We start from the raw sequence: 72,089 nt of genomic DNA, 5'->3' as shown, positions 1-72,089 counted from the left end.
ACTTCAAGAAAGGGCTATTAGAATAATGAAAGGGGTTCCCTGTAGAGTGACACGCAGGAAAATATTTAAAGAATTTAAAATAATGACTCTTCCTAGCTCATACATGTATGAATGTATCTGCTTTCTGAAAAACTCACCAGGAATTTACAACATTAAATAATCAGGTTCATAGCCATGCAACAAGGAACAGAGATGATTTTCAGAGAGACTCCCACAAAGGAGCACTCTACCAAAAAAGTGTAAACTACCAGCCCAAAAAACTTTTTAGTGCATTGCCTGCTCCAATAAAGGAAATTAAATAATTTCGTAAATTCAAGGTAGATCTTAAGAAAGGTTTTACTAACACATAATTTTCATAACATTGAAAAATATCTGAATATGGAAAAGTAATATTATTTATATATACTGATATTAAATATTTGTAGTTATTATCCAAGTTTTTGAAACAAATTAAATATAAGAAATTATGTTATAATTGACTACATCTATACAATGTGTATTGTTAATGGATGAGTAAAGAGATTGATAGATTGATTGATGGATTGCCTTCCTCTGACTTTACAGTTGACTTAAACCCAGGCACCTATAGGGGAACTACAATTTACCACAGACTCCAAACCATTATGCAACTCTGCATTCTCGGCAGAGAGAGAGATTTGCTTAAGACAGTTGTGTAAGTATCTAGCACACTGCCTTTTACATGTGCCATATTTTCATTGAGAAAATGTACATTAATTTTAAAACTAACTTATACCACATTATGCTGAGAGATCACATTTATAATCGATGGAATATGCTCTTAACTCTACTAAACTAAACTGTAAAGTCATCTGAATACGTGAGTGAAGACGTATGTGACAGAAGAAAATCCTAGTACAGGCTGAGGAGGGAACCTTGTACTTTTTAATTTGTATGTGACACTTAGCAGCCCAACCTTACAGGTATGAGACTATAACCAAAATATTTACCATAACTTGTGGTGTGTTGATTGCTCGTGTACCCTATCATGTGTTATTGAATGTGTCTGAGAGCACTGTTTGGAGGAGAAGTGGTAGTAAGCAGCCTAATGAAACTATAGACACGGGTAAGTGAAATTGAACACTGGTAAGAAAAAGAAGCTCTTTGTGACCGCAAAACTGTTTCCCAGGCAAAAAAACTGTCAACTGTCCAGATAAAAATACTTTTGTGCTGAGCTGCAGCTGTATGGGGGCTGTGGCAAAATTTTCCATCCCAGTTAATATCCAATCTTCTGCCATGTTATGCCAGCAGCAAATGGCTTTTGTTTTTGTAATCGTGGCTGCCCACAGAAATTTAAAACAGGGGGGCAAATTGTAGAATTACTATTTTTGATACAACTGTTTCAGTGAGCCTGAGAATCTTTTGTGCCCAAGGACTAAATTTGACAGGAATTGCACAAAACTTATGGTAGGTCAACTGTTTGATTAGCTATCCAGTTATTTTTTGGAAGGTAAATTACTTTCATTCCTAAAGGTAAGAATGTTCCAGTAGTACATTTAAAGCATCACACATATTTATGTTATGTATATGAATATGGATGCCCAATATTTAGATTTAACAAATGTGAAATTACATCCTCTTAGTCAACCATATCTAATGATTATGAAAAAAGACAGAAAATATTCACAAAAGATATTTTTGGTCATATACCAGTAATCTTGGAGTAACACTGGAGATTAAGAGACTGAAATAAAAAAAGTCAGATTGTTGAGAAAATCCTGTTGGATATCAACAAAAAATTACCAGCAAAGAAAGGTACTTACCTAATCACATCAGAGTGGAGAAACAGGAAATATACCTTAAAAATGCTTATTTTACTTTTTGATTAAATATATTATATTAATGGATTTTCATGACTTCTGGTTTTCAGTGTTGATTGATGCAATAGAAGCACGATGAAGCACACATTAAAAGTTGAACAAAATTAAGTCTGAAAGCCACATTTTGGGATGTTTGTGTAAAGTGTAACTCATGGGCACAAATGAAGAGGTACATAAGAAAACTTCCCAAAACTACCATCAAACTGGTCAGTAGGACTGACTCTTAATAGCTTAGAAGTGAACCAAAGTGTCTGTAAGTCCATCTTTATACAAGATGGTTGCAGGATTTCAGCTGTTCAATATAAAATGTCATATCAAAACACCTTCAGCTACTTAAATTTCCAGTATTCTGTGCTACCAGATGTAGCATTATATTACGTCATCTTCAGGCCGCCCGACCAACATGTAGGAAGAAATCTTCCTCTTGTACAATCAAAATAGTGCCTGGCATACAGTCACTGGTATCCACAGACATATTCATAACACAGCGATTCCTTCAATCATCACTTTTTATTTTGAACCAAAGTAGTCCTAATCTCTCATCCATTTCACATGTTATTCTGCAACCATTGCAATATGTTACACCTCATAGTTTGGTCGGCTCCCTACTACTGGGGTACACTTCGTCTTGACTATGGATTTTTACAATGTTTCTGTCTTTTGCTAGTGCAGAAAATGATATATACTCTTTTTGACTGACGTTTCTCAGTGGATGATAAGTGATTTACACAAGAAGAGAATAAAAGCTTTTAAAATGTGGTGTTATAGAATGCTGTAGATTAGATGGGTAGATCAAATAACAAATGAGGAGGTTCTGAACTGAATTAGGGGGGAATAGCATCAAGGTATTGTGTGTGTGTGTGTGTGTGTGTGTGTGTGTGTGTGTGTGTGTGTAAGGGGGGGGGGGGAGATAGAGCGAGACTTAAGCTCAAATTCAGTAATCAGATTCAAATGTATGTAGTTCTGCAGAGATGAAGAGGCTTGCACAGAATAGGCTAGTGTGGAGAGCTGCACATCAAACCACTCTCCAGATTGAAGTTCACAAAACAACAGTCATGTGCATAGATGTAGTATAGAGGAATATGCCTACAGTATAGAATGATCATGCACTTCAGACTCTACTACAATTGTTCTCTCATGTAAAAGTGAACATAGTGTCAGCAAGCTATGACAGGTCTTCTTTGGCCACAAGTAAGTGGTAACTTACAGTTGTGCAGAATGGAAAGAGGCTATCCTTGTGAGAATAGGAAACAGATGGTATCTGCAGCCATGTTTACATAGTGCTGGATGTTTACACTGTTCCTTTCTGAAGCTTGATAAAGGCTGCCTGAGGGAGCAATAGGAGAAAGATTGCAGACTCTATTTCAGCTAGATCTGTGACTTTCTCCAAGAGAAATGTTCTCAAAAATTACTTCCTATTTCAGCAGTGTTGTGAAAAGATTCACATTTGTCATTATTTCAAAACAGCATCAATGTGGTTGCCATGCCAAAGAAACTCTGTAATTTATTGTGAAAAACCTGACAAACAAAAACAAGTTATTTATTGCTTGCCAGAGCCACAGGGTTTCCCTTTACACAGCAGTGTTGAGCCTGTAGTTTAGCAGAATCATCAACAGTGATTTCTAGAAAATTGTGAGAATTCTGTAATGAAAAAGAGATATATTTTTCAATTCCAGGAGGGGGCAATGCACCCTCTTAACTCCCTCCCCCCATCCCCTTACATACCTCCCACTATTCACCGTTTCATGTATTCCATTCCTTTCTTTATAAGCACTGCAATTCCTTGAGAACTTACTCTGTCCTTTGTTACTTGCTGTTCAGCAAGCAGATACTCCATGGTGACCTTAAAAGAACATCGTCTCCTATTTTGTGTGTGATGTAGTAATTAGTGACACCATTCAACAAGGAGATCCTGCACATGTTTATGCTATCAAATGATTTGTTTTTAGGGTTGAAATGGAGCAGCCATGTTATATCACACGTAATGACTTCATAAATGGACTATAGACCATCTTCACACAGAAAAATCGCACGTGATAATTACGTATGCTTTTTGATCTTCATCATTCCCATTGACGAGAGCTGTGAAATATAGCAAAGATAAATTTTTCTGTGTCCTGACTGTCTGAATAGTGTTATAATGATTCAGTTTAGTTATTAGGTTCAGTGTGGGCACCAATTTTTTTAGTCCCATTTTGGAAGGTTAATTACTTTTGAGGTAATAGAGTTTGAATGCAATGATTACAGTTTATAACAAGTAAAGGGGTTAGGTATGCCACCTACAAGAATCTAAATAAAGTACATTACAATTGTTTATTTGCATAAAATGTTGTGCTTTGCACTATGGGTAGTGACGCTGAGTTACCCTTCATCTAAAACAATCACAATATGTTTCCATCACTGTGATTAAAATAAGAACACAATAATATGTTCATTATATTGTGAAAAATCTCAGACTTTTCGTTTTGGTCTGAGACAAATGGGATGCAGCCATGTGGACTATGATGCTAGTAAGAGAGTTCTTACGTGCACACTGTTACTAAACAATGATATCTTAATCTATTAGAGGGAGAATAGCAATGCAATGAGGTGTGATTTGGAATGATTTGGAATTTGTATTAATCAGGGAGACATTCTAGGGTAGGCCATGCAGTGGAGGTATCTGTAGTGCCAGTGTGTCATACTGGATAGTGCATTTGCCTAGTTAGCAGGAGACTCGGGATTAAATCCTGGTGCTGGTACAAATTTAAATTCATTGCTTTGGCATCCATTTTTAGTGTAGATGGTTGATATGTTTGCAGTGGGGCAATCATGAAAGCTCTGTGCTGTACTCTGAAGAAGAGCAACTTCTATAAGTGGTGTCAGCCAAGGCTTGCAGTGGTGGATGGGTTGTACAGGGACAGGTGGCTACCAACTAAAATTCTTACAGGTGGTCGTAGCTTCCACACATCAGCAAGGTCTTGCTTGACCTTCCAGCAACTGCTGAAGTGCCAATATTATGAAAAGGATAGATTCCTACTTACCATGTTGTAGAGAAGCTGAGTTGCAGTTAGGTACAACAAAAAGGCTGCCAAACAAATAAGCTTTCAGCCAAAACCTTCATTGGAATTAGGCAACAAACACATACACTCATGTAAATGCGTCTCACACCCACATAACCACAGCTCCGGCTGCCAAGGCCAGACTCCAGCCCAAATTCCTGACGAGTTTGGCCTCAGCAGCCAGAGCTGTGGTTGTGTGTGTGTGTGTGTGTGTGTGTGTGTGTGTGTGTGTGTGTGTGTCTATTATCTAATTCCGCAGAAGGACTTATCTGACAGACTTTTTGATGTGCTTATTTGCAACTCAGCATTTCCTTTATATGGTGAGTAGCAATCTACCCTTTTCCTAATACTGTCATCATCCCTTCCTGGATTTTCCAAATGCTAAAGTGTCTTACGTCTGATTTCACAGTGAAGAGTTTCCCATGAAGTTTTGTATTGAAGTGATCCGTACACTATAAGAATCTCTCCCCTAGTTTCCTGCAATGTTTCCCATGGGCCTGTTTCTTCATCTGATTGGCCAGCTCCAAGTTTTTCTTATTACCAGTCAAACACCTGTGTTATTCCCAACACTCTCTCCTTCTTATCTTAAAAGTCATATGAACTTCTGAAGAAAGTTCCTCCCTGAAAACATTCCTGCTTATTTTAGTTATCCTTTAGCTGTTCTGATATCTGCAAGCCTCATTTTCTGCTGTCATGTCCAGTTTGTTAGCTCTGTTTGACTAGTTTTTACTGTGCAAAGGTCTACGTCCCTGTAGCCTGCATTTTGCACTAAGCAAAAATGCCCTTTGTTTGCACATTTCTTCAAATTTTTCAGTTTATGGAATTCATTTATCTGTGACTTTCACACAGCAAAACATACAACATTCTTCCTATCATGATACAACTTACTATAAACTAGAATGCTGTTTCGATGTTACATTAGATTGATCTTCAATCGTAATGTGTGTCATTTTATTTCACTCACATTTGGTGTTGCCATTTCTCTCTTAATTTCTGCTAAATTATAAAATTTTCTCACTGAAAAATTTCTGCCAACACATGACCCAGTGTGTTAAATTTGGAACTTTATGATTCATTCCTTACAGTGTATTAAAAACAAAGATTCCAAGACTTACCAAGCGGGAAAACGCCGGCAGACAGGCACAAGAACAAAACACACAAACACACACACAGAATTACTAGCTTTCGCAACTGATGGTTGCTTCTTCAGGAAGGAGAGGGAAAGACGAAAGGATGTGGGTTTTAAGGGAGAGGGTAAGGAGTCATTCCAACCCCGGGAGTGGAAAGACTTCCCTTAGGGGAACAAAAGGACAGGTGTACACTCTCTCTCTCTCTCTCACACACACACACACACACACACACACACACACACACATATCCATCCGCACATACACAGACACAAGCAGACATATCAGACATTGATATGTCTGCTTGTGTCTGTGTATGTGCGGATGGATATGTGTGTGTGTGTGTGTGTGTGTGTGTGTGTGTGTGTGTGTGTGTGTGTGCGAGTGTACACCTGTCCTTTTGTTCCCCTAAGGGAAGTCTTTCCACTCCCGGGGTTGGAATGACTCCTTACCCTCTCCCTTAAAACCCACATCCTTTCGTTTTTCCCTCTCCTTCCTGAAGAAGCAACCATCGGTTGCGATAGCTAGTAATTCTGTGTGTGTGTTTGTGTGTTTTGTTCTTGTGCCTGTCTGCCGGCGTTTTCCCGCTTGGTAAGTCTTGGAATCTTTGTTTTTAATATATTTTTCCCATGTGGAAGTTTCTTTCTATTTTATTTACATCATTCCTTACAGTGTTATTTTTGTGATTTTTAAATGAACATTTTTCACTCTGAACACTTTGTGCTACTTATGTTTCAGTACTATAACCCCCCCCCCTCCCCCTCCTGATACTCCCAGCATCATTTCTTAGAAGCATTTAAATTTTTGATACACTCCTGGAAATTGAAATAAGAACACCGTGAATTCATTGTCCCAGGAAGGGGAAACTTTATTGACACATTCCTGGGGTCAGATACATCACATGATCACACTGACAGAACCACAGGCACATAGACACAGGCAACAGAGCATGCACAATGTCGGCACTAGTACAGTGTATATCCACCTTTCGCAGCAATGCAGGCTGCTATTCTCCCATGGAGACGATCGTAGAGATGCTGGATGTAGTCCTGTGGAACGGCTTGCCATGCCATTTCCACCTGGCGCCTCAGTTGGACCAGTGTTCGTGCTGGACGTGCAGACCGCGTGAGACGACGCTTCATCCAGTCCCAAACATGCTCAATGGGGGACAGATCCGGAGATCTTGCTGGCCAGGGTAGTTGACTTACACCTTCTAGAGCACGTTGGGTGGCACGGGATACATGCGGACGTGCATTGTCCTGTTGGAACAGCAAGTTCCCTTGCCGGTCTAGGAATGGTAGAACGATGGATTCGATGACGGTTTGGATGTACCGTGCACTATTCAGTGTCCCCTCGACGATCACCAGAGGTGTACGGCCAGTGTAGGAGATCGCTCCCCACACCACGATGCCGGGTGTTGGCCCTGTGTGCCTTGGTCGTATGCAGTCCTGATTGTGGCGCTCACCTGCACGGCACGGACCATCATTGGCACCAAGGCAGAAGCGACTCTCATCGCTGAAGATGACACGTCTCCATTCATCCCTCCACTCACGCCTGTCGCGACACCACTGGAGGCGGGCTGCACGATGTTGGGGCGTGAGCAGAAGACGGCCTAACGGTGTGCAGGACCATAGCCCAGCTTCATGGAGACTGTTGCGAATGGTCCTCGCCGATACCCCAGGAGCAACAGTGCCCCTAATTTGCTGGGAAGTGGCGGTGCGGTCCCCTACGGCACTGCGTAGGATCCTACGGTCTTGGCGTGCATCCGTGCGTCGCTGCGGTCCGGTCCCAGGTCGACGGGCACGTGCACCTTCCGCCGACCACTGGCGACAATATCGATGTACTGTGGAGACCTCAAGCCCCACGTGTTGAGCAATTCAGCGGTACGTCCACCCGGCCTCCCGCATGCCCAATACACGCCCTCGCTCAAAGTCCGTCAACTGCACATACGGTCACGTCCACGCCGTCGCGGCATGCTACCAGTGTTAAAGACTGCGATGGAGCTCCGTATGCCACGGCAAACTGGCTGACACTGACGGCGGCGGTGCACAAATGCTGCGCAGCTACCGCCATTCGACGGCTAACACCGCGGTTCCTGGTGTGTCCGCTGTGCCGTGCGTGTGGTCATTGCTTGTACAGCCCTCTCGCAGTGTCCGGAGCAAGTATGGTGGGTCTGACACACCGGTGTCAATGTGTTCTTTTTTCCATTTCCAGGAGTGTATATTACTTTTCATAGTTTTGACAATACATTTGGAGGATGCAGTAACATGAAAACTTAGAGTCTTGACAATGGCAAAAATTCTGTAAAATTAAGCGTTTTTTTTTAAAGAAAAAAGGCCTATCCTACATAGGCTGCAGAAAGCATCCCAACCAGGGAAAGATACCCAATCACAAAGTGATTATACCTTCTACCAACATCAAATCTGACTCAGTTCATGAGTCCACAGGAAGACAGGTAGTTTTGGCAAACCACAGGAAGCTGACTAAGGCTAGATAGAAATAGAAAGATGCTCCACTAAGGGAGAGGGGGAAAAAGCCCAGAAAGACTGGCTTTACCAAATGTATATAAAAATGATCTGCATTCACTATGTAGAATACTAGCACTATGGTGCTGTGTAGAATACTGTTAATAATGATTTTGAGCTTTGATTTTAATCATATAAATTGTGTGTGACACAAATATTTAGCTTATCTCATCAAGTACTTTACAATCCATGGAATTTATGCTGTAGTGACATAACCGGTGTGAACAAATTATTATAATTATATTAAAACATTTTATGAGTTTTATTGTTATTGAAATCTTTGACACCCATGACTTGTTGAAAGTGAAAGTGACAGCTTGCTAGATTAATAGGGAGAGAGGGATCAGGGGGGGCAGCAGTAAACTGTGACACCCCCCTCCGCAGAACTGAACCCCGGATCTTTGCCAGCTCCATATCTTTTATGAGTTTAGAGGTTTCGTTACTGAGCAGACATCCTTTCTCTCCACAACTAGAATTCATTTCTGGGCATAACTTCCCAGGATAAAGATTTCATGAAATAAGTTTAGAGTAATTAATTGCCTTATGGATCCATATTAGGGGGCTCATGGTTGTGCAGCATAAAAACGTAATTAGTACCCGTAATAAATGTAGTGTGGTTTGTCTGTGTGCTCTGCTGTAACTCCACAGTTGATTCCCAAAGCCATATAAGGGTTATATGGTATGGTAGCCGTCCATCCCTCAATCCAAGAAGAAGGTTTTGGTGTGGAACTGCAGAGGTTGGGTTCGAAGATGTCAAAAGAGAGAATAACACTAAGAATGTTGTAGAATATTATAGAATCTTGCATAAGGTTCGATAAGGTGATGTTCTAGGACATTCAAGAATGTTCTCAACTATTCCATAACCTGGTTTGATGGTGATACAGGGTGTTTCAAAAATGACCAGTATATTTGAAACAGCAATACAAACTAAACGAGTAGCGATAGAAATACACCGTTTGTTGTAATATGCTTGGGACAACAGTACATTTTCAGGCAGACAAACTTTCGAAATTACAGTAATTACAATTGTCAACAACAGATGGCGCTGCGGTCTGGGAAACTCTATAGTACGATATTTTCCACATATCCACCATGCGTAGCAATAATATGGCGTGGTCTCTGAATGAAATTACCCGAAACCTTTGACAATGTGTCTGGCTGAATGGCTTCACATGCAGATGAGATGTACTGCTTCAGCTGTTCAATTGTTTCTGGATTCTGGCGGTAAACCTGGTCTTTCAAGTGTCCCCACAGAAAGAAGTCACAGGGGTTCATGTCTGGCGAATAGGGAGGCCAATCCATGCCGCCTCCTGTATGTTTCGGATAGCCCAAAGCAATCACACGATCATCGAAATATTCATTCAGGAAATTAAAGATATCGGCCGTGCGATGTGGCTGGGCACCATCTTGCATAAACCACAAGGTGTTCGCAGTGTCGTCTAAGGTAGTTTGTACCGCCGCAAATTCACGAAGAATGTCCAGATAGCGTGATGCAGTAATCGTTTCGGATCTGAAAAATGGGCCAATGATTCCTTTGGAAGAAATGGCGGCCCAGACCAGTACTTTTTGAGGATGCAGGGACGATGGGACTGCAACATGGGGCTTTTCGGTTCCCCATATGCGCCAGTTCTGTTTATTGACGAAGCCGTCCAGGTAAAAATAAGCTTCGTCAGTAAACCAAATGCTGCCCACATGCATATCGCCGTCATCAATCCTGTGCACTATATCGTTAGTGAATGTCTTTCGTGCAGCAATGGTAGCGGCGCTGAGGGGTTGCCGCGTTTGAATTTTGTATGGATAGAGGTGTAAACTCTGGCGCATGAGACGATACGTGGACGTTGGTGTGATCTGGACCGCAGCTGCAACACGGCGAACTGAAACCCGAGGCCGCTGTTGGATCACCTGCTGCACTAGCTGCGCGTTGCCCTCTGTGGTTGCCGTACGCGGTTGCCCTACCTTTCCAGCACGTTCACCCGTCACATTCCCAGTCCGTTGAAATTTTTCAAACAGATCCTTTATTGTATCGCTTTTCGGTCCTTTGGTTACATTAAACCTCTGTTGAAAACTTCGTCTTGTTGCAACAACACTGTGTTCAAGGCAGTGAAATTCCAACACCAGAAAAATCCTCTGTTCTAAGGAATAAACCATGTTGTCCACAGCACACTTGCACGTTGTGAACAGCACACGCTTACAGCAGAAAGACGACGTACAGAATGGTGCATCCACAGACTGCGTTGTCTTCTATATCTTTCACATCACTTGCACCGCCATCTGTTGTTGAAAATTGTAACTACTGTAATTTCGAAAGTTTGTCCGCCTGAAAATGTACTGTTGTCCCAAGCATATTGCAACAAACGGTGTATTTCTATCACTGCTCGTTTAGTTTTTATTGCCGTTTCAAATATACCGGTCATTTTTGAAACACCCTGTACACTCCAGGTCAGAAGGGTGATGGCAAGATGCATGTGGCAGCAAACTTTTACAGATCAATTAGACTGAATCAAGGTAAAGTGAAAGCAATAGGAATTGAAATAAGTATAAATGAAAGTGAGTTACTTGTGGTCGTGAACAGTGTATTAAATGGAATTTTAGTGTCTTAAGTAATCTTAACATTTAATACCATGCCAAAATGCAAAACAAGAAGAGCTATTGTCAGTTGTGAAAACAGATGCAGAGAGAGAAGCATTTTTATCCTCATAATGGAAGAGAATAAATAGACTGAGAGAAAACTCATCAGATGAACAGTGAGATGAAATTAGAGAAGAGGTATGAGTGAGATACTCAGAAATCAGGCATTAGAGGAACAGCTGAAGAAACAAGAATATGAAATGAATTATTTGGAGTTACAATGAGTGAAGTTGGTGAAAGACAACAACTACCGGTGCAAGAAGTGCAGAGTGGAAGAAGCAGAGATTACAGTTTGTCAGGTGAAGCTCTCTGGTATAATATCAATAAAGATTATAACAAACAAAAACACATTGCCATTGGCTAAATGGATCAAGTGAGTCACTTCTGTGGTGCTAAGAAATTCCTTAGAGAAACCTCAGGAAAATGTTGTATGAGTGGAAAATATTTGATTAGTGCCATTGGAATTGCCTCCACCAGAATTATTCTGTTATGTGACTGGAGAAACTCTGGAATCAAACTATTGAATCAGCACTTGAATTGAATTGCACTTCTTGTACACCAATGTTTTATTCTTGCACCTGTAATTGTTGTCTTTCACCAACTTCACTCATTGTAACTGCAAATAATTCATTTCATATTCTTGTTTCTTTAGTTTTGGCTCAGAATACGTAAAAAAGGAGCAACGCTTGCTTTCGACTAATGTCATTTGATGCTACTTCCCTGAACAGTGACAAACATCGATTCAATCCTGTGTTTTCTATTAAAGGATAAGTCTATCACAGAGTGGAATGATTGCCAAATTAATCTTATAATCTTTGCAAGTGCATTTTATTGGCAACGAAGAAATTGAAGTCAATCAGTTTTTCACAAATATAAGTTGATTGAGATGGAAAACATTGAAGAACAGTAGAGGATTTTACATAAGTACAGTTAAGCATTTCACGTATTCAAGACAGCACTGGATCAAATGATATCCACTGCGCATAAAGTTATGATTTGAGCTGATGGAAGACCAGTTGGAGAATATAGGAATGAAGCTGATTCTGATGCTGCTTATGAAGCTTGGATGAAACCAGCACAGCATTTTCTTTTTTGTAGTCATTTTTGACAGGAAACCTCTACACTGTTTCATTTCTTTTTCTTTTTTATTACATATGTAGCTTATGGCTGTCTGAGTGTTTCGAAGGATATCACGTAAAAATGTGAAGTTAATCAATCAAGAACTTTTCAAGATATTTTAAAATAACTTTTCCCCCTTATGTGTTAGTATAGATGTACAGGCATCCAAATATACTTATATAAAACCGAATTTCATTTCATTTTAGTATGACTAACATAATGTACAAGCACTTTTTACATCTAGTATAGGCTCAGGAATATGATTTCAAATGATATAAATTAATTTCATCTTACTACATGCTGATAAGACAGATAATTATCCAAACGTGACTTATCAGTTGAACGAAGCACATTAAAACTCTCAAAGATAAGCAGTATGTACTTAAGGCAGGAAGGGCAGATGAAATGCCAAGCAGTCATCATGGGTCACAAGCTGCTGTTGCTGTTTCTGTTAATAGGTCTTACCTGTGGTGAGTAAATTTAATATCAAAATATCAGTTTCTGTGTGTCGTCAACAAGAGGCATATGACAGTGTGATCGTTTAAGGGTTCGTTGTTATAAGAATGGACAATTAGAGTTGTAAAAGGAGCATGTCTGTGTGTGTGTGTGTGTGTGTGTGTGTGTGAAAGAGAGAGAAGAGACATCAAAGCAGGAACGATTAGTACAGTGCAGATTTAACTCTGGCAGAAGGTGGGAATGTGAGATTTTTACAACTACAAAAGATTTATATTGTAAGATGGAGTCATCGTTGACCTGATGATGAAAGCAACACATGAAGTCCAAAGAACCACGAGTCATATTCACTGATGAGGCTGTGCAGCAAGTGGTCTATTGGTCACTTCTCACAGCTTAGCATGTCTTCTGAGAAACTTGAAACCTTGCTGCAACACACCATTAAGACATGCTTGGTAAGGGCAATACTCTGTTATGTGTGGAACACTTCTCTGAGGTTGTTAGGCATTGATACATGAAATAAAGTGTCATTGAAATTGAACATACACCAATGTTCAACATATTAAAGGGACCATTACAAAAGGCAATGGCTGGTAAGGGAACCACTCTTCTGCATCATCTTGCACTGATTGGTCACAAGTGAAATGCTGACATTTTAGGTTTTTCTTTAAGGTATCAGATCTGTCATAATCACAAAATAAGAAATCGGGACTGTGAGGATAATGATCCAACATCTCCCATTGCAATGAATGCAGAGTGTCTAGTGTTGTATTGGCACTGTGCACTCTTGAAACAAACCCACACCTTGTGACAATTTGCTTGATCCCTATCTTTAATAATGCATTGAAGGCTCTGTAAAGTGTCACATTAGTGTATTATTTCTGATATCAGTAACTCCAGAATACTGTAGGACAGGCTGAACATGACCTTCTAGTCACAGCAGATGACAGGGCCTTTTTTGGCATAGGTGATATTGGATATCCCCATTCCTGATCCATCCTTTTTGCTACTGGTTGGAAATGGGGGCACCCTGTTCCATCCATAGGTATTTTCCTGTGTGCAAATCTTTCTGCTGTTTGCCAGAGACTCGACGTACCTACAAAACACACATTTCTAATACCCCAGTCCTTCATGCAACATCATGTAAATGAACGTCACATTAAATTTAAAAGAAAGATGAGATCACCACCCACAACTCAGCTGTACAGGGACCCAGCCTTACTGCCACACCCATGTACTATACTCGGATGAAGGCTATGGTGATGGGATATGAGAATGAGTATGGTTGTGAAATATACACTTATTTCTCACAAATTATTACACACCCAACTAACAACTGATTTACATTTGTTAATGGCAATGCACTGGTGATTGTGTGGCCACAGTATATGGTGCTAGCACTAATATTTGACACTTGTCACATGTCACAGGGCCCGAATACTGGTCCTAGAGGATGTACATTCCCCAGTGTTATGAGTGTACTGTCCTCGTTGCAGGCCTGTAGGAAAACTGCTGACCTGTAAGAGAATGACTTTTTGCTTGACTCACAGGGTGCGATGTCTTTCATGAACACGAGAAAAGACACGAATGGCACCAAATTACCATCCTGTGCACCTTGGTGGGGAGCTCACACTAAGCTCGATTTACATGGTTTATGGCTTATGGAATCAAACTAAGGAATCCATTCCACTTGCCCCACCGACTGCCACATTTTTTGGAAAAATGAGAAAACTACGCAAATGATGCTAAATTAAAGTCCTGGCATATTGATGGGGACCTCACAGTAGGCTCAACCCAGGTGGTCTGCCGCTTGCAGAATCAGACCAAGAAATTTGCTGTATTGATACAGTGGCTTAGTTCTCACTGCTTTATCTTTCCTGTGACCATGTGCACTACACCACTGCCAAGATTTTGCATAATGATAAAGGTGCACACTGCCGGATGCCAATCACTGCTTGCTTTGAGCTGGCTGTGCACTGCCATTCTGCCATTCATATATTGCATTTATGCATAAGTTTAATGAATCCAACAGAGACGCACAATAGAGACTTTAGTTATCAATAACATATTCCCCTCCACTATTTAAAACAGTCTGCCAGTGCTGGGGTAACTCTTTGATGCCACAACTGTAGAAATCACTTGCTTTGTGATGAAGAACTTGCCAAGCCATGTTGAGAGGGCATTTTCATCCAAAAAGTAAGTTTCTTGGACCTTGTTTGATAAAGACCCAAAAAGGTGAAAATCTGAGGATGTGACATCAGGTGAATTAGGTGGCTCTGGATTGACTTCCCTGTGCAATTCCTGTATATCATTTTTGTCAGTATATCAGAATGCAAGTGGGAGTTACTGTGGAGTAGCATCACTTCAGACAGTCTTCCTGGTCATTGTTCTAGGATTGCATCTGCAAGATTTCTCAGTTGTTGACAATAAATTCATAGTACACCATATTGTCACTGTTCCACCAGATACAAAACATTATCTTCCATGGATGTGCACAGGTCATTGTGCAAAGAGCTGTTTCTTTGTTTGGACTCAGCCAGCACTTTCTTTTCTTTATATGAGCATAAATACATAATTTCTCATCACCAGTGAAGGTGGAAGATAGGAACTGTTAGTGTTGTTCACAAGGCAATTAATGACGAGCAAGCAGAGAAGCAAATATGGCCACCCACTGATTCTTGTGATTTTGGCTGAGTGTATGCAGTACCTGTACACCCAATTTTTGAACCTTCCCCATTGCAAGCAGATGTTGAATGATGGTGGAATGATCACAATTCATCGCATCTGCTAGTTTTTTAGTACGCTGATATGGATTGTTGTGGATTAATGTGTTTAAAAGATCTTCATCAATCCCTGAAGGTGTTCCTAAATGTGGAAAATCACTTGTCAAAACAATTTTCCTTAAAATCAGAAAATCATTTTCTTGCCATGCTCTGTCTAATGCCCATTATCCCCAGAGAAAATGCAAATGCTTCTAGCGTCCTCCCCTCTACTGAGCTGAAACAGAAGAATATTTCAGAAATGTTACGATTTCTCCACTTAACATACAATTTCTAGCATCTACAGCTCCACCCACTGTCTCTAATGACAATACATAAACTCAAGTAGCATCAGTGAACTACAAGTAGGAAATGATAACCAATAAATAAACCCATAGCAAAAAAAAAAAAAAAAATAAAAAATAAAATAAATAAATAAATAAAAAACAACCGCTATGAACATATGAGTCAACCTAATATTTTTGCATTGCAGCTGCCATGAGTCATATCAATTGACAGTGGACAGTGCACATATAGTTCTTTTCTTTCATGTACTTGTCCATATAAGAATTTCTTGTCTCTTCATTCTGCCCTACTCTGTTTGAGGTTTATGCGGAAACATTAAGGGCAGTCAGTGATGACTAATTGCAGTCACTAAAAGCCTCAGTAAGAACTTCTCTAAACTGACACAGAGGTAGAAAACACTGTATATGCGAGATAGCAACTCAATGCCTCTGTATACATTTATTCCTTGTGGAGTTACTGTCAAGTGAAAATGCTATAAATATTAGGCACCAGATTAGAAACAATAGCTTCAAAACCTCTCTTTAAGATTCTTTTTACTTGCATTCAGTGATGTAGAAGCAAATTTCCCTTTCTGTTGTTTATGTAACAAAACTGAAACATCAAGCTTGACTATAAACTTGAAACTTCCATAAGCAACAATTTTTACATGGATATCAAATGTGGCTAAGCTTAATAGAGTAGTTAGTGGGAGGCATGGCTTTCATTGTGACCATCATGAGTCTAACAAAACTTCAGATGTGGAGAACTATGGATCATAATTATCCATATGCTTAAAAAACAAGGAAGTAGTATAGTCTAAACAGTTTATATTTAGTGGCCATGTTTATTTGTTATAGTGGTAGCAGACTCGAACTCATACTCAGAAATGGCATTTATATGGTACTCATCCCTTGACTATAAAATTATTCTGTGCTTTATTTATTGTTACTTGCATTGACTGCAAATAAAATAAAATATTATTCTGAAACAAACAACATTGTGAAATCAATAGATTTTTACTCATTAAATAGAGACAGCATTGAGCAGCAGATAGACACACTGAAAGTAGACTACTGATATTACTAAGCTATCAGTCAAAGTCCTTCAACTACAATTCCTATTCTATTCTATTCTATCCAGTAACATGCAGGTATTCAGCTTGGTAAGAAATCAAGTGGCCATTCATCCTGGAAAGCTGACAAAGTCAGATAAGGGGGAATATTCTGAAAAAAAGCTGTAAATTCTTCCATCCCAATGTGCTTCAGTTGCATGATCATCTACATCCATACTCTGCAAACCACTGTGAAGCACATGCAAAGTGTACTTCCCACATATTAGCTTTCCTTCCTGAGGTATTTTCATTCAGAGTGTAGGAAGAATGACTGTTTAAATGTCTCTGTGCCCACTGTCATTAGTCTAATCTTGTGTTCATGAGGCCTACAAGAGTGATCTGTGTGGGCTGCAGTATGTTCTTGAAACTTTGTAAGAAGCATTCGTTAGGTGGTTGATGTCTATCTCCAGTATCTGTAAATTCAGGTTTTCCTACATTTCTGTGACAATTTCTCATGAGTGAAACAAATGTGTGACCATTAGTGCTGCCATTCTGTGCATAAATTCAATTTCCCATGATAGTCCTATTTGGTGTGGGTCCCACAAACTTGAGCAATATTCTGAGATGGAACGCATGAGTGCTTTGAAATAATCTTCTTTGTTGACTCACTGTATCCTCACATTATTCCACCAATAAAAAAAAAGTCTGCCACATGCTTTACTTTTGATTGAACACTGTGATAATTCCATTTCACGTCACGACAAATTGATAATCCAGTTGTTTGTGTGAGTTATCTGATTAAAATTGTGGTTAATTGATATTGTAGTCATAAGATACAATGTGTTTGAATTTTGTGAAGTGCACATTTCACATTTCTGAGTATTTAAAGTAAATTTTTATACTACTTTGAAAATTCACCACGTTCTGACTTCATAAATTTTCAAATGTGAAAAAGAATTAACATCCTTGCCAATTAATACCCAAAAACAGACGGGAAACAAATTTTTGCCCACACTGCTGCAAGCTCAGTTTCCTTAACAGTTTTGTTTTAATGTATTAATTATGATTTATGATAATGATTGAAGCGGAAGAAATTAATTTAAAAAAGTTAATTCATTTCTTCTGCTTCAATCATCATTGTAGATAAAGAAGAAAAATTTTAATTCATTTCTTCTGCTTCAAACATTATTGTAGATAAGGAAGAAACTTGAATGTTTCAGGGAAAAATGTAATTATAAGATCTATAATTATGATTTGTTTCAGCACGTGAAGAGAGATGGGAATTAATTCCTGGAGGTGATGGAAAATTGCATTTGGTTGACCTGAATCGTGACACTGAACTTCTTGCTGTAAGTGACAGTGATGTGTCTTTCCGCCTTTACACACAGTAAGTAGGCATACACCTACAAACAAATGACTGTAAATGTTGCACTTGGTGCCATTACTTATGGGAATAGTTATATATTTTTGTTTCATCACAAGAAATTGTACAATGGTCATTTTGATATCCTGAAAAGCTATATTCAGTATATAAATAAAAGTGAAGATAGATGACCATTCATCTGTTACTGGCAGTAGCATGAAAAAAACCGAACTGGAGAATTTTATTAGATTTTAAGGTGCTACATTTTTTTCTGTTTTAAGTACTCACACTCAAACACATGTCCACAAACATCCAAATACCATGGTCCTAAGTGTGTGCTTGTCATCATTTTTATTTGTAGTTTTCATATAATGAAAATGAATTCACATTATCATAATACATTTCCAGAAAAAAATTGTACACCTCTTTAGAGGTTTCCAATTAATTCAAGATTTATTGTTGCAACAGTGAATATGGAATACATGAAATGATTACTTTTATAGATCAGTAGTAGAAGTGGTTCTGAGTGTGTGGTGTAGCCTCTACAGGCAGCAATGCAGGAACTGATCTGGCATCAAGTCTATCATACAGATGATGAATACTGTCCTGGGACACATTATGCCATGCCCACTCAACCTGTTCATATAGTTCTGTAAGAGTTGTTGGTTGACAAGTCACACGAATCACTTCTAATCCCATCATATCCCGCACATGCTTGATTGGAGAAGGTCAAAGATCGTGCTGGTCAGGGGAATTGTTGCACATTTTGGAGAGCACATGGAGTTTCCCCAGTGGTGTGTGGGTAAACACTATTCTATTGGAACAAGAACGGCAAAATAATGAGTTATAACAACATTCTGCATGTACGGAGTACTGCTAAACATACCTTCAGAAACATCAAAGGTGACCAAGAGTTGTTGCTTATCTCAGCCCAGACCATAAAGTCTGGGGTGAGGCCAGTGTGTTTCGGATGAATGCACTCTATGACACATCCCTCACCAGATCTACATTGTACGAGGAAATGACTGTAACCTGCATGCAGGTAGAATCTGTTTTCATCACTGAAGACCTTGGCATGCCATTCCATCTTCCGAGTGATCCTCTGATGACATTGCCCATATTCCGGAGAAATACCAACCGACTCTATTTTGTGCCTCCTTAAGTTGGCCATACCAGTAAAGACTGTAATTACCTATCAACGATTCTGAACTAGTGCCTTTTCATTTTGTTTCACTGAGCCCAAATATATGATTCTTCCTCTTCTTCATTATATTCAATATTTCCTCTGTCTTTCCTCTCATGCTTATCACATTAAGATATTCCATTCTCCATTTGTATTGTATTGTATTGTAACTGCTTTTACATCCAGACTGAGTGTTGTGTCTTCTATTAATATTTCTTATTACACTCCTTGGATTTGCATTACCTTCCAGAGAGTGATAACTCATTCCAAGCCCACAAGAAGTTGAGTTCCTTTTTTCATTTGCATTTCCGTGGATGGTTGAAAGTGATAGAAATAGCCACTCCTCATATGGTTTGTTAAGCCTAAGAAATCTGAGGATTTTCTGTTAGCATTAACTACTTTAGTATTTGAAGATCCCTCTTTGCCATGAAACTGTAGTTCCTTCCTGCAGTAACTCCCAAAATCAACCCTAGCAAATTGTAGTATACCCCACCGACAGTTTTTTGTAAGCTGAGTTCATAAATTTGATCAACATTATTTCGTTTGTATGCTTGGCTCTGCACTGTTATTTATTTCTACATAAAAAGTAGCTGGATTATTTTAACTGTTCAGATAAGTCTCTTGTTTTCTATCTGTGACAGTAAACTCAAATTTAACTGCTAGCATCATTCACTCAAAAATTTAAAAGTTTATTATATAAATATTAGAAAATTAAGGATCACATAGTTTGTCTGAATAAGTGCTATGTATGTCAGTAGACCAGCATAATTTGGCACTCATAGATTTCCAAAAATGCTCATTGAGGGGCATAGGGTCAGTTCAAGCTCCTGTAAGAGTTCGAAAGGGAAAGAGGAAGGTACTGTTTACACAGAAGCGGATTCAAGTCTCTCTCTGAATCTTGAATACCCTATACCTTGCAGTTTTATAAATTCAATTTTATCATCACAGTATACATGCCAGTAAGAAGACATTGTTGTTGTTTTTATGGTCTTCAGACCTGAGACTAGTTTGATGCAGCTCTCCATGCTACTCTATCCTGTGCAAGCTTCTGCATCTCCCAGTACCTACTGCAACCTACATTCTTCTGAATCTGCTTAGTAAATTCATTTCTTGGTCTCCCTCTACAATTTTCACCCTCCACACTGCCCTCCAATACTTAATTGGTGATCCCATGATGCCTCAGACATGTCCTACCAACCAAATCCTTCTTCTAGTCAAGTTGTGCCACAAACTCTTCTTCTCCCCAATCCTATTCAGTACTTCCTCATTAGTTATGTGATCTACCCATATAATCTCACCATTCTTCTGTAGCACCACATTTTGAAAAGTTCTATTCACTCCTTGTCCAAACCATTTATTGTCCATGTTTCACTTCCATACATGGCTACACTCCATACAAATACTTTCAGAAATGACTTCCTGACACTTAAATCTATACTCGATGTTAGCAAATTTCTCTTCTTCAGAAACACTTTCCTTGCCATTGCCAGTCTACATTTTATATCCTCTCTACTTTGACCATCATCAGTTATTTTGCTCCCCAAATAGCAAAACTCCTTTACTACTTTAAGTGTCTCGTTTCCTAATCTAAATCCCTCAGCATCATCCAATTTAATTCGGCTACATTCCATTATCCTCGTTTAGCTTTTGTTGATGTTCTTCTTAAATCCTCCTTTCAAGACGCTGTCCATTACGTGCAACTGCTCTTTCAAGTCCTTTGCTGTCTCTGACAGAATTACAATGTCATCGGTGAACCTCAAAGTTTTTATTTCTTCTCCGTGGATTTTAACACCTACCCTGAATTTTTCTTTTGTTTCCTTTACTTTTTTCTCAATATACAGATTGAATAACATTGGGGACAGTCTACAACCCTATCTCACTCCCTTCCCTTTCATGCCCCTCGACTCTTATAACTGCCATCTGGTTTATGTACAAATTGTAAATAGCCTTTTGCTCCCTGTATTTTACCCCTGCCACCTTCAGAATTTGAAAGAGCGTATTCCAGTCAACATTGTCAAAAGCTCTCTCTAAGTCTACAAATGCTAGAAACGTAGGTTTGCCTTTGTTTAATCTATTTTCTAAGATAAGTAATAGGGTCAATATTGCCTCATGTGTTCCAACATTTCTACGGAATCCAAACTGATCTTCCCCGAGGTCGGCTTTTACCAGTTTTTCCATTCGTCTGTAAAGAATTCGCATTAGTATTTTGCAGCTGTGACTTATTAAACTGATAGTTCTGTAATTTTCACATCTGTCAACACCTGCTTTCTTTGGGATTGGAATTATTATATTCTTCTTGAAGTCGGAGGGTATTTCGTCTGTCTCATACAACTTGCTCAGCAGATGGTAGAGCTTTGTCAGGACTGGCTCTCCCAAGGCTGTCAGTAATTCTAATGGAATGTTGTCTATTCCCGGGGCCTTGTTTCGGCTTAGGTCTTTCAGTGCTCTGTCAAACTCTTCACGCAGTATCATATCTCCCATTTCATCTTCATCTACATCCTCTGCCATTTCCATAATATTGTCCTCAAGTACATTGCACTTGTATAGACCCTCTATATACTCCTTCCACTCCTCTGCTTTCCCTTCTTTGCTTATAACTGGGTTTCCATCTGAGCTCTTCATATTCATACAAGTGATTCTCTTTTCTCCTAAGGTCTCTTTAATTTTCCTGTAGGCAATGTCTATCTTATCCCTTGGGAGATAAACCTCTACATACTTACATTTGTCCTCTAGCCATCCCTGCTTAGCCATTTTGCACCTCCTGTCGGTATCATTTTTGAGATGTTTGTATTCCTTTTTGCCTGCTTCATTTACTGCATTTTTATATTTTCTCCTTTCATGAATTAAATTCAGTATCTCTTCTGTTACCCATGGATTTCTACTAGCGCTTGTCTTTTTAACTACTTGTTCCTCTGCTGCCTTCACTATTTCATCCCTCAATGCTACCCATTCTTTATCTGCTGTATTTGTTTCCCCCATTCCTGTCAATTGATCCCTCATGCTCTTCCTGAAACTCTGTACAACCTCTGGTTCTTTTAGTTTATCCATGTCCCATCTCCTTAAATTCCCACCTTTTTGCAGTTTCTTCAGTTTTATTCTACAGTTCATAACCAGTAGATTGTGGTCAGAGTCCACATCTGCCCCCGGAAATGTCTTACAATTTAAAACCTGGTTCGTAAATCTTTGTCTTACCAATATATAATCTAACTGATACCTGCTAGTATCTCCAGGCTTCCTCCATGTATACAACCTTCTTTCATGATTCTTGAACCAAATGTTAGCTATGATTAAGTTATGCTGTGTGCAAAATTCTACCAGGCGACCTTCTCTTTCATTTCTTACTCCCAATCCATATTCACCTACTATGTTTCCTTCTCTCCCTTTCCCTACTATCAAATTCCAGTCACCCATGACTATTAAATTTTAATCTCCCTTCACTATCTGAATAATTTCTTTTATCTCATCATACATTCCATCAATTTCATTGTCATCTGCAGAGCTAGTTGGCATATAAACTTGTACTATTTTAGTAGGCATGGGCTTTGTGCCTATCTTGGCCACAATAATACATTCACTATACTGTTTGTAACAGCTTACGCATACTCCTATTTCTTTATTTATTATTAAACCTACTCCTGCATTACCCCTATTTGATTTTGTTTTATAATGCTGTATTCACCTGACCAAAAGTCTTGTTCCTCCTGCCACTGAATTTGACTAATTCCCACTACATCTAACTTTAACTTATCCATTTCCCTTTTTAAATTTTCTAACCTGCCTGCCTGATTAAGAGCTCTGACATTCCACACTCCTATCCGTAGAATGCCAGTTTTCTTTCTTCTGATAACGATATCCTCTTGAGTAGTCCCTGCCCGGAGATCCGAATGGGGGACTATTTTACCTCCGGAATATTTTGCCTAAGAAGACACCATCATCTCTTAACCATACAGTAAAGCTGCATGCCCTCGGGAAAAATTATGGATGTAGTTTCCCCTTGCTTTCAGCCGTTTGCAGTACCAGCACAGCAAGGCCGTTTTGGTTAGTGTTACAAGGCCAGATCAGTCAATCATCCAGACTGTTACCCCTGCAACTACTGAAAAGGCTGCCGCCCCTCTTCAGGGACCACACATTTGTCTGGGCTCTCAACAGATAGCCCTCCACTTGGGTTACACCTACGGTACAGCTATCTGTATCGCTGAGGCAAGTAAGCCTCCCCACCAATGGCAAGGTACATGGTTCATGGTGGGGAGGAAGACATAGCCCAAAAAATATAAAGTAATTAGATGCTGGAGACTCAGAGTATCAGGGAATTTTAGCACAATTTATTACAATATATTATTGATGAAGATAATATGGAATCATTTATTGCCCAAATTTGGACTGTTCAGATTTATCAAATTCTGATCAATGATGGAGGCTCTAGCCAGACAGCCATTAACACTCTACTTAACAGCTTACAGAATGTTGTTAGTTCCTGGCCAAATAGGTAGTGGTATAAAAATACATCCACATAAATGAGTTTGAAGTAATGAAATTAAACTATTTATAAAATTAATGTAAATTATGAAATAGTCTTTCAGTAGAAACAAAAACAACTAATATCTGTGGAAAATGACAAATTATCTAGTCCGCCTATGTCACCTAAAATACTGCATGCTGTTTCAAAAGGTAGCATTCATTTAAATTGTCATTACCATCTGTGCTGAGTTCTGCCTCCTGGGGATGGGTACTGGCTAGTCCATCTGCCTCTTTGTAAAATTTTCACAGAATACTCTTGCAAATTCTATGCTATTATACTGCAGAGTAAGTGTCACTACTGTGAGCAACAGCACTCTGTTCTCAAGATTTCAGGCATTTGTACTGAACGGGCAACACAATGAGCAGATGGAATTCAATTGTGATTGTATGAATATTTCTCATGATTGATAAGGGTGCTCAAGTGCCATTTATAAAGTTATTGTGTGATTGCCTGTCTTTTCTTGAATAATAAGCAACAGAGGCTCCGTTTAAGAACCCTGGACACAGGAATAAACCTATTCACCAAATAAGGAGATATAAAGTAATATATGCCTTATACTTCGTTCCGTACTCTTTGTAGATTACTAGCTGAAAAACTCTATCTTGTCTGCGTATTTATTTATTCCAATCTTCTATTAGTATTTCCAACTCCATCCTCCTTCTTCCTCTCTCTGTTATCTCCTCCTTCCTCTCATCTGCAGCTCATGGTCTAGTGGCTAGCATTGCTGCCTCTGGATCATGGTGTCCCAGATTCAATTCCCAGCTGTGTTGGGGATTTTCTCTGCCTGGGGACTTGGTGTTTGTGTTGTCCTCATCATTTCATCATTATCATTTGTGACAGTGGCAAGATTGGACTGTGTAAAAATTGGACTGTGTAAAAACTGGTACTCTGTACGGGCACTGATGACCGCTCAGTTGAGTGCCCCACAAACCAAACATCACCATCATCATCATCCTTCCTCTCTTTATCCACCTCCTCCTTCCCCCCTCTCACTCTCTCTCTCTCTCTCTCTATCTCTCTCTCTCTCTCTCTCTCTCTCTCTCTCTCTCCATGTCCCCTGTCTCTACCCATCTCTTCCCCCCCCCCCCCCCCCCTCTCTCTCTGCCCTTAGCCTCCTCCGCTATGTCTGTCCTCCTTCTCCTAACCTCACTCTGTCCATCTTCTGCCTCCCCTCTCAAGTAAGTATAATGTGTACCAAGTTTTGCTGAAATTTACTCAGAAGCTTAGGAGGAATTGTTGAACATATGCGTTCGTGACATTTGGGGGAAGTCAAATGAAAACTGAAAACTGACCAAAAAGGAACTATGGAACAATTCCATTCAAAAGTAATCATCACATACTTTAAGTCATTTATCCCACTGGGAGATGAGATGATCAATTCTGTTGATGATGGATCCACAAATGCACTCTCTCTTGCACTTTCTCATCCGACTGAAACCAACATCCATGCATGTCTTTCTTTTTTGAGCTCACCACAGATGTGAAAATCACATGGTGAAAGATCCAGGGCATGTTGAGGTGTTTCCCAATCAAATTGCCTTGGTCTGATTTGCAGTGTGTAAGCAGGGGTTATCATGCTACGAGATGATTTCATCCGACAGCATTTGGACAGCCCAAGAGCAAATGACAAAGACAACAGTGTAAACACCTCACATCTTCCCCACAAAAGGAATCCTAAGCTATTCACAAAAGTTCCAGAATGATCATGATGACCTTCTTCTTCAACTCCAATGTCCTCAAGCATTTATTATAATTAATGTGCAGCACTATGAGAACACTTTACAGAAACTGAGATGTGTCAAAGTCAAAACACCCAGGAATCTTGCCAGATGGAATCATCCTGTTGCATGATAACACGCCCTCAGACCACCAATCAGACGAAGGCTATGCTTCAGCAGTTTGGTTGGAAAACACTGCAGCATTCTCTGTACAGCCCGGATCTTTCACCAAGTGGTTTTCACATCTTTGGTGATCTGAAGAAAGACTTGCATGAACATCCGTTTCAGTCAGATGAAGAAGTACAAGAATGGGTACTGTTGTGGATCCATCAGTGGCCAGCCGCATTCTGCAAACCATGAATTGATCGTCTCGTCTCCCATTGGGATAATTGTCTTAATGAATGTGGTGATTACTTTTGAATAGAACTGTTCTATGTTTCTGTTGTGGCAGGTTTTCCATTTACATTTGTCTACCCCATATATATTACACACTCATATGCCTGATTCTATGCAGAAGTACTCGGGTCAACTGAATACAGGAAATAAACACCAGAAAGTCAGTTTCAAAAATTTTTTCTCCACCATTCCTTATCCACAGACCTGTTTCTCGTGGTAGAGGGGACTCTTATTCTCACAGTATTTTTATACAAGTAACAAGTCATTTACCCAAGGGCAGTATTTAGGGAGTGTGACACCCATGTGCTGTAATTTATTTTACACCCCCCCACCCCCCTTCCTAAAGTTCAGCATTGCTATTCATTTACGAACTACCTTGCAGTAACACTCTGCAATTATTGACATGAATTTTAAATTTATCGAAGTATTTAAATAACATATAATACAAAGCACATGTGCAAGTTCAGTACTCAAATACAGTAAAATAAATACTGTAGTTCAATAGCCGCTATTACTGAAAAACTGCCACAGAAACATCAAACTTGCACACAACATATGGTTTAAAAAAAAAAAAAAAAAAACTACCCTATGCCAAAATTAGCTCACTTAAATGTGATATTTAATCAGTCCAACATACTTGTTACAATCCCATTCAACTAACCTGTTCCAAAATGCAGTGAACTTAAATAAATGAATTACATGCTTTAATTTTAATCTGAGAACCATGTGGAATGATGTTGTGTTGTGTGTGACACCATCCTAACCACAAATGGATGAAGAATTCTTGAGGGTATTTTTGTTCTGTCATTGCAACTGCAAAAGTGCTTGATTTTTTTCACCAGGCTCATTTTGCTTTATTGAGGTAAAGCATCATCAGTGGTCTGTAATTAAGTTAATTACATTTTGATTTGCTTTTAGATCGAAAGATGAATTGTACAGTGTGCTACATGCGAGATCTTGTAGGATACACAGTTATGTGGGGAGCTATGTCTTACTGTAGCCTACAAGATTAATGCGCGTTTACATAGAAGATGTTATACAGGTGGTCTCATAGTAAAACACAAGTTTAATGGCAGGTAGAAATGTTTGTCAACATTTTACCAGTAAATTACTGAATGCTAATGCAATGGACATTAAAATTATACTTAAAAAATAATTTTTTGATAACAACATTCTGCCACCCCCAAAATTTTGCCACCCTGTGTACTTCCACATGTTTGCACATGACTAAATATGACCCTGCTTGTACCTAACAGCTTTGGCTGAAATTGCTCCAGGTGTTCCTAAGATATTCATGAATGTCACACATTTTCATTTTTATCCCTGTGTTATGTAGGTAGGTCTTAAACCCACAGTGCTGCGTTCTAGATAGTAAGTACTGGTAAATGCTTGATTCTTTAAATAATCAAATCCCCTTGTATAAAACAGTCTCAGATTACTGATTACATTGAAAATGAGTTACCTTTTTAAATATATGATGTTACGTGAGAAAAGTTTAGGAAATGTTTGAAATTATGTTTAAAGCGTGTTGGGAATCACTAAGTGCTCTTATTATCAAGCACTGGATTTGCATTCTGTTTTAAGAAAACCTAGTTTTTCATGCATCTTACTGTTTATGATGTTATATCTCCTCAACTATGTGATGTACAATGATTCAGTCATATATGTGGACATTGTCTGTAAAATGTGTATTGAATGGAATTATTAGTTAAGGAGTAATACTTTTAATACATCAGCCCTGATGTAGTATTTTCTTCTCAGATACTGGCTGGATATTTGCACACAGTGTGTTTCACTTATTTCCCAGCTCCGTTCCCACCTATTTGAGAGGCAGGTCAATCTTACCCCCCAGAGTGCTGCTTTTTAGATGGCAAGTAATAAGTGTACCAAGTTTGGTTGAAATGAATCCAGTTGTTGAGAAGGAGATATAGAACATAGATTTTTATAATATATGAGACCTAAATATTTAGCTAGTATGTAAACAGCTTGTCAGAAGTCTAATTATTGGTGACAATTAGGGTATTATTATTAGTGTCTGGAACTAAAAAATTCCAGGCACATCAACCCTAATGTAGTATTTACTTTTTTACACATCTTAACGTTTATGACCTCAAATCTCCTGAACTATGTGTTGTACAATGACATAATTTTGCAGGTAAATTCAGTGGTACATCTGAATAGTGCCTGCAAAGTGTGCTGTGAATGGGGTTAGTAGTAAAGAAGTAATAAATTAAAACATCGTGCCTGATGCAGTAGTATTACTGCAAGAAGTAAAGAAGTAATAAATTAAAACATTGTGCCTGATGCAGCAGTATTACTGAAAGAACAGCAAAAATATATTAAGTGATAAACTTTTTTCCTTCAATCATTTTGAGGGGGTGTCAGTGAGAAAAAGTTTTGTGAAAGGTTGAAATTATGTGTGAAGTTGCTAAGTGCTCTCATTCTCAGATACTGGATGAATATGTGTTGGATATTTGCACACAGTGTGTTTTACTTATTTCCCAGCCCTATTCCCACCTATTTGAGAGGCAGGTCAATCTTACCCCCAGAGCGCTGCTTTTTAGATGGCAAGTAATAGGTGTACCAAGTTTAGTTGAAATGAATCCAGTTGTTGAGAAGGAGATATGGAACATATATTTTTATAATATATGAGACCTAAATATTTAGCTAGTATGTAAACAGCTTGTGAGAAGTCTAATTATTGGTGACAATTAGGGTATTATTATTAGTGGCTGGAACTAAAAAATTCTAGACACAGTGTCGCCCTAACCGCCGTCTGCTTCACGTCTGCTGTGCAGCGAGCTACCTTAATTTAAGTATTATCTGTATTTTTCTTACTTGTCACTTCTTCTTCTGCGTGTTTTTGCTTTTAGGAAGCTTTAATAGTCGAGTGCTATTAAGTGTTCCATAGATCTCGTGTTTGTTTTAAATACAGTCAGAGAGAGTCCCTTTAGTCAGCCATAGTGCCAGTAGTGTCAGTGTCACCCTAACCGCCGTCTGCTTCACGTCTTCTGTGCAGCGAGCTACCTTAATTTAAGTATTATCTGTATTTTTCTTACTTGTCACTTCTTCTTCTGCGTGTTTTTGCTTTTAGGAAGCTTTAATAGTAGAGTGCTATTAAGTGTTCCATAGATCTCGTGTTTGTTTTGAATACAGTCAGAGAGTCCCTTTAGTCAGCCATAGTGCTAGTAGTGCTAGTGTTTGTTTTCAATACCGTCCAGAGACAGGTAGTGCTATTTTCCTTGTTTCTACAAGAAGTGGTTAGCAATCACAGTTTAGTCAATAATCAACCGCCTTTAGTGAATTAGCAGTCTAGTTAAAAGCTGACTAACACTCTATAGTAAATTGATTTCTTAGGATGGCTAGGATGTGTTGCTGCTGTGTACGGACGCAGGAGGAGCTGGCCACTCTTCGCGAACAGCTGAGCGTGTTGATGGCCGTGGTCAGCCGTCTTCAGGCTGCTGCCTCGGAGTGTAGCGGCAGTGGGGAGTCTGGTGCGTCGCATGGTGCACCCCTGGTGTTAGATGCTTCACCCACTGTCCCTGCTGTCGAGACATCTTCGCGGGTACCGGGCGCAGTTGGGCCACCCTCTCCCCAAGGGGAGTGGCGGGTTCAGCGGCGTTCGCGGCGCACGAGGCGGAGGGTCAATGTGGAGGCTGGCCGTGTGGCATCGCCCGCTCTGCCTGTGAGTGGACATGTGGCTGCTCCTTCAGCAAGGTCCGAGCAGGCACACGGGGGGAGGGGTTTATTAGTTATTGGGAGCTCCAACGTTAGGCGGGTGATGGAGCCCCTTAGGGAAATAGCGGAAAGGTCGGGGAAGAAGGCCAGTGTTCACTCTGTCTGCTTGCCGGGGGGTCTCATCCGAGATGTGGAGGAGGCCCTACCGGCGGCGATAGAGAGCACTGGGTGCACCCGACTGCAAATTGTTGCTCATGTCGGCACCAATGACTCTTGCCGTCTGGGTTCAGAGGTCATCCTCAGTTCGTACAGGCGGTTGGCGGAGTTGGTGAAGGTGGAAAGCCTCGCTCGCGGGGTGGAATCAGAGCTAACTACTTGTAGTATCGTTCCGAGAACCGATCGCGGTCCTCTGGTTTGGAGCCGAGTGGAAGGCTTAAACCAGAGGCTCAGACGATTCTGCGGAGAGCTGGGGTGCAAATTTCTCGACCTCCGCTATCGGGTGGAGAAATGTAGGTCCCCCTGAATAGGTCAGGCGTGCACTACACGCCGGAAGCGGCTACGAGGGTAGCGGAGTACGTGTGGAGTGCACATGGGGTTTTTTTAGGTTAGAGAATTCCCTCCCTAGGCCCGACAAGACGCCTCCTGAGACGCGGCAAGGCAGGAGTAGGCAAAATGCAGCAAGTAATAACAATATTAATGTGCTAATAGTAAACTGCAGGAGCGTCTATAGAAAGGTCCCAGAACTGCTCTCATTAATAAACGGTCACAACGCCCATATAGTACTAGGAACAGAAAGTTGGCTGAAACCAGACGTAAACAGTAATGAAATCCTAAACTCTGATTGGAATGTATACCGCAGAGATAGGCTGGACAGTGAAGGGGGAGGCGTGTTTATAGCGATAAGAAGTGCAATAGTATCGAAGGAAATTGACGGAGATTCGAATTGTGAAATGATTTGGGTGAAGGTCACGGTTAAAGCAGGCTCAGACATGGTAATTGGATGTCTCTATAGGCCCCCGGGCTCAGCAGCTGTTGTGGCTCAGCACCTGAAGAATAATTTGGAAAATATTTCGAGTAGATTTCCCCACCATGTTATAGTTCTGGGTGGAGATTTTAATTTGCCGGATATAGACTGGGAGACTCAAACGTTCATAACGGGTGGCAGGGACAAAGAATCCAGTGAAATATTTTTAAGTGCTTTATCTGAAAACTACCTTGAGCAGTTAAACAGAAAACCGACTCGTGGCGATAATATATTAGACCTTCTGGTGACAAACAGACCCGAACTATTTGAATCAGTTAATGCAGAACAGGGAATCAGCGATCATAAAGCGGTTACTGCGTCGATGATTTCAGCCGTAAATAGAAATATTAAAAAAGGTAGGAAGATTTTTCTGTTTAGCAAAAGTGACAAAAAGCAGATTACAGAGTACCTGATGGCTCAACACAAAAGTTTTGTCTCAAGTGCAGATAGTGTTGAGGATCAGTGGACAAAGTTCAAAACCATGGTACAATATGCGTTAGATGAGTATGTGCCAAGCAAGATCGTAAGAGATGGAAAAGAGCCACCGTGGTACAACAACCGAGTTAGAAAACTGCTGCGGAAGCAAAGGGAACTTCACAGCAAACATAAACATAGCCAAAGCGTTGCAGACAAACAAAAATTACGCGAAGCGAAATGTAGTGTGAGGAGGGCTATGCGAGAGGCTTTCAATGAATTCGAAAGTAAAGTTCTATGTACTGACTTGGCAGAAAATCCTAAGAAATTTTGGTCCTATGTAAAAGCGGTAGGTGGATCAAAACAAAATGTCCAGACACTCTGTGACCAAAATGGTACTGAAACAGAGGATGACAGACTAAAGGCCGAATTACTAAATGTCTTCTTCCAAAGCTGTTTCACAGAGGAAGACTGCACTGTGCTTCCTTCTCTAGATTGTCGCACAGTTGACAAAATGGTAGATATCGAAGTAGACGACAGAGGGATAGAGAAACAATTAAAATCGCTCAAAAGAGGAAAGGCCGCTGGTCCTGATGGGATACCAGTTCGATTTTACACAGAGTACGCGAAGGAACTTGCCCCCCTTCTTGCAGCGGTGTACCGTAGGTCTCTAGAAGAGCGAAGCGTTCCAAAGGATTGGAAAAGGGCACAGGTCATCCCCGTTCTCAAGAAGGGGCGTCGAACAGATGTGCAGAACTATAGACCTATATCTCTAACGTCGATCAGTTGTAGAATTTTGGAACACGTATTATGTTCGAGTATAATGTCTTTTCTGGAGACTAGAAATCTACTCTGTAGGAATCAGCATGGGTTTCGAAAAAGACGATCGTGTGAAACCCAGCTCCCGCTATTCGTCCACGAGACTCAGAGGGCCTTAGACACGGGTTCACAGGTAGATGCTGTGTTTCTTGACTTCCGCAAGGCGTTTGACACAGTTCCCCACAGTCGTTTAATGAACAAAGTAAGAGCATACGGACTATCAGATCAATTGTGTGATTGGATTGAGGAGTTCCTAGATAACAGAATGCAGCACGTCATTCTCAATGGAGAGAAGTCTTCCGAAGTAAGAGTGATTTCAGGTGTGCCGCAGGGGAGTGTCATAGGACCGTTGCTATTCACAATATACATAAATGACCTGGTGGATGACATCAGAAGTTCACTGAGGCTTTTTGCAGATGATGCTGTGGTGTATCGAGAGGTTGCAACAATGGAAAATTGTACTGAAATGCAGGAGGATCTGCAGCGAATTGACGCATGGTGCACGGAATGGCAATTGAATCTCAATGTAGCGAAGTGTAATGTGATGCGAATACATAGAAAGATAGGTCCCTTATCATTTAGCTACAAAATAGCAGGTCAGCAACTGGAAGCAGTTAATTCCATAAATTATCTGGGAGTACGCATTAGGAGTGATTTAAAATGGAATGATCATATAAAGTTGATCGTCGGTAAAGCAGATGCCAGACTGAGATTCATTGGAAGAATCCTAAGGAAATGCAATCCGACAACAAAAGATGTAGGTTACAGTACGCTTGTTCGCCCAATGCTTGAATACTGCTCAGAAGTGTGGGATCCGCACCAGGTAGGGTTGATAGAAGAGATAGAGAAGATCCAACGGAGAGCAGCGCGCTTCGTTACAGGATCATTTAGTAATTGCGAAAGCGTTACGGAGATGATAGATAAACTCCAGTGGAAGACTCTGCAGGAGAGACGCTCAGTAGCTCGGTACGGGCTTTTGTTAAAGTTTCGAGAACATACCTTCACCGAAGAGTCAAGCAGTATATTGCTCCCTCCTACGTATATCTCGCGAAGAGACCATGAGGATAAAATCAGAGAGATTAGAGCCCACACAGAAGCATACCGACAATCCTTCTTTCCACGTACAATACGAGACTGGAATAGAAGGGAGAACCGATAGAGGTACTCAGGGTACCCTCCGCCACACACCGTCAGGTGGCTTGCGAATTACGGATGTAGATGTAGATGTAGATGTAGATTTGTAGCTAAACAGGTATACTATGGACAGCTTAACCAGTTAACATTAGAAGAGCAGCATTTTATTTGAAGTTGGTAACTCTTCCATCTCTAGAATAAGTCACTCATGTAATGCCATTTTTGCTAAGTGATAGCAAATCCAGGAACATATGATTTTAGTCTCATAAACAATACTAATGTTGAAACTTCTTGGCAGATTAAAACTGGGTGCTAGACCGAGACTCAATCTTGGGACCTTTGCCATATGCAGGCAAGTGCTCTACCGTATGAGCTACCCAAGCACAACTCATGCCCTGTTTTCACAGCTTTACTTCCACCAGTACCTCATCTCCTACCTTCCAAACTTCACAGAACCTCTCCGACAAAACTGGAAGAAAGGATATTGCAAAGACATGGCTTTGCCATAGCCTAGGAGATGTTTCCAGAATGCCTGCATAAGGCAAAGGCCCTGTTTTTGAGTCTCCATCTGGCACACATTTTTAATCTGCCAGGAAGTTTCATAACAGCACACACTCCACTACAGATTGAAAATTTAATTCTGGAATACTAATTTAATGTAGTAATAAACATTGATGGGTGATTTGGTTAAAGTAAGTCAGTTACAAATGTTTTCTTACTGTATTACTAACTCCTCCCATATAGATGGTGAGTGTCGTTCATGATAAACTTTATGGAATTCTCAGTTTTTTATGCTATATTTGTTTTGAGATTAGTCTCCTTAATTTAGTCTTTCCTGTTTTCATGGATTATTTGAAGTATAAGTTTATGCAATTCTACAATTGAAAAATTGACAGATAAATAAATTTTATTTTCTTCATTTATGCATCCAAACAACACTTACAGGTTTCTTCAGTATCATATAAGATAATGCATTACTGATATTCATTTCATGAAGGTCAAACCCAACAAGTCCCCAGTATGTGACGATTGGAGATGCCTCTTCTCTTGGTTCCTTCAGTGCTTCACGTCCCACAAGATTTGCAATTCATGGGTGGCTAGCTAGTGAGGACAACTTAGTGGCAATACGTAATGGTAAGTAGTATTTTTAAGCAGAATCAGATAAACATAGAAAAGTGCTTCTTGTTATCAATTGGCACAAGATGTGCACAAAAACAAAAGCTGGCTGTGATGCTAGTGTAAATGTCCAACGGGTATATGGATATACATAGTATCAGTTAAAACATTTTTAATTTTTTCATCTGACAGCCCTATGACAATTTCAAATGAGAGTCCATTTAATGATAATCATAAAAGGTAGGAAAATATATTTATTTAAATGCCAGAAACAATTATGTAAAATGAGCCCATTGAATTTTAAGTAACCAAATTTTTATTTAACATTATTTAATATTCTTAATTTGTGTATGATTAAGAGACGTGATACAATAATTCTATCTCCCTACTGCCAAAAGTCATATTAGTGTTGGAAATGCAATCAATATGAAGCTCAGAGATGACTGTGCACTTTCATGATATATGAGCAATGTACTGATATTGTTGGCCTGAAAAAATCAGGATGTTTCAAGCAATTGCATGAGTACAGATATATTTTGAATTGAACAAACTGTAGAAAATCCTACATTTTTTGTAGATAGCTTCAACATATAGTTGGCTGGGGCTTGCTTGTCACTGTGCGACTCAATCTGCCATCCTGAAATATAACAGGGATGCATAAAAATGTTTAATATAACTCAAGCATCCTTTTCTTCTATGTAAAATAATCTGGCAATGGTTTGTGCATGTGACAAAAATATAGTTGTACCATGATTACAGAGTCTATACTAAGTTGTAGGTTCCCTAACTGGCTGGCTAAATCAGCTTAAAAATCAGAGGAGGACAAGGGCATAACACCTCCAGTAGGACCATACCTAATATAACACTGTTGGTCTTATACAGGCTGTTGGCAACTTCCATTTTTATTCTGTCTTATTCATTAATTAAGAAATACAATCACTCTAGGCTCTGTGAAATTTGCATGGCAGGACAAAAGTAAAATCAACAGTGAAATATCTCTGATCTTATACATGACAGCAGATTACAGAAAAATGGGCATTCCACTTCTATTTCAGACAAATATTACAGCACCTTTTGGTGGTTCCATCATGCTGTTTTTCAAATTTCTGACATTTTTCAGTCAATGATCACACATTTATGCCATGAATACTACACTGGAGATATTACCTTCCAGCAGAAGCAGAATAGTGGTCAACCAAGATTATTTAATGACTGTGAACAGTAATTTCTAGAAAAGATTATTATTATCAACAGACAATAAACATCTGGCAATAGAAGTAAAAAATTAATGCAGGAGCTACAAGATATGTAAAAAAATAATGGCTGACAGCCATGAAAGATAACAAAACATTCATGTCAAAGTTGGTTGGGAGATACTTGCATATAAATGTTCTACTCATTTTCTTAACTTGTTATCCTTACCGTCTAAGCCATTCGATACCAGGGAATGAGCTTTTTCTATACCTTCTAAATAAAATAATGATGCCTAGGATTTCAGTTGTATGAGAATTGAAATTTTTAACATTTCGGTCTTTTCAGAAACATGAGAAATAAACTGCTACTTCCTACCGTCCATGCTAAATGGCCCAACTTAGTTTTGAAAACATTTGACAGTATATTGAGGTGAAAAGTTATGAGATACCTCCTAATATCATGTCGAATATCCTTTAGCCTCACAGTGCACCAATTTGACATGGCAAGAACTCAACAAGTCGCTGGAAGTCCCCTGCAGAAATATTGAGCCAAGCTATCTCTATAGCCATTCGTAATTGCGCAAGTGTTGACGGTGCAGGAAGTTGTGCATGAACCGACCTCTCAATTATGCCCCATAAATGTTTGAAGGGATTCATGCTGGGTGGTCTGGGTGGCCAAATCATTCACTCAAATTGTCCAGATTGTTCTTCCAACCAGTGGCAAACAATTGTGGCCCAATGACATGACATTATTGTTTGGGAACATGAAGTCCACGAATGGCTGCAAATAGTCTTCAAGTAGCTGAGCATAATCATTTCTAGTCAATGATTGGTTCAGCTGGACCAGAGGTCTCAGAGCATTCCATGTAAACACATCCCACACCATTAAGGAGCAACTGCCAGCTTGCACAGTGCCTCATTGACAACTCGGGCCCATGGCTTCGTGGGGTCTGGACCACATTCAAACCCTGCCATCAGCTCTTACCAAATGAAATTGGGACTCAACTGATCAGGCCACAGTTTACCAGTTGTCTTGGGTACAGTTGATATTGCCACAATGCAAGGAGAGGTGCTGCAGGTGATATTGTGTCTGCCGTCTGCTAGCATAGCCCATTAATGCGAATTTTGCCACATTGTCCTAACAGATACATTTGTTGTATGTCCCAAATTGGTTTCTGCAGATATTTCACTCAGTGTTGCATGTCTGTTAGCGCTGACAACTTTATGCAAAAACCACTATTCTCGGTCATTAAGTGAAGGCTTTTGGCCACTGAGTTGTCCGTGGTGAGAGGTAATGCCTGAAATTTGATATTCTCACCAAATTTTTGACACTGGATCTTGAAATATTGAATTCCCTAATGATTTCCAAAATGCTCTGTCCCTTGCTTCTAGCTCCAATACCATTCCATGTTCATTCTATTCCTATTGTGCAGCCATAATCACATCAGAAACTTTTTAGTGAGTCACCCGAATACAAATGACATCCTGGCTGATGCACTGACCTTTTATACCTTGTATATGCGATGCTACTGCCTTCTGTATATATTGCTATCCATGCCTTTTGTCACTTCATTGTATACTCATATGGGATCTGTTGGACGTACTATAAGATAATGTGCACCTTACTCTTTGCTCCAATACAAGACACATTTGAAAAGTAGAAGTCAATAACCAAGTAACATGGCAGTCTGTGATGACAGTTGTGCAACAAAGTTACTACAGTTTTCAATGGAAATTGTGTCAATTTTTTGACAATAATAAATTGAATGGGTTGCTATTTACACTCCACAAGTAGCCCTACAAATGGTACATTATGTATTATGTCATTTGCATTGAGAAACTGTCTATTGTCCAAAAATCATAAGCAAGAGGACTATACACAACAATTTCAGCTTGCTTTTACATAATGAGAATAAGTGGAACATTGGCTACAGATGTGAAGAGGAACTGTGTATGCTAGTACAAGAATGATCTAGTCATTGTAGATTGTCATATTACCCAGATGATTGGCCTATATATATTAGATGATGTAATATAAGATGCTCATTACTTACCAGTAGGTAAAACAGATTGCATCTGTTAAGGCACAGTGGAGGAAGCCACTCTACGTTTGGATTCATGAAATTGCTTGAAGCACAGTAGAGCTTTAAATTGTGTATGACTTGTCCAAATAAGGTGTGACATGAGAAGTCTAAAATTCACAGTCAGATACAAATTATGACCTATCACATAAGAATACAGTTCATGATGACAGGAGTGCACTAAACTTGTATCTTACCTGCTTCTTTATGTTTGTAGGGAGTTCTCTTGTAACAGAAAATAGTGTCATGATCTTTCTACATCAGTGGTTCCCAACCAAGGTGTAATTATCCCCTGAGGGGTAAATTTAAGTTTTCTGAGAGGTAAAAACAAAAATGTTCAGTTGTGTTTTGGTCACAAAAATAAAATATTTTTAAAAGATCATTAATGATATCACTATTTCTTAAGACTGTTTTACTTATTATATAAGTTGCCAGTACTTATTTTTTTAAGTATGAGCATTAACATATGAAACTTTGCCATGGAAGTTACAGTTTGTGAATGTGAAAATTAGCTTTCTTTTTTTTTTTTAGAAGGTGTTGTGGGTAGCACTTGCAATGCATTCAGAACTGCTTCATCACTCTATAAAAAAATGGTTGTTAGAAATAAGCAGTACATCTACGTCTATGTCAGTACTCCACAATTGACCATACAGTGTGTAGTGGAGGGTACTTGTGGTACCACTAACTGATCCTCCTTTCCCTGTTCCACTAGCAAATAGTGCATGGGGAGAAAGATGGTCGGTAAGCCTCTGTATTAGCTCTAATTTCTCAAATTTTCACATTGCAGTCATTTCACAAGATGTATTTGGGGGGAAGTAATTTGTTGTCCAACTTCTGTCAAAAGGACTCTCTTGAATTTTCAGTAGTAAACCTCCAATGCAATGTGCAACACTTACGCGCCGACCAAATTAATAATTCTGACATGAAATGATCACAATTTGTTGAATCTTCTCTCTCTCTCTCTCTCTCTCTCTCTCTCTCTCTCTCTCTCTCTCTCTCTCTCTCTCTCTCTCCCACTTTTATCATTCTTACCTGGTAAGGGTCCGAGATTTATGAACAATATCCACCAATCTGTCACACAAGTGCCTTGTAAGCCACTTCTTTCATGAATGAGCTACATTTCCTTAAGATTCTTCCTATAAATCTCAGTGTTGTGTCTGCTTTTCCTACTATTTGTTTTATGTTTTCTTTTCCTATGTATTTGCAGTATGTTACATTTGTTTACACTCATTGTTAACTGCCAGAGCCTGCACCATTCATCAATGCTCTGTAGATCATTCTGCAAATGGATACTGTCTTTGACAGTGCTACTTTCTTGTAGGCAATTGCATAATCTGCAAACAGTGTTAAAAAGCTTCTGATGGTTAATTATCTTTAGATGTGTCAACTTTGTTCTGTTGACAGTGGCATTTTGAGTTCAATCTGCAAGGAAGTATTGAATCTAGTTGCAAATCTGGTCTGATATTCAGTAAGCATGTGATTTTTTTTCACAAAATAGCAGAGCAGAACTGTGTCAAATGCCTTTCTGAAGTGAAGGAACATGGTGCTATTGTCTATGGTGATGTGAGGCTTATAGAGGAACATAACATGCTGAGTCACAAGATCTCTGTTTATGGAATTGATGTTGATTTTTATATAGGAAATTTTCATTTTCCAAAAGTGTCATAATTCTTGAACGGAAAACATGTTCCATAATTCTATAACAGATTGATGTCAACAATACAGGAATATAATTATGTGCACCTGTCCTATGATCATTCTTGAAAATGGAAACAGCCTGTACTTTTTCCAGTGAGTAGGTACTCTTTGTTGCTCCAGTGAACTTCAATAAAGTGCTGCTGGAAGTGGAGCAAGTTCACATAATCTTTGTAGGATCTTAGAAGTATGTTTAGTTCATGATTTAATACAATGCCCTAAATATCATTTATCTTTCATCGCGTAGTTTAGTTAGGCACTAATGTTGATAATGGTGAGGTGAAGGAGGGATGCATGGAAGAGTGCATGGGGTACTGGCTAATGGCTGATTGCGTAAATGTGTTATGGTCACAGAAATGATGCTGTTCTGCATACATCAGTTGATAGAAAGTGTTTGCTAATGCTGCACAGACACAATTTGCAACCTCTGTTTACTAATTACATATTCTTGAAATGGGAGGTTGTTTGAGAAGAAAATCCATCTACTTTTTTTTATTAAGAACACCCAAATTTTACTAGGTGAATACCTTATTATTTACAAACTGTCAGATTTTAGTTACACAATAAATCACAAAAATTTAAAGGTTGTCAGTTGAATTAAATACCTAGAGACTACAGTTATAAACAATTTAAATTGGAATCATTGCATAGAAAATGTTATGGAGAGGATATTATTGGTAGAACTTTCAGAAGATGCAACAAATCAATTAAAGAGACTGCTACACTATACGTGTCTGTCCTCTTCTGGAGTATTGCTGTGTAGAATGGGATCCTTACCAGATAGGAGTGATGGAGGACATCTAGGAAGTTCAAACAAGAGCAGCACATTTTGTACTATTGTGAAATAGTGGAGAGAGTGTCATGAATATGGTACAAGAGTTGGGGTGGTAGTCACTGGGGAGGCTGTTTTTCATTGCTGTGAGATATTTTCACGAAATTTCAAACACTAGTTTTTTCCTCTGAATGAAAAAAAAATGCTTCTAACTATGTTCAGAGAAAAGACCATTGTAATAAAATAAATCAGATATTGCACAGAAATATTTAAATGTTTATTTTTCCCACATGCTATTTGAGAGTCAGATGCCCAAACAATAGTTTTGAAAGCAGTTCTATGAAACCTCTGCCAAGCACACACACCATTTGTGAACTGCAGAGTAGTCATGTAGATAGTAGAGTAGTCATGTAGATAGTAGATGTAGAAACAATGATCCAACCATTATAAGCAACCATTATGACTCTATGTGGGCCATGGTAGAAATAGTTGCTCACAATGATCCTCTTGGTGCAAATACCATAGGACCTGGGTGAGATATCAAAGCTTTATTGCCAAATATTTATTCAGTTGTATACAGACCAGCAATGGCTCTATAGTTACATGGTAAGAATCTGCAGTTTTTCGTTACAGAAAGGTAATATATGAGATTAGGCCACTATCCAGTTATATTGGTCATCTCTCAACATACACAGCTTATTAAAATGTTGTCTGTGATAGAGCTATGTTGCATTGAAAGACAGCCTTTGGAATGGAGGTAGATGGCACTATACTCCAAAGGTCTTGAAGAGTGCAGATAATAGAAATCTGTCTATTGTATTAAATTTATTACAAAGACTCCAAGACCCACCAAGTGGGAAAGCACCGGTAGACAGATACAACAAACAAAACACGCAAGCAAACACACACACAGAACCCCCAGCCCCCGCAACCGACGGCAGCCCCCCCCCCCCCCCCTCCCCAGGAAAGAGGGAAGGAGAGGGAAAGACGAAAGGATGCGGGTTTCAAGGGAGAGGGCAAGGAGTCAACCCAACCCCGGGAGTGGAAAGACTCCCCTCAGGGGGAAAAAAGGACAGGTGTACACTCGCGCACACACACATATCCATCCATGGTGTGTGTGCGGATGGATATGTGTGTGTGTGCGAGTGTACACCTGTCCTTTTTTTCCCCCTGAGGGGAGTCTTTCCGCTCCCGGGGTTGGGGTGACTCCTTGCCCTCTCCCTTGGAACCCGCATCCATTCGTCTTTCCCTCTCCTTCCCTCTTTCCAGGGGGGGCGGCCGTCGGTTGCGGGGGCTGGGGGTTCTGTGTGTGTGTTTTGTTTGTTGTTCCTGTCTACCGGCGCTTTCCCGCTTGGTGGGTCTTGGAGTCTTTGTTTTAATATATTTTTCCCATGTGGAAGTTTCTTTCTATTTTATTTACATCATTATTGTATTAAATTTGTTACAGTTGCTCATAAGCATTATCTTTTAACTTGCAAAAATTGTTAGGAGTCAAACAAAACCTGTAATTCTACACTGTATTTGCAAATTACTCTGTACAAATAAAAAATAGTTTCATACTAAAATTATTGTATCAAAATAACTAGTTTCGGTGCACAGTAGAATTTGCTTAAAATGCATTTTTGGAACTGAAGGGCTTGCAGTACTAACATGTACTGAATAATTTTTAATTATTTATCTTTTCAAAATAACAATGTGTATGATGTTGTATATACCATACCAACCTGACTTGTCATGCAAAATAAGTACCTAAATATGATTTACAGGACCAATAAAGCAATACAAATAAAAATACTGAATGTAATATAATTTGTTGCCCTTTTTTTTTAAAAGTAAAGAGCTATTTATGAAACATGGAAGAAAATACAAATTATACCTATTTCAGATAGGAAAGAACTGCTAAAGATGGCAGTGTCAACTCTATTTTTTATTCAGAAGATCAAATAAAAAAAATGACAGATATATGTAATGCGATGGGGAAAGTCCACTCATTTTATGCTAGACATGCACAGGTATCATGACATCAATATGCATGGTACTGTGTGATATACCTACATGCATGTAAAGTGGACTTGCTCACTTCACCTTCTATATGTATGCTACTTGATTGACTGGACAGTGACAAAGATCTCTCAAAGTGTCATCACAGAACTCTGAAATAAATAACATATTGTGCATATGAACAGGAAAAATAAACATAGCTAACTGAAACATGTCAAACATTTGCTACTAATTAATATTAAGTCTCTAATAGTATAATATTTCATAAAGTTAACTTTGTTCCACATTCTAGGTATCTCTCTTGGCAGGATCCTTAGAGTGCTATTCGTGCAATGTAATATAATGTACAAGAATGAGAGTTAAAACTGTTCTATGAACTTTATTTAATGGATTCTGAAATGTGGTATTTTATGGATTAGTACTGCAGTTATTTTCAATATTCTTCCTTGAAAATTATGAAGAACATGGAATTTACAACTTCTTAGTTGTAAAATAGTTTCTCTATTGTTTTGATTTAGAATTTCTGCCTTACAGGTTGGATACAGGCTGGAGATTACAATGTAATAATGGTGGACTGGAGAGGACCAGCAAGCAATATTTTGTATGCACCGGCTCGTAATGCAGTGCCAGAGGTTGGTCAGATAGTTGCACGTTTCATTGACTTTCTGGTGCAGCAGGGTGCTAATGCTGGTAATATGGAAGTTGCTGGTCACAGTCTGGGAGCACATGTTGCAGGAATAGCTGGAAACAGAGCTGCTGCAACAATTGGAAGAATAATTGGTAAATATTCTAGTGTCCAAAGAGTGTTATGTTAAAGTTTTGACTACTATACCAGAATAAATGGAGGCATATGTTTACTTATAGCTCAAGTCCCTTATACCTACTGATACTCATGGGACACACTTGTGAATCTCATGTTTCTACATTTCTTTAAGTGTCCAGCTGCAGTTGAAAATTTTAAAAGGATTTGATGGAGCCTGAAAAATCTATTTATCACTCCTCATACATAAATATCATACCAGCTTCAGACAATGGAAAATCCAGGGTGGAATGTAACAATATTATGAGAAGGAAAGTTGCTACTCACCATATAGAGAAGATGTTGAGCAGCAGACAGGCACAACAAAAAGACTCTCACAGTTAAAGCTTTCGACCATAAGGCCTTCAACAACAAGGGACACACATACACACGTGCACATGACTGCAGTCTCCACCAGGGGTTTCAGTTGCCTGAGACTGCAGGTGTGTGTGTGTGTGTGTGTTGTTGACGAAGGCCTTATGGCCAAAAGCTTTAATTGTGAGAGTTTTTTTGTTGCGCATACCTGTGACTTGGCACCACCCCTGTATAGTGAGTAGCAGCTTTCCTTCTCATAATATTACCTCATACCAGCTTCATGTATTTTCATAGTTCAACAGGTTTTAATGTACTGTAAACAATTATTAGTCAACATCCTGATTATCAAAATATTTCCACCGTACGTTTGACAGTACCAGTACCTTAAAAAAATTCTGTATTTTGTGTTTGAGAAATGTCTTTCGGAAACTGAAGTGTTATCTGTCAGTATTAATTACCTTGTTACAATTACTGATGGTGAAGTTTGGGTATCTTGTGTTGCTCTATTGACTGATTATGATGCGCCAGAACTGTGATGGATGATTACACTGAGGTGACAAAAGTTGTGTGATAACTCCTAATATTGTGCCAGACCTGCAGGGCAGCAACTCAACATGTTATGGACTCAAAATGTCATTGGAGGTCCCCTGCAGAAAAATTGAGCCTTGCTGCCTCTATAGCCCTCCATAATTGTGAAAGTGTTCTGCTGCAAGATTTTGTGCTCAAACCGACCTCTCAGTTATGTCCCATATATGTTTGATGGGATTCATGTCAAGTGATATGGGTGTCAATTCATTTGCCTGAATTATCCAGAATATTCTTCAAACCAATCATCTCCCTGTGACACGGCGCATTGCCATCTGCAAAAATTGCATTGTTGTTTGGGAAAATGAAGTCACACATAACTATTTCCAGTCAGTGATCAGTTCAGTTGGACCAGAGGACCCAGTCCATTCCATCTAAATGCAGCCCACACTATTATGGAGCCACCACCACCTTGCACACTACCTTGTTGACAACATGGGCCCACAGCTTCATGGGGTCTGCTTCACACTCAAACTCTACTGTCAGCTCATACCAACCAAAATTGGGACTCATCTGACCAGGCCATGGTTTTCCAGTCATCTAGGGTCCATCTGATATGGACACGAGCCCAGGAGAAATGCAGCAGGTGATGTCATGCTGTTAGCATCTGCTGCCAAAGACCAAAATTGCCAAATTTCGCCACACTGTCCTAAGGGATATGTTCATTTTACGTCCCACATTGATTCCTGTGGTTATATCACGCAGTGTTGCTTCGCTTCACAAACAGTACTGCTCTCGGTCATTAAGTGAAGGCTGTGGGCAACTGTGTTGCTCCTGGTGAGAGATAATGCGTGAAGTTTAGTATTTTTGGCACACCCTTGGTATTGTGAATCTTAGAATACTGAATTCCCTAACGACTTCCAGAATGGAATGTCCCATGTGTCTAGTTCCAGTTTCTGGGGCAAGTGTTGTTAGATCTGCATAAATTTCAGTGTCAGTTGTGGCTTCAAGAGAAATACCAAGAGTTTTTCACTGTAAGTTCTGACTTCATAGAAATCTACCAAGGAGAAACACCAATAGTTCAAGTTCAATTCTTATAGTAACAGACTACCACATGAAACATGACAATAAAGGCCCTTACACAGTTCCCAACTGTGTTTTGTTGATACACTGCTGGCCATTAAAATTATAGCACTGTAAAAACAGCACAAAACAAACATAAAACTGAACAATGGAAAATCCAGGATGGAATAATGACAACTTTGTGTAAAGGATAGGCAGCTACTCACCATATAGCGGAGATGCTTAGTCACAGATAGCCACAACAAAAAGACTGTCTAATTCTGATGAAGGCCCTTTTTGGCCAAAAGTTTATCCTTTTGACAGTTTTTTTTGTTGTGTCTATGGCTAGAGGACAAATGTAAGGACGTAGAGGCTTAAATAGATATTGCCTACAGGAAAATTAAAGAGACCTTTAGAGAAAAGAGAGCCACTTGTATGAATATTAAGAGCTCAGATGGAAACCCAGTTCTACGCAAAGAAGGGAAAGCAGAAAGGTGGAAGGAGTATATAGAGGGTCTATACAAGGGCGATGTACTTCAGGACAATATTATGGAAGTGGAAGAGGATGTAGATGAAGATGAAATGGGAGATACGATACTGCGTGAAGAGTTTGACAGAGCACTGGAAGGCCTGAGTCAAAACAAGGCCCCTGGAGTAGACAACACTCCATTAGAACTACTGACGACCTTGGGAGAGCCAGTCCTGACAAAACTCTACCATCTGGTGAGCAAGATGTGTGAGACAGGCGAAATACCCCCAGACTTCAAGAAGAATATAATAATTCCAATCCCAAAGAAAGCAGGTGTTGACAGATGTGAAAATTACCAAACTATTTGTTTAATAAGTCACAGTTGCAAAATACTAATGCAAATTCTTTACAGACAAATGGAAAAATTGGTAGAAGCCGACCTCGGGGAAGGTCAGTTTGGATTCCGTTGAAATGTTGGAATATGTGTAGCAATGCTGACCTTACGACTTATCTTAGAAGAAAGGTTAAGGAAAGGCAAACCCACGTTTCTAGCATTTGTAGACTTAGAGAAAGCTTTTGACAATGTTGACTGGAATACTCAGTTTCAAATTCTGAAGGTGGCAGGGGTAAAATACAGGGAGCGAAAGGCTATTTACAATTTGTACAGAAACCAGATGGCAGTTATAAGAGTTGAGGGACATGAAAGGGAAGCAGTGGTTGGGAAGGGAGTAAGACAGGGTTGTAGCCTCTCCCCAATGTTATTCAAACTGTATATTGAGCAATCAGTAAAGGAAACAAAAGAAAAATTCAGAGTAGGTATTAAAATCCATCAAATCAAGAAGAAATAAAAACTTTGAGGTTAGCCGATGACATTGTAATTCTGTCAGAGACAGCAAAGGACTTGAAAGAGCAGTTTCACATAATGGACAGTATCTTGAAAGGAGGATATAAGATGAACATCAACAAAAGCTAAACGAGGATAATGGAATGTAGTCGAATTAAATCGGGTGATTCTGAGGGAATTAGATTAGGAAATGAGACACTTAAAGTAGTAAAGGAGTTTTGCTATTTGGGGAGCAAAATAACTGATGATGGTCAGAGTAGAGAGGATATAAATGTAGACTGGCAATGGCAAGGAAAGCGTTTCTGAAGAAGAGAAATTTTTTAACATCAAGTATAGATTTAAGTGTCAGTAAGTCATTTCCGAAAGTATTTGTATGGAGTGTAACCATGTATGGAAGTGAAACATGGAGTATAAACAGTTTGGACAAGAAGAGAATAGAAGGTTTCGAAATGTGGTGCTACAGAAGAATGCTGAAGATTAGATGGGTAGATCACATAACTAGTGAGGAGGTATTGAATAGAATTGGGGAGAAGAGGAGTTTGTGGCACAGCTTGACATGAAGAAGGGACAAGTTCTGAGGCATCAAGGGATCACCTATTTAGTATTGGAGGGCAGCATGGAGGGTAAAAATCGTAGAGGGATACCAAGAGATGAATACACTAAGCAGCTTCAGAAGATGTAGGTTGCAGTAAGTACTGGGAGATGAAGAAGCTTGCACAGGATAGAGTAGCATGGAGAGCTGCATCAAATCAGTCTCATGACTGAAGACCACAACAACAACAACAGTCTGTAACTCAACATCTTGGCTATATGGTGAGTAGATATAAAATTGGCGTGCTTGGATATGCAAATTAAAGCATTCGCACAAAGTAGGTAGGAATAAAGCCATCTACATGCTGCATATAAGGAAACATTTTGCGGGAGATGTCTTACTCAAAAAATACATTTGAAATGCCTTAAAAAAAGAAAAGAAATAGAAAATTGTGCTATGCTCCATGTAAGAATGAGAAACATCTACTAGCATGTGCTGGAACCTTTATGTGAATGTGGAATCACTGGGTTCAGGAAAGCCATAGTCAGCAAGACAAGTATTTACAGAGACAGTGCAGTGACATCTGGAGCACCACTGAGTGTCAGCATGACAACTGTTGTTGCAGCTTTCATTGCTGTGGCAGCAGAGAGAGGCACACTCAGTGGTGCACCCAGTGGCAACACTGGGCACGAGAGCAGCATCACATCATCATTTCAAACATGTTGCAGTTCTGCATACAGCACCACAATGGACATTTCCATGTGTGGAGGATACAAGGAGAATGGACATTATCATATTGCATTTGTGATAATCATAAGGCCCCAGTACCTGCCACTGTGGTAAGGGGTGCTATGGGCACACTACATGGCCATATCTGGTTCTCATAGCCAGTAATTTGGACCGCAGACATTACACTTCTGATATGTTAGGACTGGTGGCTGTGCCCTATATTCCACATCTCTGTGAAATTATCTTGCAATACCATGTGCTCACCATGATATCCTGACCTACTACAATACGGTGGATATTCCACTGTTGCCATGGCTGCCACAGTATCTAGATCTCTCTCCCACAGAAAACATTTGGTCAATGGTTGCCAAGAGATTGGCAAGCCACTTCTAACACTGATAAACTCTGTCATGATGCCCATGACAGAGATCACATACAAGTTGTGATAAAAAAGTAATGGGAATTTTTTAATTTCGTGGGCTTTATACTTTTGATTTTCAAAATTTTTATCTTTATGGCACACACTCTCCCCATGTATGTTTGCATTTTCAGCTATTTTGAATATTTAGTTCATTGTTGACAGTTGAAAAGTTTATATGCGTATTTGGGTGACCAGTGAATTTTTACTTTTGAAAAAGATACAGCAAAGAATCTGCATTGAATTTGTTTGAAAAATGGAATAAAGCACAGTACTGCACTCAAAATGTTGACTGTGGGTTTTTGACAAATCTCCTTTGAGTAAACAAGAGTTTATGAGTGATAAAATTTCCTATAGGGTTGAGAGTATATTGAAGATGATGACTGCCCTTGATGCCCTAGTGCATCAATTTCTGATGACAATTTGCAAGAAATAAAGAAAATGGTTCTGAAAAATCATTGAATCGCCATCAGTGAGGTAACTGATGATGTTGGCATATCCTTTGGCTCATGCCAATCAATTTTTTTGGGATGTTTTGGAATGAAACATGTAGCAGCAATCTTTGTTCAAAAATTGTTGGATTTTGGCCAAAAACAATCTCACACATATGTGTCAACAATGATCCAGAACTTCTAAGGAGGGTTATAACAAGTAACAAAACATGGGTATATGGGTATGAAATTGCAGTCAGGGCTCAATTTTCCCAGTGGAAGCTGCCTGAAGAGCCAAAACCGAACAAAATTCGACAAGTTTGATCATGCGTGAAGGTACTTCTCACTGCGCAATGGGATAGCACATTGTAAGTTTGCACCTTGTGGTCATATTGTCAATAAGTTATTGACCAATTGCTTGAAGCAGTCTGAAGACAATGACCAAAATCGTGGCAAAACCATTCGTGGAAATTGCATCATGATAATGCTTCCGCTCACACCTCAAAGCTTGTTCATAATATTTCGGCAAGAAACAAAACCATATGTTGACTTAGCCACTGTATTTGCCAGACATTGCCCCCTCTGACATCTTTCTATCCAAAAGATGAAGAGATCCCTGAAAGGATGTCATTTTGGCAGTATTGATGAAATCAAAACTGAACTGCTGATGGATCTGATCACCATAAATCCATAATGATTACTGCTTTCTAGAAGGGCTTCCAAGGCTGGAAAAGGTAGTGGGACAAGTGCATTATATCTGAGGGGGATTATGTGGAAAGGGACAAAGTTAATGTTGATGAGTAAATAAAGATTCTTTAAGAAAAACAAACTTTTTGACCATGCCTTGTACCAATATCTTTCACCCAGATTCAACTTGATGCAAGGCCTAGTCAATATTGAGCCGTTGTTGGTGACAGAGTTGGTAGCTTTTTGTATTAAATTCCTCATCTTGTATACTTCCAACAAACTCTTCAAACTGCACTATCGGTGCACACTAAGTAACATTTTGGTATTTTCTTTCCTTCCTGGTGTTGAAATTTTGATGGACAGCTGTACACTTACAACAATAAATTAATGGGCTGCAGCTCATTTGTGATTAATTTAATAACAATAGCAAATGCTAACCAAGTGGAACAAAATGTGGACCAATGCAGGAAGAGGAGGTGCTGACTGCACAATATGACATGAATATTCCATGTATTTTGTCCCTCATAAGTGGGCTTTATAACCACATCGAGTTGGTCACATATGTAAAAATCCCTGGATCACATTGAATAACTGCAGCTGTTGAGCCTAACAGATGCAGAAGAACAAAATACTTCTTGTTATATATTTCTGTAGCATGGAACTTATACAGCTGTTGGTTAGTGTTGTCATTAAAACAGCATGTGTGTGCCACCCACAAAAGCCCTGCAACTGTATAATGTGAATTTAGAAATGACATTAAATACAGAAGAAGTAATTTTGTATTGTAGTGGTTTGCTGAAAGAACAATGTGCATTCTTCATTGGTATCAAAATATATGCACTTCTTTGTGTGTTATCATATTACATAGGCTATGAAATTAACAAAAGAAAATAATCATTCCATTTTTGTCATTTGTCTTTCGTCAGCTATGGATCCTGCAGCACCACTGTTTGGAGGCACAGCAGCAGCAGACCGTGTTGATTCATCAGATGCAGCATTTGTTGAGGTCATCCACACCTCAACCCTGGGGTGGGCTGATCCACTTGGCCACGCAGACTTTTTTCCAAATGGTGGTACATTTCAGGAAGGCTGTTCTGCTATTGATTTGGGTGAGGCACTTTCAGTATTTCCCCAAATGTTTTATTAAATTGTGAATACGGTTTCTCTAGCTAATATGAGGGTGTCCTGAAAAGTAATACCTCCAAGTTTTTTATGTCAAGACTCTTAAAGCTTTTTCAATAAAACATTCTACATTTGTATTCTTTATGTGTGCATGTTTATATCTCAACATAGTCATCCTGGCAATGAACACATTTCTCACAACAATCGAAGGAGAGGGTGCCACATTTGTAGACGAACTCCTGTGCAGTTAGAAACTCAATTATGGCATGCTGTTTCTCATGCACCGTCAAAGTTACATTACACACTGCCATGTTATAAGCTACAATTCAGAGCCCTCTAGTGGCAGAGTGCTGTAAATATGTGGAGGTGAAGAATAAAGAAGGAGAATGTTAATAATGTTTGTTTTATTTTAAAAGTTTTGAAGAGTTTTGGAGGCATTACTTTTCATCACACCCTTGTAGAATTAAAAAAAAATGCATGTTACTATTTTGAAACCAGTGGTGCCTGCAAGTAGGGTACCAGATGCATTCTGTCAGTAACATCAGCATAAACTAACATGTACTAGGACTGCAACAGTAAGGAGGATATAGGTCTGGAATGAAATTTGTGCATATAGATCAGGCATGTTATAGCAAATAAATAATTCTGCATAGCAGTATGATTCATGAATCAATGAAAAGGCAACCATAAGAAGATATTCAATGTAACCAGTATTATGAACAACATCAATGAAATATCACTTCACGAAGTAGCAACAGACTGCAGTGCAGATACAGACATGAGCCACCATACGATTTCGTTGATCATTCCTCCTCTTCAGTAAAACCAGTCTATGGGGGCAACACAGTAAAAATAATCTGTTTAGTTGATTATAGTTTTACATACCAGCTGGAATATTCATTCATTCTTTAGAGTGAAACCAGTGTCTGGAAGCAACCAAATGAAAACAAAGTCTGTTGCAATTTTGCATACTGACTGAATTTTTCATTATTTCTTTTCAAGTGAAACCAATATGCAGTTTTTCTCAGTTGAACCATGTGTTTGTTCTTTCAACTGAAACCATTCTTGATTGTTTCAGTTGACTCAGCTATAAATTCATTCTTCTGAATGAAACCAGTCTCTAGAGCTCTCAGTAATTGAAATAAAGTAGTGGTATATGACCACATACACATACTCCAGATGGTAACCTTATCCATGGGGGAATGTGAAGTTATTTCAGAGGGTATGCCAAGTTAAAATAAGCGTTATGCATATTCTCTTAATTATATACTGAGTATTCTTCTTTTCATCATTTAAAACTTATATTGCTTTGGTATATTGCTTTGGTTTAAGTTGTTCCAGATTCAATTAACATGTTAATTAGTTATTTCTCATTGAGTGTATGAAGTCAGGTGTAAAAACTCCCTTAGCAGGATGTAAAAAAGAAAGGAACACTGCCAAGTGACACTTTGCATTTCATTTTATTGAAAAGCTGTGATGATGTCCATTAATTAAAAATCGTTTTTATATAGCCCGTAAACACTTATTCAGCCATTTATTTGCCTAGTAGGTAAATATATTGCGCAGAAAATTACATCACTTCTTATGTAGGTAAGCACACAAATTAGTGCTTCATGGACTGAGGAAGTACTGCCCATGTTCACAAACTGATACTTCAGTTTTACAGTTATGTCTACCTCTAGTCATCACTGTAAACAGTGTGGAATAACATTTGCACCCCTCTGTACTGCTGGAAGTGACCACTGAAGTTGCCCATCCCCAGCGCATCCAGTTCTGAGTGGCAACATTAGATCATTTGGCAATGTTAACTACTCTATGTAACGACCTGTCATCACTGTTAATTGTTGTTTCAATATTTGCTTTTTATTTAGTGCCAATAAGAAGTGTTTAGTTCAATTTTTCGTCCATGTTTATCAACAAGCTTTTAGGGAATAGTGAACTTTGTCTCAGGATCAAAAAATGATCAGTAATATGGGACTGCAACAAATCATATGACTGGAGAATAAAGAATCCTCAAGATAAATTCAGTGCACTATACAGTATCTGCAAGGATGAGTAATATTTTAATACTATATAAATCAAAGAAAATTGATGATTGATGGCAAACATTTCTTGTGAAAAAAATTCTTCTGAAAACTGACAGTAAATGCTTAAAAAGCAAGTGATTAATTCATCAAATAACTTAAAACATTGTATGGTATATGCTTTTTGTTCTTGTCATCTCATCATTTACCAAATGAGAATTAGCTGATGGCTGCAAATTACTTGGAAAGAGGAAGAGAGAGCACCAGTAAATTTAAATAAAAAATTGATTGTTCATTTATTTAAAATCAATTTTAGAATGTAGCAAATGTTATTAACCTTTTCAAACCAATCAAAAATCCACATTTAGTGCCAGAAGTATAAAAAAATTCTGTTTATGTATATAAATACATATATTTGGAAAACACTTCATTTTTAGAGTAGATTTTATTCACCTCTCCTTGAAATAAGATACATTATTAGTATCTAAAAAGGTAGACAACCCAAGTCATGCTTTATAACCCAAAAGGCTGGAAAAGTATGTAAGAGGAAATTCCAAAGATGCCATCAAAACATTCAAAATTTAAAAAAAAGAAAATTATAAGAATGATAGAAGGGGTAGATAATCGCAAATCATGTAGACCATTGTTTCAAACAAGAATGATCCTGTCACTTCGTTGCATATACATATACTTGAAAATATAATTTATTTAAAGCAGAACTTAAAATACAAAAATACCTCTCAACACTCAAAATCACACAATATGCAGCTATGATACAAGACAAAAATTGGATGTACATCTTCAAAGCAACAACACAAAGTTCTTTCAAAACAGCCTTATCTATCCTAGAATCAAACTATACAATGCCTTACCAGATACCATTAAACACATACAAAACATTGGTCACTTCAAATCTAAACTGACGTCGTACTTGGTTGAACACTGCTTTTACACAGTAAATGAATACCTACAAAACTAAATTTTCGTGTGTTTATCCAATGTAGTCCCATTCAGAAGAACATTTGTATTTTATCTCTCTGTATCTAGTGTAACAACATTTATTTAAGTATTCATCATTAATTGATATATTAAAGTGTGTTATAATGTACAAAGGTATATTATATGTAAAACTATTAATATTAACAAAAAAATCCAAATATCTCTTGCAAATTGTGCAGCTGTGGATGAAAATGGATCAATAAAACAGTCAATCATAAGTGAAATTACCCGAACTCGTAGAGTGAATGGAAACACTGATGTAACTGAAGTAATCAACAAAGAGTTGTGTCAGCCTCTTTTCTCACCTTGAGTGAAACCTTCCAAACCCAGAGAGTGGTTGAGAAACATTCATATAGCTCATGTGGTTGGAGACACTAGTTTCATTTGGTTGTGTCATTAGAGGCAGACAGCATGTATCCCAACCATTCTTCTTAATTTAGGTTCTTTGCCAAACAGACTTTTCAGGCAACCATTAACAGCACTGGCATACCTGGAAGAATACATGATTACACAGTGCTGTCTTATAAAATTATTTATTTACAACAGTTTTGATCATATACCATCTTCACAGTGGAACAGTTATCAATATCAACATGATATGACATAAATGTTTTCAAGTGTGCAGGATAATATGGTCAAGTCAAAATTTGAGAAACATTTAACATAGGTATTCAGTATCCGAGCAATTGCTCGATCAACAGCCAGTATTTCACTTGCCATTGATCAAGCCATAGTTTTGGTACTGAATACCTAATTTACATGTTTCTTGTGTTTTGACTTGACCATGTTATCCGATATACTTGAAGATATGTGTCTTGTAATGTTGCCATTTTTCTGCTGTGAAGATGGTCTATGACTGAAGCAAGTTGTAAATAAACAACTTTATTAGACAGCGCTGTGTCACTGTCTATTTTTATAGGGTTTTTTGTATCTTCCAAAATCATTTCACTGAAATATCAGGAAGGTCATCAATATCCCGCCCTCTGAGCTTATGATTTATCTTATTTGACCTTGTTATCAAAATACATATTTTTTTCAGGCATTTGTTTGTTTATAATTTTCTGAAATCTTGTCACTACTCTTCCTTTGCGTAAGTCATGTCAATAGGGTGGAATTTTTCCAAAAGTATGTGTGTTCATATATTCCAAATCTGTGGAACACATGGCAAGGGCAATTTGTTCGTTAGCAATCAGATGTTCACTGTTTGTAGTTGCCTAGGTTTACCTTTTCAACTTTTCCCTTTTTTGAACTGCCACATTCTAAACCTTGAGAGTCAGTATTATGTCCATGCTTGTCATAGTCTTGCTACCATCATGGCTTAAATAGGTGTACTTCATCTCTATCATATTTTAAAAATATTGTGAAGTTAACAAAATGTCACAAAGAACATTACACACAGTCCCAAATGAAAAAGCAGTTATAATTTCCTGACAACACTTCAGAGCTTAATATGTTATGATACATGATAATATAACATCTTGTTTTAAGTAAATTACCTCTTGGAATCTGATGCATCTTTTATTATTTCCCAAACAGAGTGCAGTCATAATCGATCCTATGAGTTGTATGCTGAGTCAATCACGTCTTCTGCTTTTGTCAGCTATCAGTGTGATAGTTGGAATAATTTTCAAAATGGAAACTGCAATGGAAATGCTCAAGTGGCAATGGGTGCTCCCACTCCATCTGGGTTAGTATTACTGTGACTAGTTAAAATAGTTGTACAAAACTTTCTAAGTATGTTATAAACATTCACAAAAATCAAATCTTTAGTCAAGATGGATTTTTTCATGTTTTAATGCATCATTTAGTGAAACAGTAGTATTAATAATGTACTTTTTACCTCACTCACTGCTTGTTGTTTTCTTTTATTATGATGGATCAAACACTTCTACTTTGTCAGTTTTCAAATAATGTCTAAATATATCAAGAGAAACAGAGGTATAATAAGTCATAAAATTTGTTGATTTGTAATATGTGGCATTTTTAATATCCCACTTAGAAAAAAAAGGTTCTGTTACCATTTGATTTCCTATAAGCTCTTGAGTTTGACAGTTGTCAGAATAGAGTGAATTGATACTTAATCCAATGACAGTAAAGCAAATAAACCAAAATAAATATTGAAATGATGGATTTCACATAGCTGAAAGCCAATGTATAATAAATATATTAAATGCCTCCATTGAGATTAATTTTGTCGTAAACTTTTTCGGTATTTCTCTGTTGACTTTATGCAGTGGAATCAGATCTCCTGCTTATGAGAGGAAGTAAACACATTGACAGATAGAAGAAAAATAACATGAGAGAACTTATTTTATTAATTATGTTTAAGAAGACATATAGTTTGTCTCCACACATCCATTTTGTGCCATATAATAGTAGACACAAAGTTGTGATAATAATGAAATTCTGCTGGTGGTTTGTTGTAGGACAACTGGAACATTCTACCTAAGAACTAATGGCTCACCTCCATATGCCCAAGGATAAGGCACTCAACTGTGGTGGTCTACAAAACCAGGATTCTGGCTATTTTTACAGCTGATTCTATTCTCATTTCTACTCTCATCTGAATCATCATGTGAACTAAAAGAGTTGCAGGTGACTTCTAAATAAAGAAAGAAGTTACTTCTCTTACCACAATGTAAAACATTAAATAATATTTTCATTAAAAAAAAGTGAGACAATTTGCTGTATTTATTTATTTCTAGTCTACTTTATTCAGGCCAGGATTGCACAAGCCAAAGGAGTGTACTAGATGCAAAATATGAAAGCTAAATGGCGACTACAAATTAAGAAACATTATACCAATAAATAAGTTATAACAAAGTCATAGATATCATTGCTCTTATACATAGACTAAGAGCTAAACAGATGGAAAGATGCCAATTATCCCCTGAAGTCCTACCTATAAAGTTTTAAGAACCAGTTTTAAGTGGGGAATCTAGAAATCCAATACACCATCAGACTGTGAAAACAAGGTTAGATTAATTACAGTGGGCACAGATGCATTTAAGCATGCTTCCCCTGCTCCAAACGTGACTGGAATGTGAAAAGGCCATAACATATGTTATTGTGCCGAGTACTCTCTTCAGTGCACTTTACAATGGTTTGCAGTGCTTTTATGTAGATGTAAGATACAAGTCGATGTGCTACTGTGAATAAGCAAGCAATAATATTCATGGTAGAATTTTCTTTAGTAACCCATCTGATAATAGTTTTGCTTCTGAACGTTGATGTGGTACTGAGTTAAATTCATTTTGAAGTCAATGAATAAGCATGCAATAATATTCATGGTAGCACATCGACTTGTATCCTACATCTACATACAATCACTGCAAACGATTGTAAAGTGCATTGAAGATAGTACTTAGCACAGTACCATATGTTATGGCCTTTTCTCATTCCAGTCATGTTTGGAGCAGCGGAAGAATGCTTAAATGCATCTGTGCCCAGTGTAATTAATCTAACCTTGTTTTCACCATCTGATGCTGAATTAGATTTCTATATTCTCCACTTAAAACTGGTTCTTAAAACTTTATAGGTTGGATTTCAGGGGATAATTGACATCTTTCCATTAGTGTCTGCCAGTTCAGGTCTTTTAAAGCTTTAGTGACCCCCTACAATGAGTAAAAAAAAAAAAAAAAAAAAAAACAGTGACCATTCATGCTGCCCTTCTTTGAATATGTTCAATATTGTGTATTAATTATATTTCATGTGGACCCACACACCTGAACAGTATTCAAAGATAGTGGTACATAAACACTATGTATGCAGACTCCTTTGATACTGACTGGATTTTCCCAGTATCCTGCCAGTGAATCAAAGTGTATCACCTGCTTTACCTGCTGTTGAGCCTACAAGCTCATTTTTTTCATATTCATACAAAGTATTACACCTGTGAGTTTGTGTGATAATATGATATTTTGTGTGAAGTGTATAGCTTCATATTTGTGTACATTTCAATCAAGATTTTTGCACCACACAGTAATATCATCAAAAACTGAGTAGATATATGTGTAGCTATCTTCATCATAGATAACTCCATTCATCAGGATAATTCTGAAGTTTCTGTAAATATTGTCCGCCATCTCATTACTCCAAAGGTCATCATACACTACACTGTGGCACACCCAATGTCATTTTTCCATCTGTCAATGACTCTCCATCCAAGATAAAATGCTGTATCCTCGCTACCTAAACATCATCAACCCAGTCACAAATTTTCTTTAGTAACACATCTGATAATAGTTTTAATACTGAACATTGATGTGGTACTGAGTTAAACGCATTTTGAAGTCAAGAAATACTGCATCCATCTGACTGCCTTGATCCACTTGATTGCCTTGATCCACCTGACCGCTTCGACTGGTGACATTCATGACATCAAGTGAGAAAAGTGTAAGTTGGGTTCCACATGTTTCTGGAATCCAGGATTTTTTTCATGGAGGTCATTCTCTCTGTGATACCCCATTACGTTTGAGTGCTAAATACTTTTCAATATTCTATATCAGATAGACGTCAGTGAGACTCGACAGTACTTTTATGGATCACTTCTGCTTCCCTTCTTCTAGAGGGATTTGACCTGTGCTTTCTTCCAACCATTGGGCTTTTTCTCTTTTTTCAGTAGATGTAAGGTGTACCATGCTTAAAATGGGAGCTAACTTCATTGCAAATTCTGTATGGAATCTGATACAGATTCCACTGAGCACTGGAGCCTTGTTTAACTTCAGTAATTTCAGTTGTTTGCAAACACGCTTGAGCACTGTGATCTGCCACAATTGTGATGTGTAGATAAAGAAGTATAATTCTACAATTCTGAGCTAAAAAACATGAATTAAGTTTAACTACTTGTATTTTTACTATACCTGATTAACATAACCTGTGAAGAACACACAAACTATGATCTACACATTAATAAACGGGAACGTCTGAAGTAATTTTTCTGATAATTGAAATGTGTGGCAAAGCTTGTAAGGAGGAGGATACATCTACCCTAGACTACAACCACAGGTGTTTTTTAAGATAAAGAACCATTATACAAGTGTTTATGGATGTAGCTCATTATTCTTTTGATTCACACATACCACACATAGACTTAAATTCATTCTACAGAGGTCTGTCATTTTTGTGTTACAATGTGCAAGGTTAAGGAAACAAAATAGATGCTTTTGAATCATTTATCACAGGATTGGCTCCACATACATTAGTTATCACCAAATTTTACCTATTCATTTGAGACAGTTCTCCCAAATTAGTGTAGAGCAATACTTGTTTGATTGATATGTATTAATAGGAACATTAAATCAAAAAGGATGAACAGTACTCCAGTGGTGGCTGAGTACCACTGTTGTGTGGCAATAGCTCTTTAAGAGGTAATGAATTCAAAACTAAGTAAATCTGAGTTTGTAATGAAAGAAATGTCATTTTTGGTGATACAGTTTATGACAGAGGTATACAACCTGACCAAAGGAAAGTGAAAGCAGTACCAGCTTCCCTAACACCTAAAAACAGAAAGTACTTGAAAGCAATGTTTGGTTTATTTACATACTACAGAAAATTTGTGACTGACCAATAATTTAATCATCCTCATTCAGGTGCTTCATTAAAGAAAAATGTTGTGTGGAATTGGACATGAGTGTGAAGAGACTTTTCAATAAAAAGGGAGAATTAGTGAGCAGTAAGTTGTTGTACCATCCAGACTTGGATATTTGTTGGGGCACAAAATACAAAGTCAAGTTTTCTACAGTGGTGCAGGCTATACATCCTAGATTGGTCAGATGGGTCTTGTATTTGTAGCAGTTTGATATGGAAATTAGATATATAAAGTGAAGGACAATATAATTGTGACTGCTCATCCTAAAATGACAGTAGGCAAAATGAAATTATCATGGTCATTACATAAATGTTGTGACAGTACCACGACATTTAACAGTGCCGCCACGACAGTACACGCAAACGGCGATAGAAGCGCTCCGCAACTCGGCTGAGCGCAGGAGCGCCACCTAGCTACGAACAGCACCGGCCACATGTCACAGCACAGCAGTCGAATGTGAGATACTGAGTTGGTATCATGTAATCAGCTATTGTTTCTAAGAGAGAGTGTTGAATATCCACGCAATTATTGGTGATTAAAGGTTATAACATTTTTGGCGACGAGGTCAGATATTTTCACTGCGTTGTGGATTTGCGTGTTCGTGATGGGGCAGACATGGAACAGCTTATGCAAGCGGTCATTGAACAACAAACACAGCTGACGGCTGCTATTCAGGCTCAACAAACATATCTGACGGCTGCAATTCAGGCGTTGTCGACGTCGCTTACTCATCGTCTGTCTTCCTCTTCTCTGCCTCCATTCCCTCCTTACGAGGAGGCTGCTGAAGACTGGGAGGACTATGAGAAGTGCTTGCGGCAACACTTCTTGGCTTTCGGCGTTGTCGACACTCGTATGTGTAAGTCGTTATTTCTATCTTGGATTTCCCCACGGATCTATCAGCTGCTATCTCAGTTAGCCCCTCTGCGGGAACCTGCCTCTCTGTCCTTCCAAGAAATGTGTGACTTATTGTCTAACTATTACCAAAAAAACAGCCATGTCGTTGCTGCCCGTGTGGTATTCTAGCGGTGTCGTAAACAGCCCCATCAATCTTACCGGGCTTGGGCGGCAGAACTACACGGTCTGAGTAGGAAATGTCAGTTTGTCACGGACATGTCAGTTTGTCACGGACACTCATCACGAGTCTTGTGCTGATTCAATGGTTAGGGATGCTATACTATGGCTTGCTCCTGATAAAGAAGTTCGGCAACGTGCCCTACAACTGCCAAACCCGTCGTTGTCGGAAGTTCTAAGCATCGCTCAATCCTTTGAAGTGTCTCACGCTGCTGGCGCGCAAATAGATGCGTGGTGTGATGTAGGCGCTGTACAGTCAACTCTCAACACGGACAATTTGCCTGTTTCACAGGAGACCGAAGATGTGGCAGCGGTTCACTCGTGTAAATGACATCGCGTTGGGCCACAATGCTCGCAGTGAAACCAGCAACCACAGAAGCCGGTTCGTTCCGCACTTCCTTCTTGCCCCCGTTGTTTCATACAGCACGACAGGGCCACGTGTCCAAAACGTTGGACCACGTGTAATTCATGTAGGAGAAAAGGCCACATTGCTTCGGTGTGTCAGTCCCCTAAAGTTCCTGTCAACGAGGACGAGGCATCGGACATGGATGTTCACTGTGTGCTTTCTCCAACAAATAAGTTGTTTGTTACTGTTTGTGTTCTGGATAAAGACATTCGCATGCAAGTGGACACTGGCTCTGCAGTAACTCTCATTAATTCTCGCAAGTATTTGGAGTTGGGCTCCCCTCCTTTGTCTCCAGTTACGCGAAATCTGAGGACTTATAATAAACAGAAAATTCCAATCATGGGCCAGTTTGATGCTTCCACTGCCTACAAGTCTGTTGTTCGGCGGCTCACGTTTTATGTGGTGGATCATGCGGGCACTGAAAACCTGTTTGGTTATGATGCTTTCCAGTTGTTCGGGTTCTCCATTGATGATGATGTGCACCTCACATCTGAGGATATTCCGTATCAACGGCTGGATGGATTGTGTTCTGAATTTTTGTCCGTGTTCTCTGCTGGTCTGGGTTGTGCCAAGGATTTTGAAGCCCACATTACTCTTAAACCTACGGCTCGCCCTAAGTTTTTCCGGGCATGCCCTGTGCCGGTGGCGTTGCGTTCACCTGTCAAGGCTGAGATAGACAGGGCAACAGCTTCAGGGATTCTCCTTCCTGTTACCTCCAGTGAATGGGCATCGCCGATCGTGGTGGTTTCTAAACCAAACAGGAGTCTGGGATTGTGTGGTAATTTTAAAGCCACTGTCAACGCTCAGAGCCTCATTGACACTTATCCTCTTCCCTGTCCTGAGATGTTGTTTACCAAGCTCGCTGGGGGCCAGTTCTTTTCCAAACTTGACTTATCGGAAGCGTACCATCAGTTGCCGTTGGATGCTACTTCCAAGGAATTTCTCGTTATCAACACTCCTTGTGGGTTGTATCAGTACCAGCGGTTACCATTTGGCGTCGCTAGCGCACCGGCCATTTTTCAGCGGTTTTTGGAACAGCTCACGGCTTCCGTTCCCAGCTGCATAAACTATCTGGATGACATTGTTGTCATGGGGGCCTCCACTGAGTAGCACCTTCGTAATTTGCGTTCACTGTTTTGGGATTTGCATTCGGCTGGGTTGAGATTCAATCTGGACAAGTCACAGTTCTTCCAACCCTCCATTGTGTATCTTGGTTTCCACTTGTCCCATGAGAGTATACGTCCTCTATGTCAGCACGTTATGGCCATTAACGTTCTACCCCGGCCGTCTACGTTCAAAGAACTTCAGGCGTTTCTAGGCAAGATTGCTTTTTATCACAAATTCATTCCATCCGCAGCGGCGGGAGCTTATCCTCTGCTGTTACGCAAAAACGTCCCTTTCTGTTGGTCCGACGAGTGTGAGCAGGCTTTTGTCCGCCTGAAGGCTCATTTGCAGTCGGCGCCTTGTCTTGCCACATTCCGTCTGGGTCAGCACTTGGTTCTGGCGACTGACGCGTCACAGTATGGCCTAGGGGTTGTTCTCGCCCATCGGTATGAGGATGGGTCGGAACGACCCATCGCCTATGCTTCCAAGACCCTCAACGAGGCGCAACGACATTACTCTCAAATCGAAAAGGAGGCGCTCGCTCTAAAAAAGTTCACCGTTTTTTTGTATGGTTCTAAGTTTCACCACATCATTGACCACAAACCGCTGGTCTCTCTGTTCAGCCCATCGGCGTTGCTTCCGGATAAGGCAGCTCACCACCTGCAACGTTGGGCCTTATACTTGTCTCGTTTTCACTTTGAGATTCACTATCGCCACACGGCTCAGCACGCCAACGCTGACGCATTGTCGCGATTGCCAATGGGCCCTGACCCAGTTTTCGATCATGATGAACTACTCTGTTTCCACATTGATGAAGAAGAACGTCGTGCAATCGAGGGTTTTCCACTTACAGGTTCGCATGTCGCGTCGGCTAATGCGCGGGACCCGGTCCTGCGTTGGGTGATCGGTTTTGTTCAACGGGGTTGGCCAGACAGGACCAAGGGCCGGGTTTCGGATCCCCTTTGCAACTACCATGCCTTGCGCCTTCGTCTGTCTGTTCGTGATGGTGTTGTTCTTTTGGCCACGGATGGCGCATCTCCACCCGTCGTGGTGCCAGCCTCTCTTCGCAAAGATGTTCTCAAACTGTTGCATGAAGGTCATTGGTGTATTTCTCGGACTAAGTCAATGGCCCGCAGGCACGTTTCTTGGCCTGGTATTGATTCGGACATCGCCCACATGGTTGCTGCGTGTGGTCAGTGTGCTCAACAACTGGCTGCCCCTCGTACAATGCCCTCTCCGTGGCCTGATCCAGCACAGCTATGGGAACGGCTGCACGCTGACTTTGCCGGCCCCTTCCTCAGTACTTATTGGCTACTGTTGATTGATGCCTTCTCAAAGTTTCCGTTTGTTGTTAGATGTCCGTCACCCACCACTGCGGCGATGACACTGGCTTTGTCCAAAATCTTTGCGCTAGAAGGTTTTCCATCCATGATCATCACGGACAATGGCCCTCAGTTCTCTTCGCAGGCCTTCCTTGATTTTTGTACTGGACAAGGAATTCATCATGTTACAGCACCTCCCTTCCATCCGCAATCGAATGGGGAGGTCGAGCGCCTTGTCCGCACTTTCCAATGCCAGATGAAAAAATTCTTAGTGGTTTTTCCACAGATGACGCTCTGCTGCAATTTCTGAGTTCTTATCGTTTCACGCCTCTTGGTGATCGCAGCCCTGCTGAACTCTTGCATGGCCACCGACCGCGCACTCTATTGCACCTGCTTCACCCTGTCAGGCCTTGTGCTGTGTCCCCTAGTGCGGGAAAATAGTCGGTGGGCGCTGACGTGTGGGCACGAGATTATGGATCTCGCCCTAAATGGATTCCAGGGGTGGTCAAGGCTCTTCGCGGCCGCCGGCTTTGTGAAATACGTACAGAATACAGCACGGTTGTTCGCCATTACGACCAGATGCGCCCACGAGTGGTGGCCACGCCGGTGCCACCGCCCCTTCCTTCATCTCCACCAGCCCGAGAAGCCAGTCCTGTTGCCGCTGCTGATCTACCGTACGTACTGATGCAGCCGACTTCGCTACCGCTTCCGAGTATGCCAGAACCGGCCCCAGTCGCGACGCCGCCTCCTTCAGGACCCATCTCACTGGAGCACACTCACAGGTCCATGACACCTATGGATGCTGCTCCGGACTTTTCACCCATCGTCTCATCCAGGAGGCACGTTCCACGCACGAGCTTCCGTCCTGGACATTTTCGACCATACTCTCGTGTCTCTCTGCGGGATCTTCTCGGGGCGTCTCAAGAGGCCATGGATGTCTACGCACTGTCCATGTCTCCAAGGAAGTGAGTTTTTTTTTCCTCAAGGGGGGAAAAGTGTTGTGACAGTGCCACGACATTTAACAGTGCCGGCCCGACAGTACGCGCAAACGGCGATAGAGGCGCTCCGCAACTCGGCTGAGCGCGGGAGCGCCACCTAGCTACAAACGGCGCCGGCCATGTGTCACGGCACGGCAGTCGAATGTGAGATACTGAGTTGTTATCATGTAATCAGCTATTGTTTCTAAGATAGAGTGTTGAATATCCACGCAATTATTGGTCATTAAAGGTTATAACAGTAAATGAGGTGAAATAAGATTATTTAATTTACAGGGTTTAAAAGCTGAAAGATTGATAAGATGTATTTGTAAGCACATGAGAAGAGAAATAATGAAGATTGAAATTTGAAATTAGTTAATCTGTATTAAAAAATTCAGATGGAAACCGAAAAGAAAGACAATATTGTGCTATACACAAGAAGCTATTATTCAGGAGGAAATCTTAGGATAAACAAGTGTGGAAGATGTGTCTCCCTAAGCAACAGTTGATAAGCTCCTTGATTATCTACATGAGAGTTGTGGTCGTAATGGGATCAGGAAAACTGTGGCTAAAATTTGTGTAATAATAATATTAAACAGCCCCTGGAAAGGATAAATAAAACGTTAGCTGTGAATGCAAATGGTACCAAAGAGTCAAGTTCACAGTACTATCATAGAAAGGATTAATTCTATTAGTACTCCCTAATGCCACAAAGGAATTTTTATTTATTTCACATTCCATTAATCCATATTGTGATAAATCACATGAATGTGGAATGAGCCACAATTGAATAAGACAGATATAATACAAATAAAATAGAAAGAAACTTCTACATGGGAAAAATGTATTAAAAACAAAGATTCCAAGACTTACCAAGTGGGAAAGCGCCGGCAGACAGGCACATGAACAAAACACACAAACACACACACAGAATTACTAGCTTTCGCAACCGATGGTTGCTTCTTCAGGAAGGAGAAGGAAAGACGAAAGGATGTGGGTTTTAAGGGAGAGGGTAAGGAGTCATTCCAATCCCGGGAGCGGAAAGACTTCCCTTAGGGGAAAAAAAGGACAGGTGTACACTCGCACACACACACACACACACGTATCCATCCGCACATACACAGACACAAGCAGACACTTCCCTAAGGGAAGTCTTTCCGCTCCCGGGATTGGAATGACTCCTTACCCTCTCCCTTAAAACCCACATCCTTTCGTCTTTCCTTCTCCTTCCTGAAGAAGCAACCATCGGTTGCGATAGCTAGTAATTCTGTGTGTGTGTTTGTGTGTTTTGTTCATGTGCCTGTCTGCCGGCGCTTTCCCGCTTGGTAAGTCTTGGAATCTTTGTTTTTAATACAGATATAATACAAGTATAGAAAATGGCAAAAATGCACAATAAAATGATGAGAAAGCTTGACGGTTAAAATCAAATCAAAGTGTAGCTCAAGTAACATAAAACAACTACTACAAGAAAATATAGTACATTGTCCAACTTAAACAGTTAAAGATGTTTTATAGTAAAAACAAAGTTTTAAAATTGTATATACCAGTGACAATACAATGAAAAAAAAAACACCAATTGTTGCTTTATCTGCAGGTACTCATCAAGAGAGTAGAAGGAATTTCCCATTAGGTAGTCTCTTAATTTACATTTAAAACTAGGTAAGATATTAATGTGAACTTTAATATCTGAGGGAAGAAAGTGGAAAATTTTTGTGACAGAATAATGAACACCTCTTTGCACAAGACTTAAATGTTTCAGATTCCTATGTAAATCATTTTTCGGCCTAGTATAATGATCATGACACAAGAGACTGGTTATTCGAAACAAAAGTCATCTAAGAAAATATGTATTGAGAGGTGATTGTTAATACTTGTAACTTATGGAGAAGATTTCTGCAAGAATATCTTGGATTCATGATTCTCACAGCTCTCTTCTGTGCAGTAAAATTTTTTTTGTCTAAAGGCTGATTTGTTATAACTTCAAGTTGAACAAATCTATTTCAAGGAAGACACAATACATGAAAGTCACAAATCAAGTAAACAGAGTAAGACGTGTGTTCAGTTTAATAGTCAAATCATAACTGAGTCCAAGTCTAGCGGCGACTGGCTGGCTGGCCGCTTAGGTGGCGCTGCTGCTGCATCGCTGGCAGACAGCGGCGCATGTAGAGGAAGTGCTTAACTGCGCGGCAGCACTTTGAAAGATCGGCAAGTCTCAAAACTTTTCCCCCCTTTGAATTTTTTGCACAGGTCTTGATAGAGGTGGCCTGTAGATTGCTAACGTCCATAAGTGTTGTTTGATTGGCCGTAAAATCTCGAGGAAGAGGCTTCCCGTACGGACGGAAGTGTCCCCAATGATAACAGGTTTAGATGACAGGAGATGTGGGGGTCAAATCTGTTGGGCCCCCGTGCACCCATCTGCCCGTTGCGGCAAGTCCGGTTGTTATAATAGGAGACATGGGCGATGTGTCCGCATCCTTAGGAGAAGGAGGCGAGTAGATTTGCTGTGAGAGATGATGGTCATCTGGTTCCTGCATAGGCACATCTCCTGGTGGCGTCAGTTCTTGTGCTGGCGCCGATATGATGGTGAGAGGACTGCATTGTGAGTAATGAGAGATACCAGTATCCCGAGCATCAGGTAGAGTCGAAGGTAGTGTAGCGGCATCCAGAACAGGCATTGGAGGTACACGAGGCTGAAGCTGGTCCAAATGACACACTGCAACACTTGTGTCCGTCTGGATTTCATACAGGCGTTGGCCACGGTGTCGTAAGATGTGGCCAGGACTCCATTTTGGCCGCCTGCCTGCCATATCACCATACCCATACAAGGTCATCACCGGTGAACCGGCCAAGTGAAGTCACCCATGGCTGTAAGGTGGAAGGCCGCAAAAGATGAAGTACCTTGCAGGGCTGTCAGCCATGTACGAGCTCAGCCGGGCTGTGGTCGCCCATGTGGGTGAAATGGTAAGAAGCCAGAAATTGGAGAAGCACATCATCAGCAGAAGAAGAAGTCAGAAGTTTCCTCATCTGAGCCTTAAACGTGCGGACCAGTCGTTCAGCCTCACCATTTGACAGTGGATGGAACGGAGGGGCTGTGACATGCATGATGCCATGACGGGCACAAAATCCACAAAATTGGAAGAGGCAAATTGCGGACCATTATCAGTAACAAGAGTACAGGGAAGGCCTTCCAAAGAGAAAATGCAAGCTAGAGCATTGGTGGTTGCCGGGGTGATAGGCGACGTACAACGGACAATGAAAGGAAAGTTAGAGTAGGTGTCAATAACGAGAAGCCAATAAGTACCTAAAAAAGGTCCTGCGAAGTCCGCATGAATCCGTTCCCAGGGTTTCTCAGGCGAAGGCCATGGTGACAAAGATGACTTTGGAGCGGCAGCCTGTGACACACAAGGGCTGCAGGCAGCAACCATGTGTGTGATTTCAGAGTCGATGCTGGGCCAGTACACATGACAGCGTGCCAGAGATTTTGTGTGAGTGACACCCCAGTGTCCTTGGTGAAGGAGGCGCAAGACCGTAGCACACAAAGATGCAGGTACCACAACATGCGGCGAAGCATTTTTGGTAGAAAGGAGGAAACACCATCCCTAGCAGTGAGGCGGTAACGCAAAGCATAGTAGTTCCACAACGGATCAGATGTCTTAGCAGACGGACAATCTGGCCAACCCTTCTGAATACAAGGTATAACCTAGATGAGGGTAGGGTCAGAACCCGCAGTAGCCGCCAGCCGGTCCCCAGTGATTGGGAACCTGTCCACATCCTGCTGCTCGGCAACATCCAGGTGGAAACACAAAAGTTTATCCCTATCGAATGCCAGATCAGGACCCATGGGAAGGCGAGACAGTGAATCAGCATTTGCATGTTGAGCCATCAGCTGGAAATGAATCTCATAATTGAAACGAGACAAGTAAAGAGCTCAACGATAGAGGCGGTGTGCAGCCTTGTCTCGGGAAGTGACGTTATGGATGAAACAAGAAAACAAGTAGTTTGTGATCCATAACAAGATGCAATTTGGATGCATAGAAAAAAACACCAAACTTAAGAAGAGCATAAATAATGGCCAAAGCTTCTTTTTCAATTTGAGAATACTTATGTTGGGCATCCGTGAGCGTTTTGGAGGCATAAGCAATGAGTTGTTTTTGTTCAGAACCGCCAGAAAAACGGTGCACAAGGACTGCACCGACCCCATATTGAGAGGCGTTCATGGCAAGAACAAGATGTTGGCCAGGTCGATAAGTAGCCAGGCACGGGGTGTTTCAGCATAGTCTCCAATTTCCGGAAAGCCGCATCGCATGACGCTGACCAGTGAAAAGGCACATTTTTATGCAACAGGTGATGCAACGGCTGAGCCACCGAAGCAGCAGATGGTAAAAACTTGTGATAGTATGCTATTTTCGACAAGAAGACCTGCAGTTCCTTAACAGATGTAGGGCAAGGAAAGGCATCAATCGCAGTGACAGTTTACTGAAACGGACGAATACCATCCGAAGAGAGTTGAAACCCCAAGCACATGACAGATGCATGAAAAAATTTTGATTTTGGAAGATTAAACTTAAGAGCGGCAGTCTGTAAGACATGAAAAAGTGTGCGGAGATTTTGAAGATGTTCGTCAGTGGTGGAACCAGTGACAACTATGTCATCCTGGTAATTTATACACCCAGGGACACTGAGCAATAATTGTTCCAAGAATTGCTGAAAGAGAACAGGGGTGCTGGCAACCCTGAATGGCAATCGTTGATATTGATAGAGGGCGAAAGGCGTGTTAAGGACCAGAAACTGCCGGGAAGCAGCGTTGAGAGGAAGTTGATGATAAGCTTCTGACAGGTCAAGTTTGGAAAAATACCGGCCTCCAGCAAGTTTAGTGAACAACTCTTCAGGTCGAGGCATAGGGAAAGTGTTGATAAAGCACTGAGCATTTACAGGGGCTCTGAAATATCCGCAGAGATGAAAATCACCATTTGGCTTAGCAACGATGACAGGAGAGGATCACTCACTGGAAGTGACAGGAAGCAAGACCCCTGAAGCAGTGAGACGATCCAGCTCCCATTTGACCTGATCATGAAGGGCCACAGGAATGGCCGAGCCTGAAAAAAATTAGGCCGAGTAGTGGGTTTGAGCGTGATATGAGCTTCAATGTCATTTTCACGGCCTAATCCAGGAGAAAAAAGGGACGAAAATATCGTTGGCAAGGGATCCAATTGAGCATAAGGAATAGCATCAGAGACGATATTGACAGAGTCATCTATGGAGGACCCAAAAACACTAAAGGCATCAAAACCAAAAAGATTTTCCACGTTACTATGGTCGACCACAAATATGGGAACAGTGCAAATGACAGATTTGTAAGATACCTCAGCATCAAATTGTCCCAAGAGAGAAATCTTCTGTTTATTGTTAAGTCCGTAATTGCATAGTGACAGGTGACAGGATTGGAGAACCCAACTGAAAATACGTCTGAGAATTGATGATAGTGGCAGCAGAACCAGTATCCACTTGCATGCGAACATCTTGACCAAGTATTTGGACAGTGAGGAATAACTTCCCTGAAAGGGAAGAAGTACAATTGACAGACAACACAGAATCAGAATCAGCACCATGTTCATGAACATCAAGTATGTGGTCAGATTTGCAAACGGATGACCTATGACCCTTTTTTTTGCATTTGTGACACATGGCTCAATGTTGTGGACAATCTTCTCATGAGTGTTTCGTAAAACACCGCTGCCACAAAGGAAGTTGCCGTGGGTTTTGCTGCAGTTTCCTAGAGGTTTGTTTTACAGTTAGGCCGAGGCTGTGCTTAGGAGCGTATTGTGGCCACGTCGGCCAGCGGGGACATGCCACACGCCTTGTCAACATCGCACAGAGGTTTTATTTCCCTGACATCACCCCATGCCTCTATTTGCACTCCAGCAGCGTTAGAAATTTCAAAAGACTGAGCAATGGATAGGACTTCATCTAGATTGGGATTTTCCAACTGAAGGGCACGTTGCCTAACTTCTTTGTCGGGCACCGATCGTATAATAGCATCTCTTACCATGGTGTCGGCGTAGGATTCTTTGTGTACTTCAGTAACAAATTGACACTTTCTACTGAGGCCGTGAAGTTCACCAGCCCAATCACGATAGGATTGATTCAGTTGTTTTAACAACAATAAAAGGCAACACCAGAGGCTACCACATGCATTTGCTTTTGAAACAGATGGACAGAAGGGAGCTCATTTCAGCAAAGGACAAAGACACAGGATCTTTCAAAGGAGAAAATTGCGACAACAACTGAGACATTTGAGGTGAAATCCATGAAAGGAACAGAGACTTACATATTTGTTTGTCTGTGACATAAAATGCCAAGAAGTGCTGCCGAAGACGTTTTTCGTAATCAGACCAGTCTTCCACCGTATCATCGTAAGGAGGAAATGTAGATAGAGATGACGGCGAGAGATTTAATGCCATGACAAAATCACGAATTGCATTTGTGAGAAGCGTTTGCTGTTCTATGAGACCTTGCAATAGTTGCTCTAAATTAGCCATGGAAACATGTGGGTCAACGATAGAAAAGAAAAATCCCATCCTTGTCACCAATTGTTATAACTTCAAGTTGAACAAATATATTTCAAGGAAGATGCAATACATGAAAGTCACAAATCAAGTAAACAGAGTAAGATGTGTGTACACTTTAACAGTCAAATCATAACTGAGTCCAAGTCTAGCGGCCACTGGCTAGTTGGCAGCTTAGGTGGTACTGCTACTGCATGGCTTGCAGACAGCGCCGCATGTAGAGGACGTGTGTAACTTTGAAAGATCGGTGAGTCACAACATGATTACCCCAAAATATTATTCCATATGATATGATAGAATGGCAATAACCAAAATAAGCAGCTTTGATAGCGTCCAAGTCACCAATGGGGGTCATTACATGCAAAGCATAAGTTACCACACTGACCCTTCTAAGTAGGTCTAGGATATGCACCAGCCAGTTCAACTTGCCATCAATTAGAATGCCCAAGAACTTGGGTGATTCATAATGTAGCACATTTAGTTTACCACAGTTTAAGTGGCATACTTCATCTTCTTGCTGAGATGTATGAAATTGCATAAACTGATTTTTTTTTTCAGTATTTAGAGTTGGTCTATTACATTTAAACCAGTGTAGGACGTCAACAAGTACAGCATTATATTTATTTTATAGGTCTTTGTTAGTTCAGCTTTCGAGCAGAATAGTGGTGTCATCAGCAAAATGAATAAATTTACACTTGGTGTCTGTACAAAGTGGGAGATCATTGATGAAGATAAGAAAAAGCAAAGGTGCCAAAATGGACCCTTGAGGCATCCACACTTTAATGTGCCCCAATCAGATGAGGTGGGACTATCATCAGCACCATTAATAATCACCTTCTGTTTTCTGTTTTGTAGATATGATTCATCTACCTACCAATGCTACTTCTCAAGCCATAAGGCTTAGCCTTCTGTAAGAGAGTGTTGTGGTATACACAGTCAAAGGCCTTTGACAAGTCACAGAAGATTCCAATAGGTGACATTTTATTATTTATTGACTCTAAAATATTATTTGTGAGAAAAAAATAGCCTGCACAGTTGATCTACATTTTTGGAAACCAAACTAGTTTCTGTTGATTACGTAATGGCTGTTAAGATGTTCTACAATTCTTTTATCCATTAGTTTCTCCAATACTTTTGAGAAACTACTTAGTAGTGATATTGTACGGTAGTTAGATAATTTGGTTTTGTTACCCTTCTTGAAAAGTGGTTTCACAGCGGTAAGCTTTAATCTCTCTGGTACAACACCTAGCTGCATAGACTCATTAAAAATGTGACACAGGAATTGACGTATGTGGTCACTACAATGCTTTAGAATTTTTAGTGAAATGTCGTTTTATTTTATTTAATGGTATTTTTAACTTCAGTAATAGTGACAGGGGCAAGACAAATTGTGTCATATATATGTTGAGATTAGCTCTTTGTAATAAACACATAGCACCATTTAAGGAACCCTGCAACCTACATGTTCTGCTGCAGTTATGAAGTGATTCTTGAATTTGTTGGATACTGTTACAGGATTATAATAGCCTCATCATCTCTATGGTATTCACATTCTTGTTACCCTTGCCACACTCTCTCGTTATAACATTCCAAACTGTTTTTATTTTGTTCTTGTATTTCTTAATTTCAGACTTAATATATAAGCTACCAGATTTGTTTTATCACCCTCTTTAAAATTTTACAATATAGTTTATAATGATACCTTTCAATAGGATCATTTAACAATCTTAGTGAGGCACGTAGCTCCCTCTTAGTCCAACAAGAAATTTTAATACCTTCAGTAATCCAGGGTTTGCTGGAAGAAACCTCATTGTTCTTTCTGATAGTTTTTTTGGGAAGTCCATTTCAAATATAGAGGTAAATTCATTTTAAAAAAAGGTTAAATTTGACAATAACATCTGATGTACTATATACTAGATCCCTTTAAACATAGTTTCAGTGTTTATAGGACCTATAGGTCTGGGAGACTTTGTTGCACAAACTAATGTTATTGACTTTTAAGACGTTGTCTGTCATGGTCAGACAGGCCATAAATTACTTTTCTTACACTAGTACGGTTGACTCTACTCTTGTCAATGAAAATATTATCTAAAAGGCCCTCACAATTTTGTGTAACTCTAATGGGCCAGTTCATCATAACAGCCAAGTTGTAAGAACTCATTAAA

At 39.8% G+C, this 72,089-nt stretch overlaps 1 protein-coding gene across 1 annotated transcript; it reads left to right on the top strand.

Moving 5' to 3' along the window:
- Nucleotides 1–12,662: 12,662 nt before the first annotated feature.
- LOC126277980 (pancreatic triacylglycerol lipase-like) lies at nucleotides 12,663–55,559 on the top strand. The gene is made up of 7 exons (XM_049977642.1): nucleotides 12,663–12,748; nucleotides 18,090–18,213; nucleotides 34,072–34,208; nucleotides 42,467–42,712; nucleotides 49,670–49,852; nucleotides 54,425–54,575; nucleotides 55,315–55,559. The coding sequence occupies exons 1-7, from the start codon at nucleotides 12,679–12,681 to the stop codon at nucleotides 55,370–55,372; spliced, it is 969 nt and encodes a 322-aa protein (XP_049833599.1). The 5' UTR covers nucleotides 12,663–12,678; the 3' UTR covers nucleotides 55,373–55,559.
- Nucleotides 55,560–72,089: the final 16,530 nt, after the last annotated feature.

This window comes from Schistocerca gregaria, chromosome 6 (genome assembly GCF_023897955.1).
Source record: "Schistocerca gregaria isolate iqSchGreg1 chromosome 6, iqSchGreg1.2, whole genome shotgun sequence".
In the NCBI taxonomy this organism is placed as follows: domain Eukaryota; kingdom Metazoa; phylum Arthropoda; class Insecta; order Orthoptera; family Acrididae; genus Schistocerca; species Schistocerca gregaria.
Note: the sequence above shows the minus strand (reverse complement) of the source record. Positions and strands in the feature narration are given on the sequence as shown.

What these genes read in the sequence shown, in the direction of transcription:
- LOC126277980 (XM_049977642.1), top strand. Translation starts at nt 12,679, where the DNA reads ATGAAATGCCAAGCAGTCATCATGGGTCACAAGCTGCTGTTGCTGTTT. An exon ending in GTTAATAGGTCTTACCTGTG is followed by an intron (nt 12,749 to 18,089) that starts GTGAGTAAATTT and finishes GATTTGTTTCAG; the next exon opens with CACGTGAAGAGAGATGGGAA. An exon ending in GGTGCTCCCACTCCATCTGG is followed by an intron (nt 54,576 to 55,314) that starts GTTAGTATTACT and finishes GGTTTGTTGTAG; the next exon opens with GACAACTGGAACATTCTACC.